This window comes from Akebia trifoliata, chromosome 1 (genome assembly GCF_017979445.1).
Source record: "Akebia trifoliata isolate Shusen 1 chromosome 1, ASM1797944v1, whole genome shotgun sequence".
Lineage (NCBI taxonomy): Eukaryota > Viridiplantae > Streptophyta > Magnoliopsida > Ranunculales > Lardizabalaceae > Akebia > Akebia trifoliata.
This window is the reverse complement of record NC_141375.1, coordinates 25,330,820-25,389,651: the sequence shown is the minus strand read 5'-3', so window position 1 is coordinate 25,389,651 and position 58,832 is coordinate 25,330,820. Positions and strand designations below refer to the sequence as shown.

The following is a 58,832-nucleotide window of genomic DNA, read 5'->3' as shown; positions in this document are numbered from 1 at the left end:
CTAAGGATGATTTACTTTTAAGTAGTATAAGAGCAGTTAGATTTTATGGACCTAAATGTTGGGCAATTAAGAGACAACACATGCAACAATGATGAGATATATAGATGAGTGGGAAGACTAACACTACGTCATAATGCGCAATAAACAAGACAGTCGTTTTAAAAGGAATTGCGTTTAAATTGCAACTACTAATAAAAGACGGCAAAAAAAGAAGGTTTTCAACCGTCAGAAAAAAAAAAACACGATAGTACTGGACTGTCCGAAAAAATGACAGTTTTGGACAGTCGTTTTTCTGGATTTATAATATATAAAAATTATTTTTCTGAATTTATAAATTTAAAAAAAAAAATTTCCTAAGACTACAACTCTCCCTCAAATCCCTCTCTATTAAACAATATGCTAACAATAAAGAGAACCAAACTGTTATATTGGCATCTAACATCACCCAATAAACTATTTTTTTTTTTCATAGGCTCCGATTACCAGAACTTGGTAGAAACTAGTTCAGATCATGGCGGTTCAGGTACATGTACCTTTGACAATTAGAAAAAGCTGATGTTGTTAGCACTGGTGAAAATCCGGCACACCCCTAGTCGATCTTTGTTTACCCAACGTCAGTCATGTACTTTAAGAGTCCATCTTTATGTACAAAAGGTTGGGCTGCAAATTCCTCGTCTGGCATCCACTAAAAAGTAGTAAGAGTGTGAGGATTGTTCATTAGCTATTGTAGGCCTTTCATAGTTATGTATACTGAATTTCTAAGATATTCGATGAAAAATAGTAGTGTCTGGATGGGAGGCCATGTGACACAAACAATGCAAGCGCTTGGGAAACACAATTAGATGATTCCCACCTAAATATTTTGGGTCAAAAGATAGATCCAGATGGCTCGTTCTAACAATCTCTCTTTTCCTTTGGATTGTAACAAGATATAGCTAGAACCTCCCAGGGTCCAGGAGAAATGTCTGTATAAAGGAAAGTCAAGATCATCTTCTCAGTTTGATTATTTGGCTCAGCCACTGAGGAGATATCATAGGTGGGGGTCCTATAACATGGGCAGGAAGAACAAGTTCTTCACATGTCCCAAGCCTAACAAGTGTGCCTCTTCTTGGAGTTCTCTTGTCAATAGCTTGATATTGTCTCCTTTTTATGCCCCTCCTGTGTGTGTGTGTGTGTGTGTGTGTGAGAGAGAGAGAGAGACCTGCTCATATTTAACTTTTAGTGCATGGATAATCGATAGGCACTCAAATTCAGCTAATTGTTTCCAGAAAGAATCAATTAAATATGTAATTAAAGTACTAAGAGTTTCCTGTACAAAACAATTAAACATCAGTTCAACATCCAGTTGTACTCTTAATGCAGGAAAAGATAGGTGTAAGAGAGATGGGTACCTTCCGCATATACTCAAAAAAGTTCTAGGACTGCAGAGTTCAACAGGTTGTAATGATTGCCATTAGCAACAAAAACCTCAACAATTGGTTTCAGAAGGTTGTTCTTAACAATGTGAAGTAGAAACTAATCATCGCCAACAGGTTGTCCCTGCCATTAACCTCAACTCATTTCTTTGGGATATGTTGATTTATGTTCCACAAAAACTCAAGACATGTGTCTCCCTGCTTATATGTCTGATAGCCCTGTATAAAACCATGCAAAAGATACTAATTAAAATCCATCACTCAAATATTATGCACAACATATTACTACAATTAAAATACAACAATCAGAAGAGCATTAGTAATTGAATTTCCTAAGAAGTTGGGATGTCATTTGTAGCATTGCTTTGCCTTAGTGATTGTTGTTGTTGTTTTATTTTTTGTTTGCTTTTTAGGAGGGCCATCTCGACCTTCCCCTTTGTTCTGTTTCTTTTCTTTATCGTATCTATTAAAAAAAAAATGCACCCACATGCACAAAGACAAATAAACTAATAGAAATCAAGAACCATTGAAGGATTTTCTTCAATAGAGCAAAGCACTACCTCAAAAAAGCTACAATTCGTAACTATTGCAGTATTAAAGTCGACGGCCCAAGTCTCACGCTTATTTTTGCCAGCCCAATAAGCCTAATAAAAAAATTTGACAGCCCAAGCCCAACGAACCATCGAAATTTATTTATTTAAAAAAAAAAAAAAAAAAACCTTAGACCTTCTTTACCGATTTTCATTCTCAGCCATCAGCGAAAACGAAACCAGCAAATCCAAGTTGTAGATCTCAGAGCAAAGGTTCTTCCATCTTTACCGACTTTCCTTTTCAGCCATCTTTACCGATTTTTGAGTTCGAAGGAATTTCTTCCATTTCAATCGGCAACTCAAAAATCCCTCTTGATTCGATTCGATCAAACCAGACACTCGGGACGATCTCTCAATCTCCCATTTCAACATCGAACGATCTCTCAATCTCACTCACGTCCCTCAATCTCCCATTTCGGATTGATAACTCACTTCGTCAATAGATTTTTAATCTCTCAGAGCTCAAGTTGAAAACCAAAGAACTGAAGTTCACTTATCAATGCCACCGATCAAACCACTCCAAATCTTATATGTAAGTCTCTCTCTCAAAAACCATAAAAAACCACTATAGATCTCTATGTATTGCTTGTGTTATTGCCATTTTCAAATTAATTATAAGTAGTGGTGTTGGGATTCCTAATATAAGTTAAGCTTGGTTGGCTAATTAATTAAACTGTGTAGGTTGTTTGTTCCTCTGTTGATGTTTGACAAGAGCCTTATAATGGACTTAAAACCCTCTTACTCATGCTATTCATTTGTTTTATTTGTAAAATGCTAAATTGAACTTTAATGATCTAAATTCTGCCTCAACCTTTTATTGTGTTTTAATGTTTTTTTTTTTTATAATGAATTTGGACCTTAACTTCTTCTAATTTTTAAACCAACACACGTTGGACTGCTTACAAAAATGAAATTCTAGTTTAATTTCGTGATATATTATTTATAATTTTAGTTTCCATGATCGAGAATTGAAACATGTTGGCTGTGATATTCATGAATATATTGTGCATCTTAGTTTCCTTGTGATTAGTGGATCCATTGGCTTTTCCCCCTTGAGTTTCATCGTGCATGGTCAAAAATATTTAGTAGGTATGTTGTTTGAGAAAGGTACTAGTTGGAGCAAATTTGATATTTTGACATCCTTTTTGTAAGTGTTGAGTAGGGTTTTGGCCAAGTTCATGTTGGGGGGATTAGGAAGTCATTATGCAGGAGGGCGTAGCCTGGTAAAGATCTCTTTATAATTCTTGATGATGGTCAGGTGAAACCAGGATTTCCCCTACTTTGTTCTGGTTTTGAGAGTGAATGAACTTTAATCCAGTTTCTCTTTTGAACATTTGGATGGCGGAGGTGAGGGGATCTCTTAGAATTTGGGTTGGTAAGGGAACTCAATGATTAGGTGTTGGACACTATCTATCCTTATTGCTTGCTTAATGATGCAAATATTTCCTCTTTTTTAGCGGGTAAGAGAGTTTGGGCTTGGGGGATGAGTGGTTTATTTTCAATCTACTCTATTGAATTGCATCTTTCAAACTTCTCAAGCCTTTTCTCAAGGCTACATGATTTTTGCTGTTCCAAAACTTCCACTAAGGTGCCTTTTTTCCCTGTTGTAAAAGTGTTACTAGAGGCTTTGTGTGGGGTTCCAAAATTTGCACTAAGGCGCCTCTTTGACCATATGCATGGCAGATTGTTGTACCGCGGTAGAAGTTGTCTAGACTCCTACCACCCGATCATATTTGATTGAGTCGTATCTTTTACCTGAGATTGTCAATCATTGTTGATTAATCACTGTTTTTGTACATGACTGTGTCAAGTACTGATGATCAAGGACCAACGTTCAACGATCGATCACCTTGGAAAGCCAGAAATTTGTGGCAATGAGTACTGAAATTTTGGGCCAATAAGTCTATTCACCTTGGAGTCAAATTACTTAGTGTTCTGAGGCATTAAATGGGTGCTGTGTCGGATCCTAATCTGGATTCGCTAAGGTGACAACCCTCTTTAATGAGGGATACCACAAATAATCGGGTAATAATCTTGATCCATGTATGCTTACTTCTGAATGAGATGCTAAAAGAGACACGTGGCATTCCCCTGCAAGAGGAGATTGCTGTGTGCGACTATCTCAAGCTCTAAATAAAAAATCAAATTAAACGTAAATAATACATGAATGATGTTCCATGACAGCACCACACTTCGTTATTAGATTACACTTGGCTATTGGATCTTGTGAAGGTTCTCTATATTCTTTTATTTTGATGCACGACCAATATCTCACAAGCTACTTCACTAGTCATCTTTCTCATGCTAACTAGAAAGAATTACAAACCCACCAGGTGAGCTGCATGCATAGCTTTGGTTCACATCTGTGCACATGTGATCAGGTGAAGATAACTCCTATTTTCAAACATAGCTTGTAATTTCAATCTTCATGTTTTTATTTATATAGAAGTTTGTGTGTTCTATGGTTAAATCCTGACAAACATCTATGTTTCCTTTATTCATAGATGAGGTTTCCTGGCTAGTTCAGGTTGTGAGCCATTAGTCAGATTAAATAAAATACTTGTTTTATGTAATGTAGGATTCATTTGAGAATAAAAATGGAGTGGGTTTATTATGGTGAGTAAAATGTGTATTTCTATGACACATTTTCACATATTATTTAGAAAAGTAATTTTTGTTTGTAACATGTTAAATCATTTTTTTAAAATCTTATTATTCTTTGATACTATGAATTGAATGTTAATTGGTGTGGATGGGATGTGAATGGATGGGGATGAGAATGGATGGGATGTGAATGTGAATGTGGATGTAAGTGGATGGGATGGGATGGTAGATGTGGATGTGGATGGGATGGGAGGGTGGATGTGGATGTAAGTGGATGGGATATTGATATGAATGTGATTTTTTTCGCAGGTATAGGTTGAAGACAAAAGCATTTGGGCACGTAAAAAAGTGTGTTGATTGGGGCTTTAAAATAATTCGATGGTCTCAAACGGTCGAAAATATGGTACAAATATAGTGTAGGCCATCGAAATTGTGTTAAAAATCTCAGATTCGACGGTTTTAGGCCGTCAAATTAATGAAATTCTATGGTTTTTAACCATCGAATTTTTTTTCGACAAGGCCCAATTCGATGGTCGAGGCTGACGAATCTTTACATAATTCAACGGTTTTGGGCCGTCGAATTTTTGGGTACTTTCACGTAGTGAAGAGAGCATTGAAAACACGAAATAAATATCGAGAAATTACCTGGACATGTTGACATGTCCACTACAAAACTGGTAGAGCAATAATTTAATCAAAGCGTCAAGATGTGATTTCAATGTACCACTTGAAATGGTCCCTTTATTTTCTTCGTTATCCTAAAGAATCAATGCCTACAAAAGGGCAGACCAAATCGTCCAACTCTATGAAATCTCCCTCTGGAATCATGGAATTGGCTATTACCTCATTTCCAACATCGTCATCAAATACACCACCACCACCAATAAATCCATCAGAGATTTTCACCTGCATGTCATTCATCGAGTAGTAAGATTCTGGATTAATCATGCCAATCATAAAGAGGATGCTTATAGAGGAAGAAAAGACCAAATACTAGTCAATTCTAGTGAAATTTGAATGTTGTTGTTAGCTTGACTCTACTAACATATCTTTATTTGTATGCATGCACCTATTGGAATGAGAGAGCATTTTGCTTGGCATGCTCAAGAAATTCCTCCCAAACCCGTTGCCACTTTCAGCTTTGCTTCCACTACTCCTCTCTTGTAACCGCTCCCACCAACCTGACACAAACCAACCACAAATTACAGAGGGAACTCCTTGTATGATATGCGAATGTCCATTAAGAGCTAACATTTTACATCATTCCAACATGTCTAGGCCTTTTGGCATATTGGTTTAGGTACTTAAACACTATCTTTGATAGGAAAAAATACAATTAAAAGTACAGAAACGAAGAAGATTTATTAAATAGATGGGATAATTAGATCACATGTTATGTATGATGAGACGGTGCAATTCCAATTCAATGGTATTGACATTTTTTATACAAGCATTAATTAAATATGGGTCCATGTAATTAAATAAATTACAAAACTCTGCCAATTCGTAAACTCACCATCGAGGTCTAGAAGGCGGTGACAGAGAGAAAATTGTCAGAGACTTTTCTGGAGAAGGGAAGAGAAGTAAAGGCCAAAGAATTCATAGAGTTCCTTGCCCACATTGGCCTGCCTACACACCACCCCACTTAACAAGGGTCGAGTCCCTATTCTAGAGAATTCTTTGAGGATCCACATATAATGAAATTGTAGCTACATACCATGATACCAAGCGTGAAAAAAATTAGCTGAACCATATACATATGCAACAACTTTATTAACTTTTTAAAACTCAATATTCACAGAAACATGATTCTAAGAGAGGATATAATTGCCAACAGTCCATGATTCATAAGCACGCCAGATCAAGCATATGAATACATGAGATGAATCCAGCGAACATGACCATTAGTAATCATGATACAAAATTTGGACACAAAATTCCACATATACAAAGCACATGAATCATCATGATATTGGACGTGCAATAACACGAGGTGCTCATTATAAACAACCATTGACTGCTGCAGGGAAAAAATAATTTAAATTTACCAAACTACTTGGAAGAAAATTATATTTCAGCAAAAGCTATAAGTGCAGTGGAACGAAAAATCATAGCTCCCAATACCAAGAGCAATGAGGCCATAAAATTCTTCAATGCCCAAGCCCATATTCTTCTATACTGAAGAACGATGGGAAAGCACTCCTTATATCAATAAAAAACCACTTCATAACACATTAGAACTCATTAAGACCAAGTTTTCTTAGTGACAAGAGAATGAAGGAAATTCCAATGTTTGAATTGTACTAGATCTTTCACAAGTATGTGGCAATAAAATTAAAATGCCCTCAGAAGCAAAAGAGGGACACTATAACAATAAAGATTGAACTAGATAAGAATCATCCACCACGTTAGTGACATTAAACAGAGAACCCATAGTTCACCAGACCCCAAAACAAAAGAAAAATATAAAATCCACCAATCAGTTTGCTTCACTTCATATTACTACCCACATCAATTTGAACTTAACTATAGTCAACTAATACTATTAATACTAAATATGGAAAACCACAATCCTGGGAAAAATCCAACTTACATAAAAAGAACAAAATAAAATTGCATGGCTTACCCAACTTTCAAGAGTGTATCCCATCCAGGAAACACTTCAGAATTGCTTGCACAAAAACGGGAAACAGTCATTGCCAACTGCAGTACAAGAGAATAGAACAAAAACATCAATATAGAATAAAGTTCCCAACACCTATAAACGTATCTGTAATACAAATATTAGATACATCAAAAGAAAAGGATGTTGAAAGTTTATTTCTAATTGTCTTTCCTAGCTTGTCCCCACATCTATCTAAGTGTATCCCCATTTTTGCTACACGCTCAATTTATGCACATTTTGTTTCTTGATTCTCAACATTCAGCTCCATAAAACATAATCGGTCTTCCTAGTCTTATAGAATTTTCATTTTACTCTTGAATTAGGCTGGGTAAATCACATAGCAAACCAAAAATACACCTCCCCGTCATCATCCAAAATTATATGGAATGGATTGTATTCAATCTCCCCATCTTTATAGATATAGATCATTCTAGAAGCAAGCCATGTTTAAAATAAAATAAAAAAAAATCTCAAGTATTTACATATCATAGTAATGAGTTTGAATGGTGATTGTGGGGTGATAGATCATAAGGTCAACAAACTCCTACGAGGTGTTTATAGAAACCAGATATGGAACCGATTCCCTTGCAAAAAAATGACTAATAATACTTAGAAACTATGGTTACTTATAAGATGATTAATTGTCAATCAACAATTGTGCCTCATTTGCAAAGGAGGCATCTGGAATTTTCAACTAAAAGGCATCCTACTCATTTGCACAAAGTCAAGGATATAGTTGGCCTAACAAATGTTCACAGCTGAGATACAATTCACTTGGCCAATCTCAGAATCTATCATTGATGAAATCGGATGTTGATGCCAAGTTTAAAAAGTATTTCCATGTCACGTTTTTCTTCATTCAATGCCTAGGTTCAAATAAGTACCTAGAGCTTTTTCAGAACTTGCACAATATAAGAAATAAATATAGATTTTAGGAATATAAAAAATACTTGTACATCTAATAAAAATAGAGTCACGTGTATATTCTTCTGACTTTTGTCTAATGTGGCATTTTGGAAATGAACAGAAGACATGGTGTTAAAATCATCAAAAGATGGACAAAAAGAAACCATGACCTTCTATGTTTGGCTCAAATCAACATAACTATCAGTTGAAAAAAATGTGAAAGATTTAAAGTGAAGCTTAACCATAATAACTGAACTACCTGTATGACTAAATTGGATTTTTTTCAAGAACAAATGCCGGCTTCCTATTACTAATCCACTTGTAAAAGGAAATATATAAGAGATCAGGAACTGCCGAATCCCACATCACAAAGTCCATTGGGACAACTTGTATCAAATGAGAGACAAAAAAGGACAAGAGAGAGAGAGAGAGAGGAAAGTTACCTTAGTTCCAGGCAAAATGTATATAGTTCTTACATACAGAAAACATAGTGAATTGAATTTTGAAAATTGCATCAACATCATCTATACTCTATACAAATATTAGGTGAACAATGGCATTTGCTTATTTGGGAATCAATCTCATATCAACCACCACCCATTTGCTTGCTTTGTGTGTTAAGTCAAAATACAAAGCAATTCAAGTTTGCACTGCAATGAAGGACCACAAGTCTCCTAAACTCAAATAGGGAAAAAGAAAAAAAAAAAAATTCAAGAAACAAAAAGTGATCAATTGGATTTTTTTTTTCCCCGGTCAAGAGGATCAGATATTAATCTCCTAACAAACCAAGAGCTTTCACTCAGAATAACCAAACTTACAATAACAATTAACAAGGATAATTACATTCTTATTTTAAAAATGATTTCATTTAATCCATACCTTCAATTATAAAATCAATGTGTGTGTGCACGTGTGTCCATTAAAGAAGACTAACAAGGGAAGAAAAAATTATATATTTTTATCCCCAACAGCTCTTTTTATTCTTTTTTATCCATGAAACCGAGAAGATTATACACTTTGAAGAAACCTATAACAAAAGTCCAATCTACAATCTACAGGGCTATGATTTCTCAAGAATCTGACTATCTAACCTAACATTTGGAAACCAATTTCACAGAATCAAACCGATTGCTTAAGAAGATCAACAAACACCTGAAAACACTAAAAGATGTTCATTGTACGACAAAAATTAACCAAAAACCCAACTTTCCACCTCATATACCTTCAAAACCTCAACAAAACAAAATAATCTCACAATTTCTGATCCAAACCCTCATAATCCTCGTAGAATCCACCATTAAAACATCAAAATAATACAAAATGAATCACTGAAATAATCGAAGATGGATTTAATCGTAAGAGGCACTAGTAAACCAACAAATTATCATCGAATTTACAATCAATTCTCTTCAAATCAATATTTACAGTCGATCATACCTTGAAGAGTGAGAACACCTTAGCAGAAACTCAGCTTCCAATCTAAGAGAGATCGAAACCCAAAGAGTTGAAATCCAATTTCTCCTGAGAGAGAATCTGAGAGAGATCGAAACCGTTGAGAACTGAAATCCTGTTGCGTCTGAGAGAAAATCTGAAAGAGATCGACAAAGATCGAAACCTTAGAGAGTTCAATCCGATTGCGTGAGAAAAATCGAAACCCTAGAGACTCCAAATCCGATTGCGATTGCGTCAGAGAGATATGGAAGTGAGAGAGAAGGTGAAATGAAGTAAAACCCTACAATGTTGAGTCAGAGAGAAGGTAATTCGTGATTGTATGTGCGGGCGCAAAAACGAGATCGCGGGTGTCGAATGCAAAATTACACAAACCCGAGTGAAATCCGTGTAGTTTTTATGGCAACTGTTTTGCTTAAAATGACGGCTTAAATCCGTCGTTTTTTCCGCAAATTTGGGATTATGACGTAGCGAACAAAACGGGGATTACGATCACGGTTACACATTGAAGCATTTTATCAAACAGTTGGAAGGTGTTCTCTCTCCCAACCTCACAAAATTCTCCAATTTATTTTAAAAAAATAAGGAGAATTCCTCAAATAAGAGAGCAGTCACTAAAATGGGCAAATCAATAAATTAATTGATGATTTATCGATTAATCTTTGAATGGGGTAACATTTTTTTTTAAACTTATCAACCTCTTGGCCAACTTTCAAATCTCAAGAACATAAATAGGGTTGAACTTGAAGATAATGGATTTTGGAATAAATCTAATGATTGAGATTTATCCTCTGGATAAGCATCTCTGATATACGTGTTATCAAGATAAACATAAATCTCAACTATTGGATATTATATCTAACCAATTAGGATCATGTGTTTTCTCATGAGTCATTCTTCATGAAGCCATGGATCTCAACCCATTTTTTTATTTGGCCTTGTTTAGTTATTGTAGATAGATTTGGGTGTATGGTCATTTTTTTAATACACCCTTTTTTTTTTACATTTAAGTCGAGTACATTGTGAATAAGCCAATGTATAGGTTATTATTAAAGTCTTAGTCAAAATATTTAGAGTTGGTTCAACTACTCTTTTTCTTTCATATAATATTATCTAAATCTATATCTTCCGTCGATTGAAAATGTGGATTTTTTGAACTTGGTGATGAGAAGTGATTGCCATTTACATTTAAGTCGAGTACATTGTGAATAGTCAATGTATAGGTTATTATTAAAGTTTTAGTCAAAATATTTAAAGTTGGTTCAACTACTCTTTTTCTTTCATTTAATATTATCTAAATCTATATCTTCCGTTGATTGAAAATGTGGATTTTTTGAACTTGGTGATGAGAAATGATTGCCAGTATCTAATCATAAAATTTTATTGGTTAATCAAAATATCCATATATGTATCACCAATTAGGTTAATTATTGATAACAAGGGTTGGGTTAAAATTCACGTGTCGTTGAGCGGTCAATGATAGAATAAGATCCATTTTGCATCATATCTCAGATAGAGGCGGAGCCAGGATTTTCCTATAATGGGGGCAAACTATGGTTAGTTGTATAGTGAAAATGAATGGTTTTAAGGAGAAATTAAGAGATTTTTAATTAGAAGTTGAAGAAAATTATATTTAGGACATTTTCAATTAATATATGAGAAGTCCCGGTCAAGAGGCAATGTCATCAACAAAAAATTGAAGAGGTGAGGGAGTGGGGACAAATGTCATCAACAAAATCAAATCGAATTAAGATCGGTTCGGTTTGGTTAAATTCGATTCAATGAATTGCCAATATTCTACAAACTTGCTTCGAAGCAACATATTTTATTTAATAAATAAATAAATAATGAACATAAGATTTTATATAGGGCCAGGATCCCTTGAATAACCATATGCATATGATTATAATAAATTATCCAAACTAAGGTTTCTGTATATATGCTCTTAAGAGGATAAGATTCTTTCACTGTTTCAGGGTTTGGGGTTTTTGTGAAGAAACTAAAATTAAAATTAGCAAAAGTGAATTATTCTAAATTGAGAAGAAATTCCCAATAACAAGGTAGAATGAGAAATGGGTGTAAGAATTCATGGTCTACATAGTCGTTATTCTACTTAACTTTTATCATAAGCTAGCCAAAAATACTTATAACCTATTTTACTATTCTTTCTTTAATCAATGTAGGACTAAATTTCTTATAATGAAGTACAAAAAATGAAAATCAGAAGCATCGAAATAATTTTCTTTGAATTTTTATATTTCATTTACGAATGAGTCGTGATTTTCATTTAAGTGATTTTTAGTTAGAAGTTGAAGAAAATGACATTCAGGTCATTTCCAATTAATATTTGAAAAGTCCTAGTCAAGAGGCAATGTCATTGACAAAAAATTGAAGAGGGAGTGAGTGGGGACAAATGGGGCATGTAAGTAGTTGAAAATATAGGGGTGTTTCAAAGTTCTATGGGGGCAAATGGGGAGAGAGGTGAGGGCATGGGGACAAATGGGACATGTAATTAATTGAAAATATAGGAGTGTTTCAAAGTTCTGTGGGGACAACGACTTATCAACTCAAACGATATTCGTTTTCCAGGCATTGAGAATCTGCAGACTTATCAAGGAATCAACGCAAACATGGGAATTATCAAAAAATCCCCCCTTCAAAATCACGCATCGACGTCAAAAGAGGCAGCGGTAAATACCATAGAAGTGGAAACCTCACCACCCCCAACTCGAAGGCATCGATCGGGAAATCCGGAGGTGATTCAAAAGTTCTTTGAATCAGTGCTCACAACCCATGGGGAATACCATGCTTTGATGAAGCCTCCTATCAAGATTCTCAAGATTGATAAGGCAAAGACTGTCACAAAAGACAAAAAGATCCTCGATATAAGTGAGGTGAGGGTGTGCGGGCAAATGAGGAGAGAAGTGAGGGAGTGGGGACAAATGGGGCATGTAATTAGTTGAAAATATAAGGGTGTCTCAAAGTTCTGTGGGGGCAATTGCCCCACCAGCTCCTTACTAGCTCCGCCCCTGATCTCAGACATCCCTCCATTTTTGAATTGAAGAAGCAATTTCAATCATTTATTATCAAACTCATTTCATCACCTTGTTATTTGAAATAAATCTTATTTTGTTATATAACATAGTTATAAAAAAATTTAAAATAAAAATAAAAAATGGTGGAAGAAGAATTTATTAAAGCAAACCAACAGGAATACATCAAATAGAATCACACCAGCATACAAGAACCAACATAGAAACACACACATATAGTATGGTAATCGGCCACATTAAGGGAAAACCTCAATGAGGGACCTTAAACCAAGAATAGGAGTTATTTTATAGTGAGTGAAACCCGACTCTAAGAAGAGCTTCTCCCATTCTTTCTCGGTTCTCTCTCTTCCAGTCACCAAAGCCATCATCAACATATCAAAATAGAGCTGTGTTTCAATTGACTCATATTTTCCTTTGGTGTCATCCACTATCATTTCTATTATTATCACCTTTCCTCCCTCATCTTTGGAGGAAATTATCGCCTCCCTGCTTCTCTTCAGTATCTCCACACATTCTTCATCGGTCCAATCATGCAAAATCCACTGCATATGCAATCTATGTTTGTGAATACTAACAAAACCCATTATTTTGAAAACTGTACCCATGGGTGGGTTCCATGCTCATGATGAAAAAATGCTCGATATCACCAATCAGGATAAAAATTCATAAATCAATAGACCTAGAAGAGTATGCCAAGTGACCAAATTAACTCTTCGCAATGTCATGGGGCACAAATTAAAGGCCCATTTATTCTGTATGTTAGACCTGTGTGCTGATATGGGTGTGCCTTATCAGCACATATGGTTGGAAGTTGGAATCCACCCATAGACAAAAAAAAAAATAATTCCAAAAGCAAAGACATTAAAAGAAAAGGAGGTACCCAAACCTTGAATAAAACCGCATCTGCTGGAGGGATAGACTCAAACATATTCCCTCCAACAAAGTCCAAGTTTTTGCTCCCTTTCATGGTACCAGCTACATGGGGAAGGTCAAACACAGTGCATTTCAAGTGTGGAAAGGCCTCAGCAATGGCCTGGGCCACAGTTCCGGTGCCACCCCCTACGTCAACCAATGACTTCAACCCACTGAACATCGGCTTACATTCATTAATGATCATAGGCATCACCAATCGAGCGTCACAAGCCATGGCCTCATTAAGAAAGTTACTAATTTCAAGGTGTTCCGCCCCATACTCCCAAAGGCCCTTTCCATGTGCTACTTCAAAGGCCGTAATCTCACTCCCTTGGAACCATGCACTCAAGAAATGCCAAGGTGTTATTAAGACAGGATCAAGCATCATTAGCAAGAATGGTGACAAACTCGCGGTGTGGTTCTTTACAAGGAGCTTAGATGAAGGTGTGAGCACATAGCCTTCTTCTTGTTGATCATCGTCGAGTTTTTTTCGTGCAAAGAAGCCAGAGTGGACCAATATGCGCATTAGACGGTAGATATGAGCAGATTTTGATTGAGGGATTGAAAGTGATTCTACGAGTTGTGCGAGGGTGATGGGATGATGATGGTTGTGTATGATGTCTGGTATGCCAAGTTGAACTGCACACTTGAGTGACATGGAACTTACAAAGTTAAATACATGATTCCATATGTGAGCTTGAGCTTTAAGTAACTCATTTCCTCCCTCAATGATCTCCATCTTCCCAATGTTTCAACTCAACTACTCATACCTGTATAGATGCATATGCATTTATAGTAGTGAAAATTGCTGATGAATCAGCAAAGAAAATAAATATTTTAAGAGTACATGGCCTACAATAATACTCCTAGCTACTTATGATTTTGAGCAATTTTTTAAGTTCTACATGTTTCACGATATATTTGTTTCTCTCAGCCTAGCACATAATTAAGTTCTACATGTTTCACTAAAAATTTGTCTTAAACAATTCGTAGTGCTCTCTAAAAATTTGTAAGATATTTCTTTTATAAAGCCTTGCCAATTTTTATATATTATTGTTAGACATAAAAAAAAAAATTAAAGGTATCAATGATACTTTGCCCTTTCATGAAATTATTGCAGGTCATGGGTCGATATCCATTTTAATTATTTATTCAAATTCAAAATATTATAAAATGTTTCTACGCTACTTTTAAAAACTTGATTTTACTTCCAACAATAACGTATACTGAAGTAGTATAACAAAAATTGGAGTTCTATAACCAAAATAAATTTTGTGTGTCAGTAGAAAGATCTTACAGCTTTGATTGGACCCATTTTAATTGGCTGGGAACAGCATTATTATATGATTTAGAGATGAATTAGAAAAAGTCATAGGTGCCATACTCAATCAACTCCATGAACAAGGATAAGTTCAGAGCCGTAGATCTGTATGTCTCGGGATACATAATTTCAGTTCTCCATAAAAAGTGTATCTCAATGCGTATAGATCTACGATTCTCGAACTTATCCATCTCATGGAGTCGATTGAGTATTTTTCCTCCAAAATGGACTTACTTCCAATAAGGGAATTCAAGAATCAAACATAACAATGGAAATACATTGGTGGACATGGTGTCACAACACACTACCATAAAGTAGGGCCCTAAATGGAAAAGTTTGGACCAAGCCTGAAAGAAGTCATACTCGTGTCCAAAAATATAATCCAAGACGAAACCAACCCACGTGTATTCTGGCTTATTTACAGATTGGTTTGGCCCACATGTTTTATATATGAATATATATTTATATCAAAAACATAATTATTGCCTATTGATCCTATACGATCATGGCCAAGGCATACCCCAGCTTATCATTTGTCATTCCTTTGAGACATATGGAGAGAGAGACTTAAAATACATAAAAAATGTCCAAAATAGAGATGTCAATGGGTTGGTTCTCGTTCAATTCCTGAAGGAACAGAATCAGAATCTTTAAATTTTATCGGTTTTGGTTGTCAAATTATTGGAAATGCGGGGAACTAGAATCATCATAAAAATTCTCCTTAAACAGTTCTAATTCATGGTTCCTATCGATAATAACGATTCTTAATTAGTTCGATTCCAAGAGACCTGATGACTCTAATCGACTCCAATAAAAAGGGATCCAGAATTGGGATTTTCAATTATGATTCAGGCTTATGGTTCCGATTAAATGGATACCCATTCACATTCCTACCCAAAACTTCCCAATTTCTCTATAACAAAGACCACAATATTTTCTATTGTGGATGACATAGTCATGACTAGTCACTAGACATAATTATCCAATAAAGAAACTAAATATTTTAAGTTGGCACTACAATAATAATCTTTATAATTGATCGATTTGTTGTATGTGTTTCTTTAAATACTCATGGCTCCACATTTTTGTTTCTTCTACCTAGTAAATAATTAAATCACAAAGTCGTCTTAATCAGTAAGATTTGTCAAATCTAAGTACCTATTCAGGCAAGGAAATTTTCTGATTGATCAATTTTTTGGGGAGGGAAGACTCACAATTGATTCATAATTTGAATTCACATCGTTTCACCGATTATACCATAGCTTTATTTTTATCGGACCTAAAAGTAGAGCTAACTAGACGACTAACCATGGAGTGAGACGTCGATTTCTCGGTAAGATAAATTATGTTGATCGCATGATGGACACCCCAGAAAGGAAAAGAAAAAAAAAACATTGGCGTGCATGTAAACGAGGTGTTCTACTAACTAATCTATAGAGATAGCTAGACTCTAATATCAGATGTTGTCCATTTAATGAAAATTTGGATATTTGGATAACCACTTGTAAAAACCACCAAATTATTTAGCACCTAAAAACACACACAAAAAATTTATATGTATAATAATGTTATTGATAAGTTATACTTTGATAGGCTTTTGTAAGACATTATATCATAAATAAATTTTAGGGAAAATGACTGGTAAGGCTTACTTATTGAAAGTATCTACCATAAGGTCTTCTCCCAAATAATATGGACTCTTGAGGCCAAATTAAAACATTATTTTATAAAATACCTGAATTACCCTTTCACAGGTTTAGAAGTTTGGAAACCGTGTGTTTGAGCCCTTTCACATTTTGGTGAATATTTGAGATACCCATGTCTTCTAAAATTGACTACAAAACCCCTTAATCTTGGTCTTCTCTTAAAGATTAATGAAAAATGATCAAAATTAAAAGGAAAAAAAGAAAAAATTTATATGACTAAGATCAAATGTCCTGAGAATGGACCCAAATTACTTAAATAAATTTATATTAATTTTATTAAAATTTTAAAAAAATTAGATTTAATTAAAATAAATAAAAATATATTTTTGCTGTCACAAAATAATATATTACTAAGATCAAGTTTTTACTCAATGAATTTTCAAGTTTACTCAACAAGTTGGTTCCACCTAGTTTGGACTCAAGTCACTATGAAATTCAATTGAGTCAACTCGACCAATCAAGTTCTATACATCGCTATCAACTCGAGTGAATTTTGCAATGACTCGTCTCCAAACTCGGTGAAGCCAACATTCTGAGTCAACTTGGTTGAGTCAGCTTGAAAATGCATCGAGTTAGTTAAAAAAACTTGACCATGTTATTTGGTTATATACAATATTTTTGTAAAGAACAAGAAATATACTTTTATTTATTTTAAATATTTAAAATATTATAAAACTAATAGAATATTATCTGACTTATTTGAGTCGACACACAAGTTTTTAGATTGATTCGATTCAATGGAGATTTGAGTAAAGTTTTAAACTATGTTTCGAATATTTAAATTATTTGTATATATTTTAATAAATTCAATAAATATTTGAAGGATTCTAAATATTTTAGAGCTTACATCGGTCTGCCTACACACCAAAAATTAGTCCAATCGTCACCATCATCATCTTAGAGTAAGATGAATAATTTTGCAAAGAAAAATCAATGACTTTTTGGTTATGATTTAGATCATTCTTCTTCAATATGTAAGAAAAGACTAAGGTCAATGGCCATGTAATCAATTTTACAACATAGGGGTATCACAAATATTCATCAAAACGTGGAGGGATCACCTCTCATACAAACACAGTCTTTCTTAAACATTTAAAATAACAATTGTAACTTGTAAGGATCACTACAACAAAAAAATGTACATTAGGAACAGTTTATAACCGTTCCTAATACAGTTTAAAACGGTTAACCGACCGTCTTTAATTGATGCTGATTATTGATGCCGATAACAATGCCATAGACCTAAGATCATTACTCATAAGCACCGAGTTACTGGTCATTAAAATAATAATAATTAAATAAATAAAAAAGAAGCAAAAAATCAAATATTGGCTTAATTGGCCATGCTTAGACTGAGTAGTTCACCATGATCAATCTGGTTGTAGGTAGGTGAGGGTTGCTTGGTCTTAATTAGCTTGTACCCAACTGTGGGTGGGTCGTATCTCATATGTATAATGTTCAAAGATAAACTTCTATAATATATGCACTATGACCCTAGAACAAAAAAACAGCTCTATCAAATTCAATTACAAGTTAATTAATAAGACTTTAAAAGGTAGAAAATTTTCAAGGAGAGCCAAATAAATACATGCATTAATTTAGCATTAATGAATGAGTGATTAATTGAATTCTCTTGCTTTAATACTCGTCGATATTAATTGTGTTACAAGTATACTATATATCATCACAAAATCATACATAATGGCTACTATGACATGTCTAAATACTGTTATTTGATTTTATTTTTTTTAGAAATATATTTGTATACCAAATAACAATATAAACGTCATTAATTATTTTAGTTTACTTAACTTTAATGTAAGTTTTAAAATGTCAATTATTTATATCTCTAATGGAGTTTGGTGGACAGAAAACTTATTGGAGGCAGGTGAAGTGTCACACCTTCATGGTTGCCCATCTTAATTAGGCCGTTGCATGTACAAAGCCATTTATTAACCTGCAACTATATATGTACCATGGTTTTAAAACTCGTCAAGTTGATTTGTACAAGATCCTATTTACATATTAAATTAGATGGAAATAATTATTCAACTTGAGGATGAGAGATATCTGCAGAATTCACAACTAATGGTATGAGTACTACCATTACCTTCGAAGAAAATAATGTTTTGTGGTTTGATGTCTCTATGAACAATCCCCGTTGAATGAAGTCCATCCAAAGCAAATAAAATCTGTCTCAAGATGGTTTGTACGATTCTATTTTCCTGCTCCAATCCCTTTGGCAAGTCTTGGACCTCTCCGAGAATCATTGTTTCCACCTGACATATTTGTAGCCATTATTAGTATCTTAGCAGAAGAAATGAATATAATATCCAACATGTATATATAATTGATTTCTTGAACCAAGTAAGATTTGAAAATTATAAGTGGATTATCTATTATCATTTCCTGTTTGCTGTAATAAAGATGTCAGATCAAGTGAACAATCAATAATACATCGCATAAGATACATTGAAATAGAAAAAAGAATTATCTACCAAATTTATAAGCTACTAAATGATGATTTGTGACTGATTCAACTTAAACCACCCTGATTTGAATTGGTCTTTGATTGATTTGCCTGATTCTGGTTCGATTTTAGATCATGATTAGGGTTATCAATGGATCGGGTCAAGTTCTACTCAAGACATAAAATCTTAGCCCAATTCCGATCCAAACCCAAACCCATTTAATGATCCGAATCAATAATCAATCCATGAAATTTAAAATCTCAAAATCCTTAGACGAAGCTCTTAGGTCCAGATTTGGCCAAACATCCCAACCCGTTAAAACATAGGAATCTTAGCAAAAACGATCAATCATTTGAACAAACTAACAAGTAACACTTAAGTTATGAAAAGCACATATATTTTGAAAGCATTTGAACCATAGACAAGCATATCCGATGTCATCGGCCTAGTAACGTCTATAGTCCTCCATTTCTTGGTAAATAAGCTGTGAATTGGGGTCTAAAATTTTAAAATATTATTTTGGCAATTCTGAAATAATGCTGAATTAAGTGGGTAAAAAAATGATTTTCTTAAAAAACATAGAACTTTGGTTTTTTTTTCCTTTCTTTCCTTGCATTAAAATAAATTGTTTATTATATATTGTAGGTTGTAAGATAATTAATCTCTATGACTAATAATGAACGCCACCTACATTCTTCACTTATATATCTAAAATGGTGTTTATGCTCTTGTGCAATACATTTCAAATCAACAAAGACATGATGGTTTTCATCATCGAATTTTCCCATAAAATAGTTATTAAAGTAAACATATTTAAGAAAGAAACATAACATGTCATGTCATGTGATTTAGATTATTATAAAAACAAATCAATGAGATAGCTCTCTCTAACTTCTTTCAGATGAGCTCTACTATCAATTATTTTTTATAACACATTCTTCTCTGTTTTTCTTTTTCAATCTAAAATCATAAAATTGAAGGCCCAAAAAATCACATTATAACATATAACAATCCAAAATGAACCCAAAAACAAAAGAAGGGAAGAATCATTCCAAAATACACATAAAAAGGATAAAAATAAAAAATAAAACAAGTTTTGTTTTCAGCACATCTGAAAAGGTATAAAACATTAATCCAAACAAGAATCATATAATGCTACAGAGAAAGAAAGACAAAATTAGGGTTTAACAAACCTAGAACATATAATGAACAAATCATAAAATAAGATTTGAAAGCAAACCTTGAACTAAAATCTTAAGTTGCAGAGAGCTTAAGCTTTGATTGAATAGAAATCTTGAATTGAAAATTTGGTAAATGGATGAGAAACTAATCTCATTTTCTTCTAATATTTTCCAAATAAATAATTGCAAAGAGATCTAGAGTGATTTTTAGGGTTTTTGAGAGATATGGACTTACAGATGAGATCTGGAGTGTTTTGATCGGTGGCACTGATGAGATCTGGAGTGTTTTGACTTAAGCTTTAGTTTTTTCTTCGACTTGAGCTCCGAGAGATTAAAAATTCATCGATGAAGTGGCAAAAGCTCGTTCGATGCTTTCAATGGATCCGAAATGGGAGATTGAGGGATGTGAGTGAGAGTGAGAGATCGTTCAATTCTCTCGATCGCTCGGTGTTCTGGAATTTTGGTTTGATCGAACCAAATCAAGAGGAAAAGTATGTAAGACGTTAAGGTTTGATCAAATTTCTCACCGTTCTTCTGAAATATTAAGTGAGTTTCAATGTCTCAAATGTCTGAATGGTTTTCCTCTATAACGACTGAGAAGAAAGTCTAAGTCGGTGGTTTGTTGGGTCGAGGCTGTCGAAATTTTTTGTCGGGCTTAAATGTGGGTTTTGGGGCGGCAAAAATAAACGTTGGTCATGGGCTGTCGAGTTCAACGCTATAACAGTAACGAATTTAAGCCTTTTTGAGGTAATGGTTGGTCTCACATCCATTGATCAAAGTCACGGTGTATATGACCATTCATATTAATGATATAGTTGTTATATATTCTAGAAAAAAAAAACAAATCTACATGGCTTTAAACCAATGAAATCAGACACCCACAAATGAATTTTTATTTTGTCGAAATATGTAGATCCTGTCCAAGGATGATTTACTTTTAAGTAGTATAAGAGTGTAAGACCAGTTAGGTTTTATGGAGCTAAATGTTGGGCAATCAAGAAGCAACACATGCAACAAAGATGAGATATATAGATGAGTGGGAAGACTAAGAATGATAAAACTAGAAATGTGTAAGAGTTCGTTCGTGATAATATAGAAGTGGCCCCTATAGAAATTGCATGAACTAAGGGAAAGCCATATTGAGATGGCTTAGTTATGTGCAACGAAGACCAATAACAGTCCTACTTAGAAAGGGCGTGCAAATTGAAGTAACTAAACAAGCTAGAGGAAGACTGATAAATTTGCGGGTCCAACTAAAAACCAATTGGGAATGAGTAGAGAAGCTTAAGAACTTATAAGGAGAGAGACAGGCAATGAGGTTTGATGTGGGGCTAAACTCAACATGCCCCCACACGTGTGGGTCAGACTGAGCCAAAGCATGTGGAGATATGAATTTGGTGATATGGAAGAGAGAAAGACCCGCTTTGATACCATGATAAATTTGAGAGTCCAACTCAAAACCTATTGGCAATGAGTAGAGAAGCCCAAGAGCTTATAAAGAGAGAGATATGAATGTGGGACTTAAAACAACAGACAAAAAATGGCATGAATTGAGGTAGTGAGAACTGTTATGAACACACTTGAACTAAAATTTAATGAAAAAAATATACTCATGAATCGTGTGCATTTTAAGATCGTTCTTAAGAAAGAGATGGGAATTTGGAATTTTAAAATTACAATTAAAACGAATTTAAAAGATAAAATGGTTTAATGCCGTTTTTAAATAGAAAGGGCTTATTGTTGTTTTAAATATTTGTTCTTATTTCACAACTTTTTTGTAATGGATGGTTTAGGTATTTTAATCAAAGAATATTTCAAGATATCCTTTTTAGACTAATATATTATAAAGCATATCCTTAAGATGTATTTTTTACTAAGGGATTTTTTGGTACATATTTTCAAAATACAAGCCGTTGCCTTCATTGTCCCTAAATTTTAATGGAATCTCTAATGATACCCCAAGAAAATAGAAGAATAAGAAAAGCTAAGTAATGCAATTAAAGGGAGAAAATACTTTCCCAAAAAAATAGAAAAAAAAAAAAACTTCTAAATTATAAACTTCCTTTGAATTAACAAAGATATTATGGTCACAGCTTATAATCTCAATAAATACCTTTTAAATATATATTTACCACTAACTAGAAAAAATTCAGTAATGGAGGACTACCTATTTTAGTATTAGAGTCATGGTTTTTAAGCCATTTTGTTTCAAATTGGTTCGGCACCCATCAAATTCGAGTCAAGTAAAATTATATGATTTGAGTCGAGCCATTCCAAACAGGATTGGATGTATAAAGGCTATAATCTCAAATATTGTTTCATGTAGATTGTAAACAATTAAATGCTTTAAAGTTGTTTGGGTATATTGTTTCATGTAGATTGTAAACAATCAATCCTTAGTTTTTGAGGAAATCGCTTCCCTACTTCGTTTCAATATCTTCACGCATTCTTCATCGCTCCAATTGTGCATAATAGACTGTCTAGTCGATGTTTGTGAGTAAAATCAGAATCTCTTGTTTTCAAAACTTTACCCATGGGTGGGTTCCAAGCTCACAATAGAAAAAATTCTTGAAATCACCAATCGAAATAAAAATTAAGAGTCGCGATAAAATGACATGTCAAAACGTATGCGGTCTGTTCGTGGTTGATTCATTCCTATATCTATCAAGATTCGAATGATATATTACTTTGTAAGTTGTATTTTTATAATTTTTAAATTATTTTCATCAACCAACAATAATTGGGTATAGTGGTCAAGACTTCTATATAAAAGAAAGAGGTCTTGAGTTTAAGTTATCATTTGACTATATTTTAGTAATTTTATTTAATATAATCTTAAATGGTTTGACATTATCTGATCCAACTGACCCAAATCAATTAATTCGATCAAATCAGATCCGAATATAAATTTGATAAAAGTAAAATGGTTCGGATATAATTTTAGCTATTAGGATCTGAGTCAGATTTGGATCAAGATATGAATCCAAATTAAAATTTCCGATATGGACATACTCATATCTGAACCATATCGGACCCGTTTCAGGACCTATATGTGCTTGGAATCCACCCGTCAACATGTTCATAAAGACTCGCAATATACTACTCATAAAAAGCCACTCGAATTTGTAGTAAATTTTTGAATTTTTAAAACGGTAAATGTGTACTGTCTTGGTAAATCAGATAATTTCATCCCATTATTTGGTATATTATCGCCCCAAGTTTCTGGATTCTTCTTCGAGTTGAGCCCGACGACTTCTAGTTCACTTGGGTGCATCAAATTATCCTCATAACTCGGAAAAATTTCTGAATGGACTCGGTGCAGATCGGGTCTGACTCGGAAAGTTGGTCCAATAGTGTTAAGGGGCGAGTCAACTCAAAATCCACACGAGTCTAGTTGATTCCAGAAGATTTAAAATATAGGCTTTATTTATGGAAGATTCTAATTCGGGGCACATGTAATTCTAGCTTGACTAGGATTTGACTCGGTGTTCAACTCATCAATTATATATGTTGTATTCAACTTCAACTTAAACCACCCTGATTTGAATTGGTCTTTGATCGATTTGCCTGATTCTGGTTCGATTTTAGATCATGATTAGGGTTATCAATGGATCGGGTCAGGTCCTACTCAAGACATAAAATCTTAGCCCAATTCGGATCCAAACCCAAACCCATCTAATGATCTGATTGGGCCAAATGAAAATGCCTATATCTATATCCAAGCTTAGCCCAAACCTGCCTGATATCTAAATGGGCCAAATTTCACTGCTCAAACCATGTCCATTTGGGCGGGGCCAGTTTTTAATGATTCCTTGATCCATGATGGACCAACCTTGCAAAGTTTGAAGGTGATCCATCCCATCACCTTAGCTTGAAATATCAAAAGGGAAAATTCCCAAAAATGTGCACAAAAATTGAAAAATTCTGAAAATAGTACACTATGCATTTTAATTTCGAAAGCGGTAAAGTACCCTTTTTTGGAATTAAAATATTTTTATTAAAGTGAAAAAATTCTTGATATTGTATAAAATTTTAATTTCAGTAAAACAGTTTTAAAAAAGAGTTCTGTTTTATAAAATAATGAATTTTTTCCCCACTTTAATAAAAATATATCAATTCCAAAAATTGTAAATTACCGATTTTAATATTAAAATGTAAACCTTACCTTACATTCATTAATAACTATAGTGATCACCAATCAAGCATCGCAAGCCATGGCATCATTGAATAACTTGCCGAACTCAAGACGTTGTGTCCAAAAGCCCCTTCCGTGTGCCATCTCGAACGGTCTAAGCTCACTCCCCTGGAACCAACCACTTAAGAAATGGCAAGGTGTTATCATGACCGGGTCTAGCGCCATTAGCAAGAATGGTGATAAACTCGTAACGTGGTCCTTTAAGAGAAGCGTAGATGAAGTTGTGAGCACATATCCTTCTTCTTGTTGATCTCCATTAATTTTTTGTTGGGCGAAGAAGCCAGAGTGAACCAATATGCGCATGAGTCAGGTACACACAATTGGATTTCGATTGGGGGATTGGAAGTGATTTTACTAATTGTGAGAGGGTGATGGGTTGGTAATGGTTGTGTATGATGTCTGGTATGCCAAGTTGAACTGCACACTTGAGTGGCACAGAGATTATGAAGTTAAATATTGTTGGGAAAACTACCACACAATGTGTAATATAATCACAGCGAAAATTAAACCCTTTCCCACTTTGAATGACAAAAATAGGCTAAAAATATTCAATCAATATCAACACCACCATTATACCAAATAATACCAATCTAAGTGCAAGATAATCCAACTAAGCAAAATAAACAATCACAAGCAACACAAGATTTTTAGCGTGGAAAACCCTTCAAAGTGAAGGTAAAAACCATGGGACTTGTCTCGGTAGTCCACACCCAAGTCTTCCACTATCAACAATAATGGGTTACACCAAAGTTCCCTCAAGATCAATCTAGAGGCTTACAAGATTATAATCATCATCAAGAATACCTATTCTTGGTTCAACAATACAATAAACATCATCTAATAAAGATGGATTCCACAAGAAAATAAAAAAGGGAAAAATTTAGGTCTCACCAATGAAATCTCTCAATAGAGATGAAAAAGAGAAGCTAATCTGGAAAAATAAATCGGTAGAGTTGTAGAGATTATTACAAGGATTCTCCACTCCAAATTTGAGCCAAATCGGCAAAGTTTGCCCTTTAATCTTTTTGCCCTAACTCTCCAAAGTCCACCCCCTTTCTTTTCTCTTTCTTTCAACCCTGCTCTTTTCTTTTCTCCTTTCTTGTAACCCAAAAACAGCAGCCCCAGCTAAAGAACCAACTGCTGCCCCTTTTTCTTTTTTTTTTTTTCTTTTTTTTTCTTTTTTTTTTCTTTTTTTTTTAATTTTAAGTTGAATGGGCTTTGCCCTTATTCTTTTGGGTGGCCCACATAAGGTGGACCCAACCCAACAAATCTCCCCCTCCATCTCATGTGGGGGGCTCTACCAAGCCCGCTCTTCGCCTACAAGCTTCCAGCTTCTCCTTTGGCAAAATCTTTGTAAACATGTCTGAGCCATTCTGACTACTATTCACTTTCTCCAACTGTAACTCCTTAGCATCAAGCATATCCCGATTCCAATGATAACGAACATCAATATGCTTGAATCTCGAATGAAACGTCAAGTTCTTGGAAAGATGGATTGCACTTTGACTATCACAATAAACAATGTATTTCCCCTGTTGCAAGCCTAGTTATTATAAGAACTTCTTCATCCACAAAGCTTCCTTGCAAGCTTCAATTACTGCAATATACTCAGCTTTCGTGGTGGATAGAGCAACACACTTCTGTAACTTGGACTGCCAAGAAATTGCTCCCCCTACAAAAGTCATCAAGAGTTTCGAAGTAGACTTTCTAGTATCAACATCTCCTGCCATATCTGCATATGTATAACCATCTAATACAAGTTCACCATTTCCAAAACACAAGCACACCCTTGAAGTACTTCTGAGATACCTAAGTATCCATTTCACTGCTTCTCAATGATCCTTACCCGAATTAGATAGGAATCAACTAATCACTCCAACTACGTGAGCAATATCTGACCTCATACACACCATAGCATACATCAAACTTCCAACTGCGGATGAATAAGGAACTTTACTCATTTCTTGTTTCTCTTTCCTACTTGAAGGACATTGCTCGATAGTAAGTTTGAAATGACCTGCAAGTGGAGATGACACGGCATTGGCTTTACCCATGTTGAATCTTTCTAGAACTTTCTCAGTGTAGCTTTCTTGAGATAATCAGAGCTTTCCATTTCTCCTATCACGAGAAATCTTCATGCCAAGAATCTGCTTTGCCGATCCCAAATCTTTCATGGCACAAGACTTACTAAGCTCTTTTTTCAACTTTTCAACTTTAATAGCATCATGGCCAACAATCAACATATCATCGACATAAAGCAAAAGGATGATGAAATCATCACTAGAATAATGCTTTATAAACACACAATGATCAATAGTTGTTTTGTTATACCCATGGCTCACCATAAAAGAGTCGAACTTCTTGTACCACTGCCTTGATGCTTGCTTAAACCCATATAAATTTTTGTTCAGTTTACACGCAAGATGCTCTTTCCCTTTGACTTTGAATCCCTCAAGCTGCTCCATAAAAATTTCTTCTTCTAAATCACCAAGAAGAAATGCAGTTTTTACATCAAGTTGTTCAATCTCCAAGTTCAAGCGAGCTGCTAAACCAAGAACAACTCGGATAAAAGACATCTTCACCACTGGTGAGAAAATTTCTTCAAAGTCAATACCTTTCTTCTAACTGAAACCCTTCACAACCAACCGAGCCTTGTACCTTTGTGAGCTATTATTTTCAGTCTTCAACCTGTAAACCCATTTATTCTTTAAAACTTTCTTGCCTTGAGATAACTTTACCAAGTCATAAGTGTGATTCTCATATAAGGAATTCATCTCTTCTTGCATAGCTTTCAACCAATCTTTCTTCTTCTCAAGTGAGATAGCTTCTTAATAAGTTTCTGGCTCTCCCCCGTCAGTAAGCATCACATACTCATGAGGAGGATATCTAGTAGATGGCTGACGCTCTCTTGTGAATCTTCTTAATTCAGTTTCAACAACTGGTTGTGGTTGTGTCATTCCTTTGAGACATACAGAGAGAGGGACTTAAAATACATAAAAATTGTCCAAAATAGGGATGTTAATGGGTTGGTTCTCGTTCAATTCCTAAAGTAACCTAGCAGAACTTTTAAATTTTATCAGTTTTGGTTGTCAAATTATTGGAAACACAGGGAACTAGAATCATCAAAAAAATTCTCCTTAAACAAATCTAATTCATGGTTCCTATCGATAATAACGATTATTAATTTGTTCGATTCCAAGAGACCTGATGACTCTAATCGACTCCAATAAAAAAGGATCCGGAATTGGGATTTTCAATTATGATTCAAGCTTACGATTTCGTTTAAATGGATATCCATTCACATCCCTATCCAAAACTTCCCAATTTCTCTATAACAAAGACCCCAATATTTTCTATTGTGGATGACATAGTCATGACTAGTCACTAGACATAATTATCCAATAAAGAAATTAAATATTTTAAGTTAGCATTGCAATAATAATATTCATAATTGATCGATTTGTTGTATGTGTTTCATTAAATACTCATGGCTCCACGTTTTTGTTTCTTCTACCTAGCAAATAATTAAATCACAAAATTGTATTAATCAGTAAGATTTGTCAAATCTAAGTACCTATTCAGGTAAGGAAATATTCTGATTGATCAATTTTTTGGGGAGGGAAGACTCACAATTGATTCATAATTTGAATTCACATCGTTTCACCGATTAGACCATAATTTTGATTTTTATCGGACCTAAAAGATAGAGGTAACTAGACGACTAATCATGGAGTAAGACATCAATTTCTCAGTAAGATAAATTATGTTGATCGCATGATGGACTCCACGGAAAGGAAAAGAAAAAGCATTGGCATGCGTGTAAACCACCAAATTATTTAGTACCTAAAAACACACACCAAAAATGTATACGTATAATAATGTTATTGATAAGTTATACTTTTATAGGCTTTTGTAAGACATTATATCATAAATAAATTTTAGGGGAAATGACTGGTAAGGCTTACTTATTGAAAGTATGTACCATAAGGTTTTCTCGGCCAAATTAAAACATTATTTTATAAAATACCTGAATTACCCTTCCATAGGTTTAGAAGTTTGGAAACCGTGTGTTTGAACCCTTTCACATTTTGGTGAATATTTGAGATACCCATGTCTTTTAAAATTGACTACAAAACCCCTTAATCTTGGTCTTCTCTTAAAGATTAATGAAAAATAATCAAAATTAAAAAGGAAACAAAAGACAAAACCCCTTAATCTTGGTCTTCTCTTAAAGATTAATGAAAAATGATCAAATTTAAAAAGGAAAAAAAAAAATTATATGACTAAGATCAAATGTCCATCAAATTGAGTCAACTCAAAATTTTGAGAATGGACTCAAATGAGTTAAATAAATTTATATTAATTTTATTAAAAGTTTGAGAATGGACTCTAGGCCTCAGCAATGGCCCTGGCCACAATTCCAGTGCCACCCCCTACATCAACCAGTGACTTCAATACCCCAAACATCTCCTTACATTCATTAATAACCACAGTGATCACCAATCGAGCATTGCAAGCCATGGCATTATTGAATAACTTGCCAAACTCAGGACGTTGTGTCCCAAAAGCCCCTTCCGTGTGCCATCTTGAACGGTTTAAGCTCACTCTCCTGGAACCAGCCACTTACTAAATGGCAAGGTGTTTTCAGGACCGGGTCTAGCGCCATTAGCAAGAATGGGGATAACCTTGAAGCGTGGTCCTTTAAGAGAAGCATAGATGAAGTTGTGAGCACATATCCTTCTTCTTGTTGATCTCCATCAATGTTTTGTTGGGCGAAGAAGCCAGACACAATGTGAAAAAGGCTCAAATTTGATGGCCTTGAGCCGTCAAATTTCATAAAATTCGACGGACCAAGAGGTCGAATTGGTGTCGAATTTTTCATTGTCAAATATTTTTTTTGACGGGCTGAAACTGTCAAATTAATGAAGGATGGAGAAATTCGACAGTTTTAAACCATCAAATCTGGGAACATCAAGAATTTCTACGGTCCTAAACTATCAAAATTAAGTTTCTAAAATTCATAAGCCTTGGCCTGTCAAAAAAATTTGTCGAATTTTCCAGTTTTCACGTAGTGAGAGTGAACCAATATGCGCATGAGTCAGGTACACACAATCGGATTTCGATTGGGGGATGGGAAGTGATTTTACTAATTGTGAGACGGTGGTGGGTTGGTGATGGTTGTGTATGATGTCTGGTATGCCAAATTGAACTGCACACTTGAGTGGCATGGAGCTTATGAAGTTAAATATGTGCTTCCATATGTGAGCTTGAGCTTTAAGTAACTCATTTCCTCCCTCCACATGAATAATCTCCATCTTGCCTTTGTTTCTCTTCAAAGTTTCAGAATGGACTGATTTTTTGTGAGGAGGATCTCTAGAATTAATACATCATCCTCATAAAAAATCAGCCAATTCTGAAACTTCTAACCCCATGAAAAGTGGTTACAAACTAACGGTAGAAATTGACGTTTCACGATTCTTCATCTTATAAACTAGATTAGAAATTTTAGAATTGGCTGATTTTTTCTGAGGATGATTTTCTCACCATAGAGATCATCCTCACAAAAAATCAGCCCATTATAAAAATTTTAGCCCATATAAGACAAAATGCTTTGTCTAGAATGTTGTCTAGGATTTCGTCAAAAGAACGCCACCCATACAAATATATATTACAAATTAGATTAGTTGTAGATGCTACATGTGAAGAGTTCAAATAAACTGAAATTCCCGAATGATCTTGATCTCAGTGAGATTCATTTAAATAAAAAGTGTGTTAATAAAAGGTAAACCCACCACCATAAATATCACAATGTGAAAAAAAAAAAAACCAAATTCAATGGCCAAGGCCATAGAATTCAATGGATCAATCATTGTCGAACTGTTTTCGATGAGCTGAAACAATCAAATCAATGAAGGATGGGAGAAATTCGACTGTTGTAAGCCATCGAATATGGGGAACATCTAAAATTTGTGAGCCCCCGTGAATTTTCCGATTTTCACGTCTTGTATATGATTCTATGCATCTCGAAACATTTTAATAACTTGCAAGAAAACTAATACTCTAATTAATAATCACAAAATCTTATTTAATATTGATCATCACATCTTAAATCTTTAGACGTTGTTTTATATTTATATGAACAACACTAAAAAACAATCTCTTAATTACTTGGCGAATGTTCAAAAATGGGCTAAATTTTTCAAAAAATAAGCTAAAGTGGACTGGTTATTGAACTATTAATTGAAGTGATTGATTTACAGTGAAAGAATTGCTCTGAATCGAAAAAGAAAAAGTGATAAAGTTGAAGGGGTATTCTTGAAAAAGCAATAGGTTGGTGATGGTTGTGTATGATGTCAGGTATTCCTAGTTGAACTGCATACTTGAGTGACATGGAGCTTATGAAGTTAAGTACATGTTTCCGTATGTGAGTTTGAGTTTTAAGTAACTCATTTCCTCCCTCCACATTAATAATCTCCATCTTCACATTGTTGTTGGTTTTTTTTTTTTTAAAACACTCCTCGGATCCAAGTCATGCCTGTATAGATGTATTTTATATATATAGTAGTGGAAAGATTGAGTAAAGAACCCACCAGGGGTTAGTTGAGATGGCAAGATTGACCGGATTTGCTCCTTAGGTTATGACTTCAAATTTCTATTGGGCCTCCATAAAAAATGGTGACTATTTACCTATTGTACACGTGTCGGGTGGGTTGTTATGTGTTCCCCGCCAAACCAGAAAAGAAAAATCAAAAAAGAAATTAAATATTTAAAGTGTAACCTTATAGTGCATTTTTTTAAGTTTTACATGTTTCATGATAAAGTAACAACTCCAAATTTTTGTTTATTCTATACAACAAACAATTAAATTATGGAGTTGTCTTTGTCAGTGAGATTTGTGTAAATCTAAGGCAAGGGAAAGTTCAAGGTTCACTTTGTAATCAATAATCATGGTTAAAATTTTATAATAATTAAATCATATATTGAGAAGGGAAGGCTCCACCATTAATTAATTGATCCATGATCCTGAATTGATGCCATTTCATTGATTTAGAATCTGCCTCGACCTCTCTATCAGTTTATCGGGCATCGTGGATGTAACGAAAATTTGGATACTAGGGCACCCAAATCACCCAAATAGGGAAATTGGATCAAATCAACCAACAATAAAAAACATTCCAAACTACTTATTTGAAGCACTTAATATTTTCTCTCACTTCTCACTCTTAGAAAAGGGATAGTATTGGTAAATTTTGCCTAAATATTTACATATTTTAAGGCCTCATTCTGACTTTTGGATAAAAATACCAAATCACATATTAATCAATAAATCTCGGTTTCTCTCATTTTAACAATTAAAGAATATAAAAATATTGATTTTGCTTTGTTGGGTGCTCTTGATATGTAGCTAGAACTATGAGTTTCTGAAAATCTAAAAAGGGGAAATCTAGTGAGGTATAGATCAACAACAATAAAAAGTAAAACGTGAGAAGGAGAGGGAGAACATGAGAGAGAGAGAGAGAGTGATGTTTGCATAGTCTCCTCGTTGAAGATTTGAAGCATAAAGAGGTTAAAAAAAAGCTCCGAAGGTGGTTCTAAAAATCGAGTTTCTTGCACAGGGAGGTATCCATAATTTCTGTTGAATTTTAAGTGATCGCGTGATCATGTGTTGAGAGTTTATGGGGACGATTTGGTCCATTGGATCACGGAAGATGGACAGCTGTATTTTGTAGGGTAAAACGACTAATAATGAGACTGATGCCGAACGACTCTATATATATATATATATATAGAGTCCCCTTCGGCACCCAGCCATTTACTCAACAATTTGCCCAACCATTTTTGTCTTACATGGGTTAGAAGTTTTGGAATGAGCTGATTTTTGGTGAGGATGATCTCCATTTTGGACTGGACTGATTTTTGGTGAGGAGACATTCCAAAACTTCCAACCCCTTGTTTACAAGTTGAAAAATCATAGACCATCCATTTTTTGTAAAGAATTTGTGATGGAGTTAGAAGTTTTGGAATGGGCTGATTTTTGGTGAAGATGATCTCCTCACCCTAGAGATCATCTTCACCAAAAATCAGCCCATTTCAAAACTTCTAACCCAAGTAAGACAAAAATGGTTGGGCAAATGGTTGGGTGCTAAACATTTCCCATATATATGTACTCAAGTTCCACATATTTCATGATATACTCATTGGCTGTTTGAATCACCAAAGTTGTATGTTTGAAGCAACATTTTCCACTCCTGTATAAATTTGGTGTGGTCTCAGTATATCGCCTGAAATGCACCTCATTATTTTGTCAAAAGAACACAATCTACTTTCTCAATTTAGGCCATTATTTGAAGTAGATATGTGTATGTAATTTAAAGACGACAACTTTTTCCACTCCTGTATAAATTTGGTGTGACCCCAAGATAATTTTATCATATGGACTTCTAGATCAATAATTCAGTTGATTTGACATTTTGAAAAGTAAGATCAAGGTCATGGGTCAAGTGAAAAGTACAGACATTTTTGAAATCCATTTCTAGTGTCACTATCGACAGATTGCACAGTAAAAATCACTTATATATCAAGTTCAAGTCGGAGTGAAGTTGTCACAGAATAGGAATCAATCGAATAAAGAGAATGATCAACTTGGCACAAGACTACCTAAGGGCCTGAGGCCCTAAAAGAAAGAAGCTACCACAAATTAGATCACCCTGGATGTTGGCTAAGGACCCTAGTGGTGTGTTACAACATCATAAAGGCCTAACTCCCCTCCCCCCTTTACTCCAAAATAAAAGGGTAACAAAAATAATGTTAATTATTCACAAAAGTGTCAGAGAATTGTCATGAATTCAACCCGAATTCTTGATGATCCGTTAATGGCCTATTTCACCCGTTCGCAGAAGTGTTGGAGAATTTAAACCCATTTGGTTGGGGTTTTGATTCAACCTGTTTTCTGCTTTTTGCAACCATAAGTATATAAAGCGTATTTTTAAGGTTCATTCTTAATGTGTAAGAGAGAGCCACCAAAGAGAGAGAGTGATAATGGGTGTAACAGAGGACTAGGGTTTCTCATGAGCTTTGTAAAAATCTTGTTGAAGATTGTGGATTGATCATCACTGCCTGTGGACGTAGGCATCTTGCAAAATCACGTAAATCGCTTATTCTATTTTTATTTTTTTTTCTCTATTTTGTTTGCATTTAACTTCTTGTTCATTGTTCATTTTATTTGTTTTACGTTTTCGCACAACAAAAAATCCATGGTATTCCACCCTAGATTTATCAGCCAAAATCAATTATTATAATTTCTTTTTCTTTTTAGGTATGAGAAGAATTTATTAAAGCAAGCTAACAAGGATACATCATACAAGAACTAACTTAGAAACACACATGTACAATATGGTAATAGACCTCTTGAAGGAAAACCTTGATGAGAGACCTTAAACCCAGCATACAAGAACTAACTTAGAAACACATATGTACAATAAGGTAATAGACCTAATCAAGGGAAAACCTCAATGAGGGACCTCAAACCCAGAATTGGAGTGATCTTATAGTGAGTGAAGCCCGACTCTAAGAACAGCTGCTCCCATTCTTTCTCAGTTCTCTCTTTTCCATTCAGCAAAACCATCACCAGTATATCAAAAAAGAGTTGTGTTTCAATTTCTTCATATTTCCCTTTTTTATCATCTACTACCATATCTATTATAATCACCTTTCCTCCCTCTTCTTTGGAGGAAATAATCGCTTCCTTGCTTCGCTTCAATATCTTCACGCATTCTTCATCAGGCCAATCATGCATAATCCACTGTTGATAGACGTGTCTGAGTACAATCAAAATATATTGTTTTCGAAACTTTACTCATGGATGGGTTCCAAGCCCACAATGGAAAAAAATCCTCGAAATCACTAATCAGTATAAAAATTCATAAATCTAAGGGTTTGGAAGAGTATGTAAAGTGACCAAACTCTTTGGAGCACCACATGGTATGAATTTAGGGTGAATTACTATGTCGTGGGCTGAAAATGAGTTATTTACATTTCCGGCTCACTATTCATTTTAATTACCAAAATGTGAACAGTCACATTTTTGTTATTAAAAAAAAAATCAAAACAAAGTGACAATTTTGCAGGTTTAAAGTGAAATTGTCACTTTAAAAACCTCTAAATTCGTTATTGTTCACATTTTGGTAATTAAACTGAACAGTGAGTCGGAATCGTAAATTCCTCAAAAATTGATCACTTTTTCATAAATATCTCACAAAATTAAGGATCATTAATCCATGAATGTTTGGTCCAGCAGCCCACCAAAAGTTAGCTTGACATGTGTTTGGAACCCACCCATATTTATCAAGCCCATGATAATAATATTAAAAAAATGGAATCCAAGATCAAGAAATTAATTCTTTGGTGATTTACTGATGAATTCAGGTGGCGTTAGTAAAAGTCTGTGTGGCAATAGAATTTTTTCAAATTAAGATAAAATAGGGATGTACCATTTATACCTTGAGTAAAATTGCATCTGCTGGAGGGATAGACTCAAACATATCCCCTTCTACAAATTCCAAGTTCTTACTCCCTTGCAAGGTAACAACAACATGAGGAAGGTCAAACACAGTGCATTTCAAGTGTGGGAAGGCCTCAGCAATGGCCCTGGCCACAGTTCCAGTGCCACCCCCTACATCAACCAATGACTTCAATCTTCCAAACATCGCCTTGCATTCATTAATAACTACAGTGACCACCAATTGAGCATCGCAAGCCATGGCATCATTGAATAACTTGCTGAACTCAGGACGTTGTGTCCCATAGTCCCAAAGGCCCTTTCCGTGTGCCATCTCGAATGGTGTAAGCTCACTCCCTTGGAACCAATCACTTAAGGAATGACAAGGTGTTATAATGACCGGGTCTAGCACCAGTCGCAAGAATGGTGACAAACTCGTAGCGTGGTCCTTTAAGAGAAGCGTAGATGAAGGTGTGAGCACATATCCTTCTTGTTGTTGATCTCCATCAATTTTTTGTTGGGCGAAGAAGCCAGAGTGAACCAACATGCGCATGAGTCGATACACACAATCAGATTTCGATTGGGGGATTGGAAGTGATTTTACTAATTGTGAGAGGGTGATGGGTTGGTGATGGTTGTGTATGATGTCTGGTATGCCAAGTTGAACTGCACACTTGAGTGACATGGAGCTTACGAATTTACCTATGTGTTTCCATATGTGAGCTTGAGCTTTAAGTAACTCACTTCCTCCCTCCACATCAATAATATCCATCTTGCCTTTGTTTGTCTTCAAGAACTCTTTATATCTAAGTCATGCTTGTATAGACGCCTATTTGTATGTGTGATCCCATGATACTTTTATCATATGGACTGTTAGACCCATAATTCAGTTGATTTGACATTTTGAAAAGCAAGTCCAGCTTACCCACAAATGACATGGTCTGTGGGCCCAAGTCCAACTTGCCCATAAATAAATAAAATATTTTATTATATAATTAATTTAAAAAAAAAAAAATAATTGCTTACGGCATCCGGGATCCACCCAACACATGTGCTGATGTGTATTAAAATGACATCCCTAATTTACAAAATTACCCTGGTTATTCTTGATGTGGCACACGCTAGAGAGCTTGTGAGCATGGTGACAAGAAATTCTATGAACAAAAAATCACTCTAAGTTTGTTATATATATATATAGGGTCCCGTTCAGCACCAAACATTTTAGCCAACCATTTTTGTCCTTCATGGGTTAGAAGTTTTGGAATGGGCTGATTTTTTTTGTGAGGATGATCTCTACGGTGAGGAGATCATCCTCACCAAAAATCAGCCCATTTCAAAATTTCTAGCCCTATATTTACAAGTTGAAAAATTGTGGACCGTTCATTTTTTGTAAATCATTTTTGATGGGGTTAGAAGTTTTGGAATGGGCTGATTTTTGGTGATGATGATCTCCTCACTGTAGAGATCATCCTCACCAAAAATCAGCCAATTCCAAAACTTCTAAACTATGTTTTGAAAAATGTTTTGCCAAAATGTTTGGTGCTAAACATTTCCCATATATATATAGTGTATGAAATGGATCAAAGATTTGCAATTTTGCATGTTATATGCTAAACTGATGAACCAATGGCACGACACCATGTGTATTGAAAAGTTACTACAGAAAAGCCACTTAAGCTTAGCACATTGGTTCAGCAGCTTAGCACATTACTTTCGAAACAGCAAATCTCAATTCCATGATATGCGTCTCCATATTGTTTAGCAAAAAGGGATCTAAGCTACTTTTTGACTTGGACAATTATTTTAAACAGTTATATAATCAAGGTCTTGTGGCATCCCATTTTATGCTACGTGGCATTTCTTATGACCGACTGACCTCATGGATACGTGGTCCATCCTTCGGTGAATCTACCAAAAAAATGATCAATTTGATTTGTGATGTTCATCAATTGATTATAGAATTGTCCTAAAGAATGATTTCTAATAGTTCGATTTAAAATCTTTTTCAAGAGATTAGATCTAGTGGATGCAATTTATTAAACACTATGATAACAACTTTATTACATTTGTGAGTAATTTAGGTGTATTCCCAAGCAAGATTGTTAGAAATGCTAGGTAAGGCCTAAGAGATGAACCCCCTCATATTAATCTGAATTCCTGTAATTTCTGGTTATTGCAATGTATTTCAACATGTGAATTTTCAAATCTTTGGGGTAATCATATGTCTCCATTTCTAAATATCTCTCCAACCACAATTTATATAGTCACTAATTTGCAGAAGTAGCAAATGCAATCAAACCCACCGAGGGTTAGTTGAGATGGCAAGACTAACTGGGTTCGCTCCCTATCTAGCCTGCCTAAGCCTTAGGGGGTCTAGGGGTGTCAATAGATAGTTGAAAATCCAAATCCGATTTGAATTCAAATTCAAAAAATTAGATATTATTTGAAAATTTCGGATATCGGATATTTACATATTAAATCCAATAATATTCGATCTGAATATATATATAATATTGAACACAAGGTATTTTCTTTCTTTTGATTATGATACAAATGAAGATGAGGATTTTTTTTATTTTTATTTTTTTTAATTTTAATTATGAAAAATTAGTTGGATTAAAGAAAAATCGAGATTTTTATTTTTCTCTCCACATGTTATTCGAATTCAAATCGGATATTTTTGGATATTCAATAAGAAAATTGGATTCGAATTCAAATAGTGTATTAAGGATATCTATCGAATTCGAATATCATATAAAATTTTCAGATTTGAAGATAACCATAATTGGGCCAGTCGAAAAGAAATTCGGCAGTTTAGAACCATAGAATTTTCATCAATTCGACGGCCCAAAACCGTCGAATTTGGGATTTTTCATATTTTCGACGGTTTGAGACCATCGAATTATTTTAAAGTCCAATCATCACTTTTTTACGTGCCCAAATGCTTTTGCCTTCAACCTATACCTGCGAAAAAAATCACATTCATATCCATATCCCATCCTAGTACTTTTGCCTCCCCTCTTCTCCCATCCCATCTACATCCACACTCACATCCCATCTATTCTCATCCCCATCCATTCACATCCCATCCATACCAATTAACATTCAATTCATAGTATCAAAAAATAATAAGATTTAAAAAAAAATTGATTTAACATGTTACAAACAAAAATTACTTATCTAAGTAATATAAGGTAGTTATATGTGAAAATGTGTTATCAAAATGTTAACAAAACATTAGTCTCTCAAAATACACGACAGTGACTCCTAGGTCATCTAATCACCTCACCACAAAGAATATCAAGTAAAGTCCATTGGGGTCCAGTTCTATCCATTATTAGCTTAGCTGAAAAGTCAATGATCTCATCGATACAAATTGAATAATACTTCATATTTGACTTCTCAAGATCTACTAGTGCTCCTTTAGCATAGATCACATTCCTTCTAAAGTTCATCAATAAGCATATCCTACCATTATTTAATAATGGTAATGGTTCTAATAGTGGGTCTTTACCTCCTCGCTTATTAGGAATTGTGGAATCTAACATCACCTATAAAATAAAATTATTGTTTATGATTAGATATGTAAGCTGAAATCCATCATTTATATGAATTAAATATTATTGAAAAATTAAATGAAGAACCTCTAAAACTAAAATGTTTTTACATCTTACCTGAGTAGAAGGACTTCCAATTTTAAATGTAGATGATTTTTTCTTCTTGTGCTTGTTCTTCTTCTTATCTTTCATCAGTGCATGAACTAGTTGAGTTAAGTTAATCATGTCACTTTCAAATTTATCCGTATAATTTCGACTTCGAGTTGTATAACGTAATAAAGTCTTTGAAACTCCACCCCCCATACCTTTTACTCTGCATTTTCTATCTTTCCCAAACACTTATGCACAACTACGATTAATATAATATATGTAAAATCAAAAATCAAAATTAAATAATATAAGTCATACATATAATGGAAATAAGATCATGATTGATATCTTTATGGGCAAAACTAGGATCTTCTTTAATAAAATTGTTTAATTGACCCTACAAAATAATGAAAACATTAAGATGATAAGTAGTTTTTTCAAAAAAAAATTTAATCAAAAAAATGACATAACTTACGAGGGATTTAGTCAGCTCAAGAGTGAGAGCACAACCATCATTCCTTATATGACTATCAATGAAGAGCTCTGTTCTTGTGGGCTATCGACCACCTGTCTTATGTTTTTTCCGTTTCGATAAAAAAAATAAAAGAAACCCATTATACCTTAGAACAAAACTCCAAATCTTAGCAAACTAAACTGGAAAATAAAAGAAATCCATTAAACCTAGTTTCAAAATCCCAAACAAGATAAAACAGTACAATACTTATCTCAATGGGGAAGAAAGAACCTAACTCAATGTTAGGTTGAACATCATTTCTTTTCTATTTTTCTGTTTTTTTTAAATTATTTTATGACTCAACATTATATTATAGGTTGAGCATCATTTCTTTTCTATTTTTCCGCTCTCTTTTTTCTCATCAAATTGTATAAATCTGTGTTAGTTTGCAATGTAAATATTGAATCATGAGTAGCAACCCTTTTGTGTATCAAGCATATAGAGGTGTTCTGCAGGTTATAAGGTCCACTTCTGTGCTTGTTTTCTACCGTTACGTGTGTCAAGAAACAATAGCAGCACCATATCTTTGGCAACATGTCCAAAATTCACAATGAACAATAGCAACCAACATTATTGCAAGCTTTAATTCAAATGGTACGATCAAGCAAAAAACAACGGATATCAATGCATTTGGACATGACAGAGGGATTGAACAAGGCAAGAAGTCTTGGAAATAAAAAAACCTGGAAATAGATTTCTGTATTAACTAGAACCTCAAAAACTAGATGAATGAATAACGTCAGCAAACATATAGATCAAATGACTAAAACCAAGGCATAGATCTGAGCAAAATAAACTACCATTGTTCTTTTTGTTTTCGAAACACTATTGTTGTGCACCTTTAGAGAATAATTTAAAAGATACATGTATGGCAACTTCACTACATTCGTACCTATATTTGTCACATTGATGTGGAACAGGTAGCTGATTAGCAGTCAAGTTGATATATGTGATTTGTCCTTAGCCACATGTTTGTGGGTTAAGTGAGAAATAGCTTAATTTAGCCAAATTGAGGATGTTTGATAGTACACCACCAGTCCCCACTGTTTTCTAATGTGTTGGGGCAACAGTTCATAGATCAGACACCAAGACACCCATTCGCTAATACTGATTACTTCGGATAAGATTAATGGGAACTCATCAGGCACATGCATGGCAAAAGAAAACACTGATCCTACTGTGTTAGAAGCTGGTCTAGACTGGGCTCGTGGGCCTGGGCAGGCAAATTGCAATGCCATTCAAGAGGGACAGCCTTGTTATGAGCCTGACACCCTCCTGAACCATGCTTCCTATGCTTACAATGATTATTACTAAAAAATGAAGAGTGCTAGTGTGACATGTGACTTTAGTGGTACAGCCACGACAACTACTATTGATGCCAATATACCTTGAGGCTTGAGGCATAATCCTCTAGAGCATGCACTTTTGAAATAGATAACTAGTAAATTTACAAACAAATAAATAGTACAAATTTTAATAAAAGAGAAAAATATCAGAAAATAGAATGACAAGTCACAACTTCACATTCCAAAGTTTAATATGCACCAAATTTAAAACTCATCAATTAAATAAAATTTTACCCATCTTCCATACTTCCAAGTTTTTATCCATCAAACAAAAAAGAAATACTTTTAAGTGTTACAACCAATTTAACTAAAAAACATAACATTACCCTGATACTAGATGAAAAAGTTAAGGTATAGGTACAATATAGAGAGAAAATAGATGAGTTCATTCGCTAATACTGATTATAGTAGTCTTTGCTATAACTTCACTACCATATCCCTTTCATCCCACTTATGACATTTAATTCTTATACAGTCATTTTGCTACCATTTTCTCATTTGACTGCAATAGCAGCAACACATCACAACCACCTCATTCCATACAACACTCCTTCAATATCGTTATTCAACTAACGATTTCCACTTCATTTCATCTCTTTGACACATGTAGCAGCACATGTGCTACTTTCTTGCTCACCACTAGCCCACACTATCCTCTCTCTTTAACAAGTAGCAATAGCAGCCATGTGTCATTGCCAATATCTCATAATTTAATGGATATATAAATCTATTATTCACTCTATTGGCTTGAAAATAACATTTTTTTAAGGAAAATGTCATCCAAATAGTCTAGATGAAGCTAATCGTTACAAAATTTTGGAAAAAAATGAAATGTTTATATCAAATCAAAGATAGTAAAGGCAAAAGAATAAGAGAAACCCAAAGATAGACAGATTTGAGAGCAAAGCTTTTTCCACCAAAAGACTCTATTATTGCTTCGAAGTGCTGCATCAATAAAATAAGAATGTTACTGAATATACCAAAGAATGTCATTAAAACCAAGATTGAAGTATCTAGCATTGAGTTGTCAATGGTAGCTAGATACATGAAAAGGTTAAGACCAACCAGCACTCCTCATAGCACTTGTAAAACCTCAAGCAAGTCTACAACTTGCCCTCAAAATAGAGAGGTGATGAATTCTATACAAAGAGTCAATGGAGAGAGAGATTCTGACGGCACCTGCTGTACAATTTACTCACAGCAGAGGCCTAGAGGGCCAACAATTTCAACTAGAACAGTTAATCACCAAAACGAAGAAAGGTGAGATGCGTATAGTCAAGGAACTGTCCAAGATGTTAAAGTGATTGAAATGCATGAAAAAGCGATGATGTTCTTACAAACATTCACAATAGAAATTACTGTATAAGGAAAATTTATAAATCTCATCAAGGAAAACAAAATGTTGGCCTACCAGAGAAAAGAAAGACCAAGGGGATGAGTCAACTGACATCATAGGAGACCTCAAGCATGACAACGAGGAAGCAGTTGCCCAGTGTTTAAAGCAAATGTTATAATGTAATAACTTTATAGTTTGATAAGTAATGACTACCCCATGTACAACTAAAGAGCAGTAGCGATGGCCCAACATCTTCGGGACATGTAAATCCATTCCAACGACTATGAAATGACTATACGTATTGGTAGCTGTGAAAATATTGTGACTGAAAAGATGATTTGGAAATTAAACCCAGCAGCAAACTAATATTTTTACAATGCTACAAGTATTAAGGCTTGATGCTTGATTTCTTTTATTGGAAAGAAAGACAGAGACCCTAATTGATGTCACACAATGTCACATTGGAGCTAGCCCCATAGTGCTAGGGATAGCTTGCACAACCATAGTACCATATACACTATCAGTGTTAAAAATATCAACAAGCAACCCTAAAAAACATAAAATCTTCTTGCCATTAAAATTTGGGGTCACCACCTAAGAAATTTGAAAGCTACCATGTCTTTTAGCAAAACCTAGTACTCTGGCAATAATCATTTTGGTATAATTGTATAATAAAATAGCAGCTTGTTGTCAACGAGAAAAGGCTCCACTTAGCAGCAACCCCTTCTAGTGCAACAATTTTCATACTAAACCATATTAGGATAGACACAATTACAATTGACAAATACAGTGAAAAATACATATCTATACTAGATATAATTGACACAACAATCCAACGGTGAAAAAGGTCCCTTTTTAAAGTTCGTAAAAGTTTATGCTCTATATCCATGTGGCACCTGATCATGTTTTTGAGTATCACATGGTCATTTAGGTCCATATAAATGGGTGTTCCGTCAGTCCATATAACCCAATCTCAACATACATACATAAGTATGTAAGTATATATATGTATACCTTAATTATCACTTTTTGTTAGAGAATCCTCTATTGCATTTGCATCCCTTAATATATTACACACAACGTTATCCCCCTAACAAACTCTCTTAAATTTACGAGCCTTCAACATTTCATGGCAAAACTTAAATTTAACATCTTGGTTTTTTTTTTTTTTTTCTTTCTTTCCTTGTATTAAAATAAATTGTTTATTATATATTATAGGTTGTAAGATAATTAATCTCTATGACTAATAATGGAACATCTTATGAACCAAAATTCTCAAAATGATTAAGTTCTAATCAACAATTTTTGTTAAAACTTTCTTTAACAGAAATCAAGCAAATTGTAAGGTTTCTGCAACAATAATTGAAAGAATTAAACAAAACTCACTTAAACAAAGAATAGAAATGAATCGAATCAGATATTGAAAATCTCAAAAATTGTTTCTTAAACATTAAAACCTAACCTCAGCAATATTATTTATTTATCGAAGATCAAGAAGAGAAGATTTTTTCTTGATTTCAAAGAAACTAACCTTAGCAATGTTATTCATCTACAGAAGATCAAGAAACACCTTCACGATTCCCTTGAGTAAAATTAGTTTAATATGCTCAAATTACAAAGTCGAGCAAAACAGGGATGGAATTACATCATTTGGAAACAAACTAATAAACATTTTTAGGATTTTTGATAGAGATAGACTTACAAATAAGATCTGGAGTGGTTTGATCGTTGGCACTGATGAGTGAGCTTCAATTCGTATGGTTTTTTACTTGAGCTCTAATTTCTTCTTCCATTTGAATTCTGAGAGATTAAAAATCCATCGACGAAATGACAAGAACTCGTTCGATGCTCTCGATCGATCCAAAATGGGAGATTTAGGGACGTGAGTGAGAGTGAGAGATCGTTCGCGATCGGTGCTCTCAATCGTTCGATGTTCTCAGATGTCTAGTTTGAGCTCTAATGATTTCCATTTCTTTTCTCTTTCAAATTCATTGACTAGGAGAGTGAGTTTCTTCTACAAAAATTTTCAATTAGGTTTTCCCCTGAAATGGCTGAGAAGGAAGTTTTTTTTTTTTTTTTTTTTTTTTTTAAAGTTTCGATGGTTCGTTGGGCTGTGACTATCGAAATTTGTTCTTGGGTTTAAAATTGGGTTTTGGGCTGATAAAATTAAACGTTGGTCTTGGGCCGCCAAGTTTAACACTATAATAATAGCGAATTTTAACATTTTTGAGGTTGTGTAGTACAGTTCGATTGAAAATGTTACATGACAAGTTGATGGTTTGCTCTTATTCGCCCATCAACTTGAGGGAGGATGTTAAGATGACTAAGTTACCTTAGTTAATTGATTCTCTTAACACTAGAATACCCTTAGAATATACCAACCATCTATAGTTAGTCTTTGAATAGAAATATATTTTGTAATTGAGAAAAAAATCTCTCCCAAAATAAACTTTTATGTAATTGAGATAAAATCTCTCTCAAATTATTTTCAGGGTTGTACTATAAATCAATATAGAATCACCTCAAAATAATAGAGAGGATTTTCTACAATACTCTGTGTATTCTCAGTTACATCTAAATTTTCAAATCTATAAGTACGTCGTTCTTCGTTCATCACTCACCATTTGCCATTACAAGTCATTAGAATAGATCAAAAATTACGTATGAATCTTTGAAATTATGATGAGCATGCCATTCTCTATTCCTCATTTTTCATTACAAATCATCGAAATGAATTTCTTTGAAAGACATGGTAAAAAATTACATCTGAATCTTTGAAATTATGAGTATGTTGTTCTTTTTATTCATCATTTATCATCACAAATTATCAGAATGAATCAGCAATGGCTGTTGATAAATAAGTTACGATAAAAGAGATGAGAAAGGATATTTTGGGTACTTTAAATTTTGTCTTAGTTAGGGACTTTTAGAAATAAAAAATTTACTGACTTGGTTATTAAGTCACAGCCCAAAAGCTGATGAGTATTTAGAAAGAAGTCCCTGTTCCATTAAATAATTTTGCCTTTTATTTATCATCACCAAGGCATACCCTAACTTATCATCTGGGCCTTCTCTAATGTACTGAAGTAAAATGTCTTAAATGCCCTCATCTTCATCGTGTAGCAAAAAACTCTTGCTTTTTCTTCCTCAAATCAATCATCTAATATAAATAAATAAATAAAACCTCATCTTCAACCTTAAGATTCCATATACTTCAACCTTCAAACCTCAAGAAGTTAGATTTTTTTATGATTTGTTTGGAAAGAAAATACATTTATAAAGAACTTCAAAAATGTGACAAAAGGTTCTTTATAAAACAATCAAATCTCCCATCCATAGTTGCCAATTCTTTTAATAATTTGTCTCTTTAATTTTTCTAAAGTAAGCATCTAAAAAAGCCAAACGGCTGTAAAATTTTGTCTTTGTGTTGTAAATCTACCAGTTGGGCCTGAATGGACGAACACCATTCCTGACCCTAGATTTTTGGAGTAAGACTTTAAAACTTTTGGAATAATGCCTTATGATGACCCATAAGTCTTTTGGCCCTCCCCTTAAGTTAAAATATATATATATATATATATATATATATATATATATATATATATATATATATATATATATTATATATATATATATATAAAAATAAAAAATAATCCTACATAATAAGGGTTTTGTTAACATGTGCCTTAAGGGCACGCATTAAGTTGCATTAAATACACCTTTTAAATTTATTTTCTTATCAAAAATGCCCACACACAAAATTTCCTATAAAAAATAACCTCGAATGCTTGTTTTCAAGGTTTATTTAATGAATTCTAACATCTCCCACTTTAACAAAACTCGGAGAATAAATCACATTGTTCTCTTCCCAATATTTATCCCTCTCACCTAAGTAAGGGTTGGTACTTAATATCCTCACGTATCTCGAGTAATCATTTCAATTTTAGTATTTTCTCTTATCCATTTTTAAGAATACCCCAATTTTATTGTATTTTCTCCTTTACTCTTTTCAATTAGGATATAAAATGGGTTGGATTTTATCCAAAATCCAAGTGATATGAATTTAGTGAGTTTGGACCCTTGGAGGATATACGAATAAAATATGGGTTGATTCCCTTGACCCAAGTCGAATACAAATCCATCCCTACATTCGCTTAGATCTGAATGATAAATTAATTTGAAAATAAATATTTTTATATTTTTTAAAATATATTTTTCTACTATTTTAATATAACATGAATTCTTATCAAATAAAAAAATTATAATGGTAATTTGTCTAGTACAGTAATTAAAAAAGAAATATAGCAAAAAAATTATTGAACTACCCAAAATTATCCAACCCGAATTAAGTAATTCTATTGAATCAAATCTAGATCCAGATTTAGGAAAAGCAAAATGATTTGGATACGAATCTAGGTCCAAATATAAAATCTAGATCAAGATATGGATGTATTCAGGTCCGACCTAAACCAGACCCATTTTAAACCTTATTTTCTATAATACATTTCTAACTTCATTCACTTTCTCTTCTACCCCTTTGTCAATAATACCCATCTTACTTTATTGTCTTTATTCTTCTATCATTTTTAAATAATACTTATGTTACTTTATTATCTTTCCTCTTTTACTCCTTGACTCCGTAACCATTGAACAAACTCTAATCTAATCATTTAGTTTCAATTTATTTTTTATAAATATTTATTTATTTAATTTTCAATAATTTTCCCTAAACCCTAATTTTTGATGAGTTGGTCCAATCCAACGAAGGGTCGTTCATGGAACATTTTGGGTCATTAGATCATCATACCAATATTTTTCCCCCTTCTCTATTATAAGTGAAACCTTCACGTGATATCTTCAAAGATCTTTCTTTTAAAGAATCCACACTAAAGACTGGATCACTATGAATAATATTTTACTTTTCTCTTTTATCAATTTATTATTATTAATAATCTCTCTTCAGTCGATTCATCTCACTTCTCAAATGAACAAGAATCTCAACTGTGTATTCTTCTCAAATCCTACCACCCATTTCTAATTTTTCAAGAAAACTCTATCTCCAAAATTTACAGACTTTCGATTTCAAACAGTGAAAAAGACTCCAAAGAAGATAATTAGAGCTCCTCAAGAGCTATGATCCTCCCTGTTGTGAAGCTTGGGACGCTTGCCTTGAAGACTCTCTGCAAACCCATTGCTTCCAGGATCAAAAAAGATGCTGGTTTGCATCCCAAGTTCCGCCAACTCATCATCAGCTTTGCTCAGGTCCGCTTCTCTCTGTCTTTCTATAATGTTTGGGGTTTTTTTTTTTGTTGAGATTTGTTATGGTAGTTTATGATTTAAAATGCTGCCTTTTTTTTATTCCCCCATTATTGATCGAGTTTTTGGTTGATTTTTGGTTGTTGGATTTTGAAGCAATTCTGTTGGGTTGTTAGGTGATAACTGATTCCCATTTGCGTATTTCGTGAATTGTTTGAGTTTTTCTGATATGGGTAGAGAGTTTGAGATTGCTATGGTAGTTTATGATTTAAAATGTTGCTTGTTTTCCATTATTCATCTAGTTTTGGGTTGATTTATGAATTGGGCATTGGATTTCGAAGCAATTTTGTTGGAATGTTGGGTGATAACTGATTACCCATTAGCGTATTTCATGAATTGTTTGAGTTTTTCCAACATGGGTAAAGCGCTTGACATTGCCATGGTAGTTTACAATTTAAAATGCTGCTTGTTTTCCATTATTGATCAAGTTTTCAGTCGGTTTATTAATTGGGTATTGAATTTTGAAGTGTTGGAGAAACAGATGCAATATATTATGATACATGAGATACAATATCATATCAATGTATCTCATCTCAAAAGAAAGGGAATGTTGGAGAATAATATATGTAGCAATATTGATTAGGATATTCTACATTAGGAAGTTCTAATAAATTAGAATATTTATGTTAGGCTAGTTTTCTTATCTTGGTTGATGTAATCCCTATAAATATCCTATCAGGATTCATGTAATATTCATCTAAGAATACTCAATAAATTTAGTTTTAAAATGGTATTAGAGCTCAAGCTCTACTGAACACATCGATCTTGGTGTGCCGTTCTTAGGTGATGGCACTACCACCATTGCTGGACCTAAATTCATTTATTTATTTATTTATTATTATTATAGTTTTCTTCAATGAAACCACATCTCCTTCTATTTCTCTACAAATCTCCCACGTCTATATATTCATCTCTTACGATCTCATTTTTTTTTTCCTTATAAAAAAAAAAAAAAAAAACTCTCCAACGATAGTTCTTTCATTTAAATCACACAATCCTAATTTCTTTGCTCTTGGGAGAGATCATGACAGACCTAGTTTCGTAACCTATTGGTTCCGACAAACTCAAAAAAAAAAAAGCAGGATGCAACTATGATGGACTTCACAGACAGGCGGTGACCACCAAGAAGTAGAATTGCATTTTTGGGGATCTAATAACGTGTCACTTAATGAGATCAAGAGAAATAATTCGGAGAAGTCAATTGCATGTTCCTTCTTCAAAGGACCATGCAATTGAGTGAGGATGTTTGAGAACCGGATGCAATATATTATGATACATGAGATACATTATCATATCAATGTATCTCATCTCAAAAGGAAGGGAATGTTGGAGAATAATATATGTAGCAATATCAATAAGGATATTCTATATTAGGAAGTTCTAATAAATTAGAATACATTGATATGATAATGTATCTCATGTATTATAATATATTGCACCGGTTCTCTAACATGAAGCAATTTTGTTGGAATTTTAGGTGATAACTGATGCTCATTTGCGTATTTCTTGAATTGTTTGAGTTTCTCTGACATGGGTGGAGAGCTTGAGATTACTATGGTAGTTTATGATTTAAAATGCTGCTTTGTTTTTCACTTTTGATCGATTTATGAATTGGTTACTAGATTTTGAAGTAATTTTATTTGAATGTTAGTTGATGACTGATACCCATTTGTGTATTTCATGAATTGTTTGGGTTTTTCTGACATGGGTAAAGAGCTTGAGATTTCTATGGTAGTTTACAATTTAAAATGCTGCTTGTTTTCCATTATTGATCGAGTTTTGGGTGAATTGGGTATTGGATTTTGAAGCAATTCTAATGGAATGTTTGGTGATAACTCTTACCCATTTACCCATTTGCATATTTCATGAATTGTTTGAGTTTTTCCAACATGGGTAGAGAGCTTGAGATTGCGGTAGTTTACTATTTAAAATGCTGCTTGTTTTCCATTATTGATCAAGTTTTCAGTCGATTTATGAATTGGGCATTGGATTTTGAAGCAATTTTGTCTGTATTTTAGGTGATAACTGATACCCATTTGCATATTTCATGAATTGTTTTAGTATTTCTGACATGGGTAGAGAGCTTGAGATTTCTATGGCAATTTACAACTTAAAATGCTGCTTGTTTTCCATTATTGATCGAGTTTTGGATCAATTTATGAATTGGGTATTGTATTTTGAAGTAATTCTAATGGAATGTTTGGTGATAACTGATACCCATTTGTGTATTTCATGAATTGTTTGAGTTTTTCCGACATGGGTGGAGAGCTTCAGATTGCTATGGTAGTTTACAATTTAAAATGCTGCTTGTTTTCCATTATTGATCAAGTTTTTGGTCGATTTATGAATTGGGGATTGGATTTTGAAGCAATTTTGTCAGTATTTTAGGTGATAATTGACACCCATTTGCGTATTTCATGAATTGTTTGTGTTTTCCAGCATGGGTAGAGAGTTTGAGAATGCTTGGATGGATAGTTCATGGATTCTAGATCCATAAAAGCTCAATGGGTGTGTCATATATTATGGAAAATATGGATGGGGAGTCTATAAATTTAGTCTCTCTTCAATCTATCATTTAATAATTTTACTACATCCATATTTTCCTTTTTTAATTTTAATATTTTCATGAATTTTAATCTAACATTTTTTTTTTATAGTTGTTATCTTTTAGAAAAACAAAATCTATATGGCTTTAAATCAGAGAAAAAAGACACCCACAAAAGCATTTTCTTAGAAAGATGTGGATGATTCACTTTTGATTCTAATGTGGGATGAGATGTTAGTTCATATGATGGGAGGACTTTCTAAGTATTAAGTCAATTCAGTGTATTGGTAATACCTAATGGATGTCAAGGATGGATAGATTTAAGAGGATGTCGTCCGTAGAATTAAAGCTAGATGGTTAAAATGCAAATGTGCTTTTGGGATGCTATGTGATCGACTCATCCCAATCAAATTAAAGTAAAATATAAGATGGTAGTAAGAATGATGAAGACAATATATCCAATTTTGTAACATTGCCCCAAAAGTTTCTATTTGGATAATGCAAATATGCTTTATTGCACCTTAGTTTTGTGATATTGCCTCAAAAGGACATCCAGGTGATAACATCAAAATTTAGTCTTCTCACCATATATTTTGTTCATTTTTTAGATTTTATTCATTCAATCTTTTCTCATGTCGACCATGAGGAATATCATGAATAAAGATTGTTAGGTGAGTAATCAATGGCTTTATTTTTTTTATATACCATACTTAAGAGAGGAGGTCGAGAGACCTACCTGATACAAATTAAATAACGATGCTCGTATTCTCATTACAAACCAAGTCCCTTTTAAACAAAATATCCTCAAAGATGACCCCCACCCCCCCTCCCCCCCGGCAAAAAAAAGACCTAAAATTTGAACTATCACATTTTGTGTAAATTATCCTTCCCTTTGAAGATTATGATATTTCTTTCCTTCTATAAATCCCAACAAATAGCAAATTGGGCCATTATCTATAGGATCATTGCTTTATAACAACGAGACATGATCTACTAACTATGAAATAAGGACAAATGGATCTAGGAAACTACCACAATACAAAAGAAGGTATATGAAATGGGCTCATATCACACACAAAACTGGATATTGTCTTTATCATTCTTCCTGAGTTAGGAAGAATGTCATTCTCGATTTCTCATCAATACTTTTCCTTATCCTTCCCTTAATCATGTCAGTTGTTCATGCAATAAAGTTCTCATACAATCCTTCTTCTTTTTTATAAGTATACAAATTTATTAAAAAGAGAAGAATTTACAAAAGAAGGGGGGTAAGATAGCCCTCAAACAAAGAAAAGACAAAAAAATGAATGCCAAACAACAACAAGAGAACAAAAAAATAAAGCTATGCGTCACAAATAGAATGCCATTTGAACACAAAATCATCAAAAGGAACTCCCAAAAAGTCCTTGCTTAACTTCGACCAAAGGTGTAATAGCCCCAAAATCTCCATATACACAGCATGAGAAGTTCATTTATTGCCCTGAAAAACCTTGAGATTTCTCTCTCCAAAAACCCCAAGCCACCGTCAGAGGAAGAATGGTCCATAGGTATCTTTTTCTTCAAGAGAAAATATTAAAAGACCACCCTTCCAAGAGCGAAAAGAAAGTACAAGGAAAACCTAATCTACTTGAAACAGGGAGAAAAAGGATGTCCAAATACTTCGGGAGAAGGAACAATGGATTAAATTGTGATTCCCCATCCCTCATACACAAAGGACAAATATTTGAACTAATCCAGCCACGATGAATCAAATTATCCAAGGTAAGAATCCACCCCAAGGAGGCTAACCACACAAAGAACAAAACCTTATAAGGAACAAGAGCAGACTAGATGATTGATTCTGAGAAAGAGTTTTGAAATTGGGGGAGAAGGAATTTATAGAAAGAATGAACTAAGAAAATCTTGTCCTTAGCCTTGATCCATTCTCTCTTATCCTGCTCGTTCTCCATGAAAAGTAGAGAACTTATAAGATTTAGGAGAGATATTACCTCAATTATCTCCCAGTCATTAAAATTCCTTTAGAAACCCAAATTCCAAGATGTAAAGGTACCACTACGAATCAAACAATATAGTATCGAGCAGTTCCTTTTGAGGGAGCAAGCATACCGAGAAGGATATTGAATTGCCATAGTAGAGCTACCACATCATCTGTCCTCCCAAAACCTAATCCTATCACCTACTCCTACTATATAACTAAACCCTCTATCAAATAGCTCGACCACCTTTAGAATCCCATTCCACACACTACAACCATAAGTGCCTGAGGCCTCACCACTATACCACCGGAACCTCTTCTCCTCGTACTTCGCCTGAATAACTCTCCTTCACAAATTAACTCCTCTCCTCTCCTCACCAAACCGTCAAAGCCACTTACCCAAAAGAGCTCTATTAGTAAGTCTTAGACCTCTAATCCCCAACCCTCCATTTTTCTTTGGATTACAATATTTTTTTAGAAAATGTATGTTTAAAGCCTAACCATTAATAGGCTCTTGATCAAAAAGTAAAGCCTAATAACAAAGTCATCTCTAAAGTGCCAACTTAGCTAAGTGGTAAGACATGTGGAGTGTTGTTCCCACGTCCTAGGTTCAAACCCCCTTGAATTCAACTTCATTTGCTTACCACTAACCCTATACCTATCAACACAACAAAACACACACACACACACAAAAAAAAAGAATAAAGTCATATTCACTAAGATACTCTTCTTAAATTCTATCTTTATAAAAGATTGATTCATGGCATTGACTTCATTAAGGGGCTCACCACAAATTGGTTGGTGTCAATCCAGTTCAGAACTTGGAGATCAACACATAGAACACAAGAGATATGATCCTCCCCCATTTGTGAATGTTCACCTTGAAGAGCCTTTGCAAACCCATTACTTTTAGGCTCATTAAAGAAGCCGATTGCTCCCCAAGTTCCATCGATTAATAATCGGCAATCTGTATCCCTGACCCATCTCTTTTTTTTTTTTTTTCCTTCCTATATCCTGGGTTCAGGATTGAAATTTGTTCTAGACTTCTAGACATCTTATTTGTTTATTATTTAACTCCATAAAAATTTTGATATATTTTATCTTTTAATTTATGAATTGGGTATGTGTTTTGATGCAATTATTAGATAGGCAACCATACCTATTTTTGTATTTTAATGAACCAATCAACCTTTATGTTCCTAGTTCTTTCATATGGGTATGGATCTTGGGATTGGTCAGAGTGATGGCTTATAGATTCTAGATCAATGAAATATTAGTTGATATCTGTAGGAAACTTGAGTGATGCTACAATAACTCAATAAGACACTCTAGTAAGTGATTTTGTGGGTTCTAACATAATCATTACTGTAATTCTTGATGACTGTTATTTGAATGGAAGCAACCAAAAAATGTATTGCATTCAAATACAGTGGATTTTGATGAGTGTTGCAGCCTGCTTGATTACATAAGATGGTGGCAACAAGCTTCCAAATGATCAAAATACTTACCATGAACACTTAATAATGAGATTAATGTCTGAAAATACGTTTCTTTCAGCATATAGTTCACTTGGATCATACAGTGAGTTTGTCATTTTTTGTTTATTTTTATTTTTAGTAGTATTTCCTTTCTCTGTATTATTGTTGCATGCACCTACAATTATGTTATTAAGTGGTGTATATATTTCTCTCTTGTTTCTCATTTACATACGGTCTAATTTTGCAATAACTTTTACAAAGTCTATGGCATCAGAAACATGTTGTTCCTATTCCTAATAGTGCTATTTGAATCAGGCAAACCATCGATTTACGACGACCATGCAAAGACGAATTTCAAGTCGTGCTACTGACATTGAGATCCGCCCTCTGAATGAGGAGAAAGCTGTTCAAGCAGCAGCCGATCTTCTTGGAGAGCTTTTTGTATTCTCGGTATATATTAAAAATCCGTAGTATACCACTCTTTTGGTCTATCTGTAAAAAGTTCTAAAATATAACCATGTTTTGATCATGAATGAAAGTAACATTCTGGATCAGATTATCTTGGCTGAGATGCCTCATTTCCAATAAGGTACCTAGACAATGGACGCCACACATACTTTTTTTAGCATTTAAGGTTGTGAGTACAAGTGGGCTTTCATATGTGAATGAGTTTTTGGACTTTGGAGTGGGAAGGGTGTGGGTCGGTTCTGGTTCAGATATTGAAGTACCCAGAACATGAATCTAATGGTTCTGGTTCCTTGGGTTGCGGTTTCGGTACTCAAACAGGTGGAACCATTGCCAGAACCCTCAGATACTCAGTTACCCACTGTATACCATTCCCAATTGTTGAGTTTTTAGAATTTTTCTTTTAAGAAGCCCCTTCATTTGTTTATAAATTTACAAAGAAAAATGATCCACTAGTTTGGAGAAATGGAAAAAGATCTACTACATTAATTTTATACTCCAATAACCAAAACAAATTGAAGTATTGTACTCATTGTAACTGTCAATCTTGAAAGAGAATGCCGAAGATGATGTTTGTGATAGTAGATGAGATGGTTGAACTTCTTTCACGTTAGAATAAAGGAGCTGGGGTCAATTTCGCTAGTCTAAATTTTTAATATTTTAATTACCCATTTACTCTAGACCCAGTTTGGGAGCCCATTTTAATTAGATCCCAAATATTGGGAACCAGACCTCATGGCATACTTGTTCATTCTACTTGCAACTTATCTTCGACGGTACACTAACTTTAGATAATTACATGCATTCTTTTCATTAGGTTGCAGGTGCTGCTGTGATCTTTGAGGTGCAAAGAAGTTCTCGATCAGAAGCTAGGAAGGAGGAACTACGCCGGCAGGAACTAGAGGTAATATATTTTCATTAGGTCGCAAGTGACATCCAATTGTTCTTTCATTTATCTAGATGAAATTAAAATATGCCTTTTTTCTCTTGAGATTTCTCCAATTAACGTTGATAAGCTTTTTTAAAATACTATAGAAAAGGCCAAATTATTGATAGAAACAGTTCCATTTTTTTGCTAAAAAATCTGGCTTTTAAAGTACACCTATTGCACTTGTATCGAACTTCTATGTATCGAATATTATATAGAAGAAGAAGAGGAATCTTTTATCCTTCTTTAAGATATATTTTTCTATTTTATCTCAAACTGTGATACCATTTCCGTCCGTTCTATATCACTCTCTATGTGGTTATCCTTTTTTTTTTCCTAAAATTCTTGTTAACCCAATATGTGGGATAAGAAGTAGACGATGATGAGGATTTTTGCTCAAATTCTTCCTTTCTTAAGATTTGTCATTCTACGATGAATCCCCATAAACCAATGTTGAGATTCATAGCAGTTTCATGTAGCTTCTTTGGGTTGGCATAGAATCACAAGTTTTGACTATTAGTTAAGGAAACCTTTTTTAAAAGCTCATTGGATAAAATTGAACTGGCCTGGCAGCCAACGTTCAAGCCCAACCTGGCAAATATACTATAGTTAATGGCCAGAGAAACAGAACGACGGCAATTTTAAAACTCTTTTTTTTCTCTTAAACCATTACTAAATATCAGTTTACAATTGTAGCAGTGATTCTTGTACTAAAATGAGAGCCCATTTGCTTCCACATTATCTATCAAAATTATCCCCTCTTAAACCATGAATCTCTTGCTTAAATTGAGTTTTTCCTGCAAATTCCCACTCTGGAACTGTTTATCCATGCCTTTTCTCTCCACATTCTCATTCTCAAAGTTTTTGCTGGATGTTGAGTTGATACACCATCTTGTTTTTTGAGTTGGTTGAACTCGTTTCAGATTATTTAATTGGTTGACGGTGTGTTTGTTATCGCAGAAGCCTCCTCCACTTTAAAGCTTGATCTTAAATTTAAATGGTCTGAGGATTCCCAGTCCTACTAATTTGTGAAAATATTGTAGGTATAAAGGACGAGTCTCTGATTGCTTAAATCATAGCCACGAGAAAGGTGCAAATCCAAGAATATTTCATGTTGGTGGTGGGAAGAATTTTTTTTTTTTTAACATAGTTTTTCATATTAATCGATAAGAAAAATTACTTATCTATTGTTGATAGAGTAATTGATAAAACTTAAATTTTTTACAACTTAAAAATATTATTAGAACCCATCCTAGAGTAAATATTGTTCCATGTTTTAATGATAAATTAACAGATAGAACTTTATAAATGAACAAATTACTGAAGTTTGAAGTCCCTCCATGAACTTGAAACCTTAGATATGAAATTCTAGCAGAACCTTGGAAGAAAAAAAAAAAAGAAAAGCTAATTTGTTTAATAGTATTTGTTAAATATATGGATATGCACCATTGCTCTAAGTACCACCTTTTATTTCTCTTTTACTTTTTTTTTTATTCAGAAAGAGAGATAGGCCCATTGTGTCATTTATAAGTGGTAATCCGGTTACCTCATTTATTCATTTTCTTAGGCAATGAAGCAAATAGACGAAGATTTAGCGAGAGAAGTAGAGCTTCTTAAGCACAAACTCGAAGAACTAGAACACCTTGCAAAGGGCCGAGGACTCAGTGGAAGTTTCAACTTCAAGCATGCTCATGGCACTGAACAAGGAAAGTCTGCAACACCCACTCATTGAGATATCTAAGCATTATATTTCAACTGTACGTACGAGCACATAGCCATGCAATTATGGAATTACTGATTTCTAACTGATTTTTTTTTAGATTTTTCGCTCTCCATAAATCTCTTATATTTTGTCCTTGGGCTTGTCTTGGCAGACCGGGATTTAGTTTTACAATTTGTAAATAAAACTGAACAACAACAATGAGCTAATAAAAGGGTTAGCGACCAACAATGAACTGGAAATTGTACCTTTTATTTGTGATCATTGTCTCGAAAAAGTCTCGTATTTTGTAATGTGGCAAATCTCTCCATTCAGGTATATGGTCTATCTGTATCTGTACCCATATTTAGAATTATTTGAATTGTACGTACATGCATCATCTCGAGATACAAAAGTAGTTGACTTCTTGGTCAAACCCAAGATAAAAGTCATGCTCTAGAATCACCTTAGCACATCAATATTAGTTTGGGTCAAAAGGATAAGGACTGATTTGCAACGTTAAATCGAATCTAGAAATAAATTTGGTAACCATTTATTGTCACTGTCATTCAGAATCACTAACACTACACAATCTTGAGAAACACAAGTTGATGAATTTGAAGTTGGTTGTTCTATTTGGGACTCCTAGGCCTGGAATGAACCTAAGAAAATATACAAAAATGGAGAAAACACGAAGGGAAAGGCATCTAATCTAAAGCTATTATAAGCTTTAGATCACTTTGTTTTTATTCTTTTAACTTTAGGTGATGTCTAAGGTAGTGCCTATTGGATGGTTGGTACCCACATGTTGCATGCGTGACACCTGTCTTGATGTCTTTTAGCTATTTTGCTACAGTGAATCTATAACCCCATTGATTTAGAGAGCTGCTATTGGCACTCCAACTTTTACTTATTACACCCCAATTAAAAATAAAGAAAATAGGTAATGGTTATTAAAAGTTGCTCATTTTTAGGATTTAAGATTTTATATTAAGCCTAATCATAATTGTAAACAACTACTGAAATTGTTTGAACGGGTGTTATATCTTTTTACAATGTTGAAATTATAACTTAGAGCCATACCTTCGTTATATTTGAATGGCGTATTTTTAATTTTTAATTGGGTGTGACAAATAATTTAAGAAATTGAGGTGTAATGAGTAAAAGTTGGGGTGCCAATTGCAGCTCTCTTGATTTATCTCTATGGCCATCTAGTGAGAATCTCGAGCTAAGGTAGTGGCGATGCACTTTATGCCTCCGTGCCCAAGTTTCTTTCCTTGTCTTACCGCACCCACCAAAAGCGCCCATGACGTATACATGTATATATTCTTTCTAGCTTCTTCTTCACTTGTCTCCTCTCTAAGTCCATCTTTTGATTTACTTTACTGTATGTGTTTCCACCTTAATATAGTAAAGTCCCTAAATTATCCTCAGCTTTGTGACCTGTCATTCCTTATCTTAAGATTCTAGCCAACATATAGCAGTATTATATAATATTTAGGAATCGTTGTAATCGGACTATCCCACGTGGCAAACTCAATCAACTATCCTGATGTGACAAGTTCGAAAATCGTAGATCTGTGTTCCTCAGCATATACGGTTCACTCCATATACACATTTTTGTGGGGAAGTGCAGACATGTCTCCTAAGGAGCACAGATATACGATTTCTGAATTTATCATGTCAAGTAGTCGATTGAATATGCGTCACGACTCAATATTTAGTTGACTAATACAAGAAATTAATTTGGTTCAAAGGGTAGGCTAGTAATCTTTTATATATATAAAGATTTGAGATCCTCCATCAAATTAACGGCTGGTATGGGATGATAATCATTGGGATTCTCAAGAAAAATGGATCTTTATAAAATTGTACTTATAGCTAGGATAAGCATTATTGAGGGATAAAATGACAAAGGATGGACAATTGACATTTTTGTCATATAACTAAAAGTAATAAATGACTCACAGATATAAATAGAGATCTTGAATATCAATTTCGACTAAGTAGAATCAAAGTTTCATTCAATTATAACGATAGAACTTGGGACAGCTTTGAAATTTTAAAATATCTTAAAAAGAGATTTAGGAGTAAAGTTAAAATTATAAAATATTTTAAAAGTGTTTCTCTATTTTGGGAGAGAAAGAAAACTCAAATTGTTTTCTCTTCTCTCCCCCACTTAACAATCCAAACAAGAAAAATGGAGAGAAACTCATTTATTTTCTCTTTTCTTCTCTCCATTTCTCTTAATCCAAACACAGCGTTATTTATTTTTCGATAAACTTATTTAGATAATGTTCACAACTATAATCATATTACAATAAATACCCTAATTAACATGAATTAAGCAAAACATATGATTATGACACGCAAGGAGATGATAAAGTTGATGTAACCCTCTAAGTTTGAGGGTTGGCCAAGTAGTGCCAAGAAAGTAAAATGTACCTAAAATTCGATAGAGTCAAATCATACGTAATACGAAGGTGAACGTTTTTCCAAGAGTCAAATTGGAGTGACCTCAAGATTGTACATCATATCTTCCTTTTCAAGATTTCTACACATTTTCACGTCAAGAAAGTGAGATATGAGATACAATCTTGAAGTCACTTTAACATTA

General features: G+C 34.0%; 3 protein-coding genes and 1 long non-coding RNA gene across 13 annotated transcripts; 2 read left to right on the top strand and 2 right to left on the bottom strand.

Moving 5' to 3' along the window:
- Positions 1 to 1,696: 1,696 nt before the first annotated feature.
- LOC147411211 (uncharacterized) lies at positions 1,697 to 4,646 on the top strand. Of its 2 annotated transcripts, none has more exons than XR_015179349.1 (2): positions 1,697 to 2,537; positions 4,339 to 4,646. It is a non-coding gene; the product is annotated as an uncharacterized LOC147411211 (long non-coding RNA). The 2 variants fall into 2 exon arrangements; XR_015179350.1 differs by having other exon boundaries at positions 3,817 to 4,646.
- Positions 4,647 to 5,298: 652 nt separating this feature from the next.
- On the bottom strand, positions 5,299 to 14,497 carry LOC147411210 (trans-resveratrol di-O-methyltransferase-like). Of its 7 annotated transcripts, none has more exons than XM_086446104.1 (6): positions 13,569 to 14,497; positions 9,618 to 13,224; positions 7,236 to 7,312; positions 6,126 to 6,318; positions 5,655 to 5,790; positions 5,299 to 5,515 (listed from the first exon to the last, which is right to left on the bottom strand). In XM_086446104.1, exons 1-2 carry the CDS (start codon positions 14,331 to 14,333, stop codon positions 12,919 to 12,921), a joined length of 1,071 nt encoding a protein of 356 aa, XP_086302230.1. In that variant the 5' UTR covers positions 14,334 to 14,497; the 3' UTR covers positions 5,299 to 5,515; positions 5,655 to 5,790; positions 6,126 to 6,318; positions 7,236 to 7,312; positions 9,618 to 12,918. The 7 variants fall into 7 exon arrangements, with proteins under 7 accessions (XP_086302230.1, XP_086302223.1, XP_086302215.1 ...); XM_086446097.1 differs by having other exon boundaries at positions 5,679 to 5,790; XM_086446089.1 differs by having other exon boundaries at positions 5,299 to 5,790.
- Positions 14,498 to 33,743: 19,246 nt separating this feature from the next.
- On the bottom strand, positions 33,744 to 35,769 carry LOC147411209 (trans-resveratrol di-O-methyltransferase-like). The gene is made up of 2 exons (XM_086450047.1): positions 34,968 to 35,769; positions 33,744 to 34,270 (listed from the first exon to the last, which is right to left on the bottom strand). Exons 1-2 carry the CDS (start codon positions 35,736 to 35,738, stop codon positions 33,965 to 33,967), a joined length of 1,077 nt encoding a protein of 358 aa, XP_086306173.1. The 5' UTR covers positions 35,739 to 35,769; the 3' UTR covers positions 33,744 to 33,964.
- Positions 35,770 to 46,645: 10,876 nt separating this feature from the next.
- LOC147411208 (OPA3-like protein) lies at positions 46,646 to 56,554 on the top strand. Of its 3 annotated transcripts, none has more exons than XR_015179286.1 (5): positions 46,646 to 47,071; positions 53,439 to 53,573; positions 54,406 to 54,492; positions 55,560 to 55,629; positions 56,084 to 56,219. XR_015179286.1 is itself a non-coding variant. In XM_086445909.1 (5 exons), the coding sequence occupies exons 1-4, from the start codon at positions 46,943 to 46,945 to the stop codon at positions 56,246 to 56,248; spliced, it is 516 nt and encodes a 171-aa protein (XP_086302035.1). In that variant the 5' UTR covers positions 46,651 to 46,942; the 3' UTR covers positions 56,249 to 56,273; positions 56,391 to 56,554. The 3 variants fall into 3 exon arrangements, 2 of the variants coding, with proteins under 2 accessions (XP_086302035.1, XP_086302026.1); XM_086445909.1 differs by lacking the exon at positions 55,560 to 55,629 and adding an exon at positions 56,391 to 56,554 and having other exon boundaries at positions 46,651 to 47,071; positions 56,084 to 56,273; XM_086445900.1 differs by lacking the exon at positions 55,560 to 55,629 and having other exon boundaries at positions 46,654 to 47,071; positions 56,084 to 56,554.
- The last annotated feature ends 2,278 nt before the right edge of the window (positions 56,555 to 58,832 follow it).

Bases quoted from the DNA above. Each gene is read 5' to 3' on its own strand.
- LOC147411210 (XM_086446089.1), bottom strand. From the start codon at position 14,333: ATGGAGATCATTGAGGGAGGAAATGAGTTACTTAAAGCTCAAGCTCAC. The intron at 13,225-13,568 runs GTTTGGGTACCT...TTGCATATGCAG, and splicing joins CAGATGCGGTTTTATTCAAG to TGGATTTTGCATGATTGGAC.
- LOC147411209 (XM_086450047.1), bottom strand. From the start codon at position 35,738: ATGGATATTATTGATGTGGAGGGAGGAAGTGAGTTACTTAAAGCTCAA. The intron at 34,271-34,967 runs GTATAAATGGTA...GTCTATCAACAG, and splicing joins CAGATGCAATTTTACTCAAG to TGGATTATGCATGATTGGCC.
- LOC147411208 (XM_086445909.1), top strand. From the start codon at position 46,943: ATGATCCTCCCTGTTGTGAAGCTTGGGACGCTTGCCTTGAAGACTCTC. The intron at 47,072-53,438 runs GTCCGCTTCTCT...TATTTGAATCAG, and splicing joins TCATCATCAGCTTTGCTCAG to GCAAACCATCGATTTACGAC. The intron at 54,493-56,083 runs GTAATATATTTT...TCATTTTCTTAG, and splicing joins TACGCCGGCAGGAACTAGAG to GCAATGAAGCAAATAGACGA.